This window comes from Telmatherina bonti, assembly GCF_933228915.1.
Source record: "Telmatherina bonti genome assembly, chromosome: 7".
NCBI lineage: Eukaryota > Metazoa > Chordata > Actinopteri > Atheriniformes > Telmatherinidae > Telmatherina > Telmatherina bonti.
In genome coordinates this window covers 33,473,726-33,545,814 of record NC_136625.1, presented here as the reverse complement: position 1 = coordinate 33,545,814, position 72,089 = coordinate 33,473,726, and the positions used below count along the sequence as shown (strand labels likewise).

Genomic DNA, 72,089 nt, shown 5'->3' with positions numbered 1-72,089 from the left:
AGAAAAATGTAATATTTAATATTGTTTTGTTTGACATATCTGGCAAGTAGCTTTCCAGTCTTTTATCCCTCCTCAAAGTATTTCTGTCTGGCATGAAAAGAGAGATAATTCCACTTTTTGTCTAAAAACGTCCTGGTAAAAAGCTACACCAAACAATAGATGTAGATGTAGATGTAGATAGCATTGTACATACACATTTGCCATGTGTACACCGATTAACAGGGACATTTTATGATTATATAAGGTGAGTGAAAAATGGCAAACGTTATTTCAGACTACATCTGGAAAGCGAGTATTTACCAGATACGTCCTGCTCCATTCCTTGCAGCGGGTTGCAGAGTTGTTCTCTCTGCTTTTCAGGGTCCGATTCGAGCACATGTATATGTGCGTGTGGTGTTGACATTATTTCCAGAGTAACTACTTTACTTTGTTTACCCTTTCTGCCCGTGTTTCTACAAAGGAAACCGCTGATGTGCACACTTGGACATTTATTACATAATAAAGTCACTTTAAACTTCTAAAAGCCCAACCAAGTCATTATCTGGCCCTTTAACAAATTAAAGAAATAAAATGACTAATTTTGCATGTTCATTGTGTATTACCATGTGAAATGTTAAAATTATTGTAGTCTATTATTGTATTATTGTTGTACCCATCAGGGGGCAGAAGATAATATATTGTGTTATGCATTGTGTTTTTTTGTACCATAAGTGATGAAGCAGGTCTCAGAAATAACGCAGGATGATAGGATAGTCACCCAAATCGCTGAATTTTTTCTCCAGCATCACAAAAAGCGATGAGTCTTCTGTGTTTGGAGTGTAGACACTAGCCAGAATGATAATGTAAACTGTAATGAACTGTAACTGTGTCTACAGACACCCAACCACTGCACAGTTTCTGTGTACTGGTGAGATGGGTTTATCCAATAATACATCAATCCTGTAGGATTTGATGAATTTTAAAGTGTTATTCCTCTTAATCTTTTATTGGACATTTATCAAATCAGAAATTGGAAATAAAGAGTTCAGTATATTAGATATGGGTAAAAAGGCATCCATATTTATAAGATTTGCAGGATCCTAACTTTTATGGAACTGTAGTTATAAGAACAAATCCACAACATGTCTGCGTTAAACATTGCTGCCTTAAACTTGTCGTTTGATATGATGAAAAGCAGATTTATGACATTTTGTAAACACATTCACCAACTTTTCCTTTAATTCTACTAACAGTAAGTTGACTGTTTATATTTTAGGGATTCTTCTCTAATAAATGGGTTGTTCTGTCTTGTCCAATAGCATACTTAGTTCACAGCCAAATACCTACAAACTAAGAAGAAAAACAACAAAAACTCACTACAATTCCCTCCAACATCATGTCAACCACTAATAAGCAAATTAATTATAAGATATAAACTTAGATAGCAAAATGATGCAATCATTTTAAAAACTATCATGTTGTAAAATAACCAGATTCCTGAAATAGAAACAGGATACTCTGGATGTATTTGGGTCAGTTATATAATCTCAAATATATGTTAGTTAAGCCGCAGAAGTCACATCTCTCCCTTTCATCATCTTCTTATCTTGTCTTCCTCTACTCCCTCCTCTCTGCCCAATCTGGCTGTAAAGCAAGTTCTGCCATGCTGTTCAGGGAACACCTGCTAGCTTCTGTCCAAGTTGAAGCCGTTTTATTTTGTGCCAGTATTTGGATTTCTTTGGGCTGAAAGCCTCTTTGATCCTAAACCCTGATCCCAGATAGATAGATCAGCTCCTTGTTCTTGTCAATAAATTTACTAACTTTGAGGTTCTCGTGTTTCTTATCAGCTGCGCATTCCTGCACTGATGCGTTGCCATTCACCATCCTCCCAAACAAACTGTTTTCTCATCTGAATAGAAATGCAAGCCAATGTAACTGTTGAGCGGAAGCAGACGTTCATACATGTTGGGAGAAGGGGCGGTCATTTACTGAATATATTAAAGTGAGTGTGTCCTAAATCATGCACACACATCCACTGCTGTGATAACTGCGGTCACATTGGACACACGTAAAAAATAAAACATCTTTAGATTAATAATCTGGATGAGCGAGTAGAAATATTTGCAACAAGTTGTAAAAGGTCAAGAGCAGGGAGCAGCGATGGGTTGCTCACCTGTCTGAGGCCAAATTCTAGATTAATTATACAATATTTAACCTTCAACAAAGCAGATTTGGTTTAAAGTTCTGTCCCTTTAACATTAAAAAAAAGAACAATTGTACACTTAGCCTAAACTTGGATCCAACTGACATCAGCTGTGACCATCAGAAATAACAGAAAACTTCACATTTTATTCATGAATAAAAGTTAAGTCTTGTAATCTCATCCAATTGTAATGGTGGTATGATCAGAATAAAATAAATGACCTGGTGGAGCACACTATTGCCAAGGAGGATTACAGCAAGCCAGTTTGTTTAAAATAATTTATTTTAAAGCAAATAAAAACAGTTTAAAAAAAAAAAAAAGCCCAGTAAAATGAATAAAACTTAAAAAGTTCTGCAAAAATTAAACGGGCTAAAACCGGTTAAAAATAAAACATGAACGATGTCGACACCCAGTGACTCACTGGGAAACACGGCTGTTGGATCACCTGCCCTGCCGCTACGTGTCCCAGTGTGTCTGCAATGCCTGGTGCGTGCAGCTTCTTCCAAGCGAGGTGATCCCTTCTGCTCCATGACTCTTTCCCTTTTTTCAATACCAGCAGGTAAACTGCAGCAGGTGTGCTGATTCAATCATGGAGTCCGGTGATTGTAGCAACATGGGGGGTTAAGTCTGCATGCATAAAAGCACAGCAAATAAAAAACACACAAAATAAAAATGCAATGAAAGCAAAACCAACTTAAAACCCTTGTTTTAACACACAATAACCCGACGATATAACTAAATGACAGACTATACGAGGTTGATTTCAGTTTGGAACTCATGCAGCGGTATTCTTAGATACGTTCAGCACCATGCTGGACACAGATGACCACAGATGCTCGGTGCACATGTTTTCAGCATGCTCTTACCACCCGCCTTCTGGAAGATGATTCCTGCAACATGACACCTGGCAGGTATTCATTTCTTTATGCTATTGTTGGATCTTTTTCTTGTCAAAAGGTTATCAGTCCAGACCAGTCGGTAGTAGGGGACATGATTACCAGGCAGGTGGCGTTCCAGTGCACTACCTTAGCAAAAAACAACTTGTGAGCATCAGAAAATGTTGTGTAAAACTAAATAACCACAAACCCTTTGTAAATGTCTTCACCATGAAAACACCAACCAGTTTTGGTTATTATGATTAATAAACCAAACATATTGATGCAATTTTTCACAAAACAAACCTGCTGCAACAATGTAATTATCGATAACAACAACACGCTGCAGTTTACACTGAAAACTTAACAGACACAAAATATATATTAAAGACAACAATGGACTACACGTGGTGCCGGGCACAGCCGTCTTTAATTCTGCCACCTCTGCAGCGTGAATATACGTTTGCTACGTTTACATGGGAGTTTTAATTCCTGTTTAATTCTAAATAAAAGTTAATTCCACTTTAAAATGATGAAAAACGACCATGTAAACACTTTATTCCTGATGTAAATTTCTATTCGTAACTAAACTTAATTCTGATGTAAGCGGCTGGTTTATTCGCATTTTAATTCCGAGCTATTTAATTCCTCTGTCATGTAAACCTTTATTCTGCTTGAAGTGAAATGTGGTTGTTCTGCACATGCTCGCTACCTTGTCCTGTCCCGATGACGTGCGTTGTTTTACCTCCCGTGTTCAGTGGTCTATCTTTCTTCTCCTTCTCAGTTGCTGTAAAAAGTGAAGTAGTATGCTCATTTTGAGCTGGTACTTTAAATTTACGATAAAAATAACGGCAAAACTGGTACTTATTATGTAGTTTTTACAAGTTACGACTGAAAAGATGAGAAGCAGGGAGCCAACTTTGTTTGTTATGCTTACGTCATACGTCACGTGCTCCCTCTCACCGATCAGAACCCTTCCCAACCCGAGGAATTAAGTGAGTGTTTCATGTAAATCTTCATTTGGAATTATTATTTTCATGTAACCTCGTAGGAGAATATGTTGATTATTTAATTCTGAATGATTAATTCCAAATTGAAAGTCATGTAACCGTAGCCATTGTTACCTTCATGTCCTAAATGGTCCGGCCCCTGCATGTCTTCTGGATTTTGTGTGCTATCTTTTACTTGTTTTGTAAGATCCACCAGAATAGTTTCTATTTATGGCTGTAATGTCCCTTTCCACCACACAACCTTCAGACAATCTATTTTCTTTTAAAAATTCACCAGCAGATGATGTAAAGAGTTGCAGCTTCTTAAACTTGTTTTAAATCTCGACTGAAAATGTGGAGTGAATAAAAACCACTTAAATCTGCAACCATGAAATTAAGTAATATTTTAGCTTAATGTTTCTACTTTGATATGAATCTTTTGTTGTATTTTTTTTACAGTTATCTTTAGAGAACAAGCTAACAATCTCATTACCTCGTATGTTTTTTGTTTTTTTTTGAGACAATGCTTTAGTTCTTTTGAAAAATGATGATTAAATAAGTGTCACTCTTTATTTGATTTCAGAAAGTCAAGTAATGGGTCTTTACACAAACATTTATTCATTCATTTTCTGAACCCGCTTAATCCAAGTAAGGGTCAGTCGGAGGAGCTGGAGCCTATCCCAGCAGCCTTCTGGCGAGAGACAGGGTACACCCCGGACATGTCACCAGTCTATCGCAGGACCCTCACATGAACATGAACTCCCTAAATCCTAATTTCTTTTATAATTAAAACATAATATAAAATATAAGTAACAAGCACCTAGCTTGACACGTCTAATAAAAAAAAAACAAAGACTTGGGGATCCGATCACTCTAGGATCCCACCCACATCTACAAAGGCCACATTGCCTAGATCAGGGCAGGCCAAAGTTTATACCACAGCCGTAGGGCTGCAGTGCAGGCCCCCCGACCCCAGGCCCTCTGACTGAGGAGGCAAAGATTACAGTCCAAAGGATGAGCTTTATAAAGATAAAGAAAGATAACTCAATCATTTATTGTGTTGAAAATAAGCAGTAAGCTACATAAGCTAACATCCCAGTAAATAAACAGTAAAATCAGTAGCAGCAGTAAAAATAAAACCAGTCTAACGAGCAGCATGTCGTCACCGATGTGATATGTTGCAATAATCAGACATCAGCTATCAGTCTCCGGTTTGTCTCTCATCTGGAAATGTAGAATGAATCAGGAGTGGTCTTGATAAAATGTTCTAGTTGCAGGAATTGCTACTTTCAGCCTTTCTTAAATCAGTGTACCAATCCAGCTAGTTTCATTTCTGAAAGAGATTTCAGCCCATTGACTGGTTGACAATCAAATACTGCATTTACTGCTACAATTCAACAACTCCTGGCGCACACCAACCTTTTTTCCCCGTCCATTTCTACTTTTCCACAAGATTTTGGCCTTTTTTTATTTAGCCTAAACAAACTATCTAAGAGCCAACACTGGTAAAAGATTTAACTGAAACGTCTCATGCAGTATATAATCTCCTATATTTCCTTTATGTGGGCCACAAAAGTAGTATACAGACTACATCAGCACAAATGGACATGGCATGTAGTGAAGCTAGCTAACAGTATGCTAACACTAGTAAATGCTAACTTTAATGTCTCAATATTTTCTTTCTTTACTTACTGAGCATCCCTGAGAGCACACACAAAATCTATTAAGCTTTTCAGCCATGAAATTGTTTATCATTTATTATTATCCTGCCTGATTGGTTGTTTTAGTTCAGTTGTGCTTTTAGAGAAGCATTTTTACCGACACAGTCCAGTTCTGTCCAGTTCATTGGAAATCACTGATGACTCATTTTAGGCAAATGCTTTACGATCCACCACCGTCCAATTTATAGTAACTGTGTTTATGTAAAATATTTTTGGAAACCAAGGCATGACACTGAATCCTTTCTTTGATTCAGTCCTTCAGCCATGAGGCATCAGTGGAGAGAAAAACATAATTATAACCTCCAGCAGAACCAGGAAGGGTGGCCATGTTCCTGGCCAGCTTGAGAGTGGAGAAGACAGGACAGAGGGGTCAACAAGCACCAGAAATTGAAGTCAGAGATACGTACTGAGGAAGAAAAACAGATTAACGACAATAATGAGCCATAGGGGTGGATTATTATAATGTGATGTTTGTTGCATTTATACATCAGAATTTGTTTTCTTGCAGTAATAAAAATCCTTTATTTTTCCTGTTCTGGATCGAAGGATCAAGAATTTTGCCAGGATTCAGATCCATCTTAGATATTTTGTAAAACCTGTTGGGAACTTCTCCTGTATATTTTGGCAAAGCACCCTGACCATTTAATTTAGGGTTATTTGCATATAAATACTGAAAATTGCCCAATTTTGCAATTATCAAATTTTTTAAAAAGATTCCTGGATCTAGACAGTATCTGGATTTCTCCGAAAACTGAGTGGAATTGAAGTTAGACCCGTTCTCAGAAAAAAAGATCAGTCCAGCAGCTTTTGCATGAAGTTGTTAACAAACAAGCAAGCAAACAAACAGATAAATGCTGGCAAAAGCATAACCTTCATGGTGGAGCTAATAGGTCATTTGTCATGTGACGCTGTTGTCTGCTCTGGTTAGAAGACTAAATTATGATATCAGAAGAATTTAAAATCTGAACTCATCCTTCATCTACCAGTATTTAGCAACAACACCAATCTTTAGATCAAACTGATGAACGCTCTGTGCTTCCCTGGACAGCTTCTTTGCTTTATTGAATTCAGAAAAACATGTAAATAACTTGGAAATGTATCCAGATTAGTAAACATGTCCTTAACAGAACTTATGCAACAGTTTGTAACGTGAACCATCTGGACCCACAGAGAGATTTTAAAGACTAATACTGCAGTTCTTTCCTGAGTGTAAGGAGAAGGGCAAGTATGCTACAGGGATCACAAACTGCCCTGCAGGTTTTAGATGTTAACCTGCTGCAACACTAATGATAGCATTTCTTGAGTACAGAAAGTATACATTAAAGTGGAACTATTATGTGTGTTTCAGACTAATTTATTTTTATTTCTGAACCCAGAAGGGCTGGGATTGATCGAGTTATTGTCACAAATCGCTTTATTTACTTCAGACCGACCCTCTCCGTAGGCTGTCAGATCAGCCTGCGGGCAAAACGAGTGGATTGAGACTCTTCCGCATTAAGCCCCGCCTCCCGCCACTGCACTACATTGGGAGCGCGCACCACACCTGCTTTCGTCGTCATTGTAACATCTCATAAACAGAAGGATTAGGCTCATATGAACTCAATAAAAAAAACAAAATACAATGTCAACACATAGCATACAGCCCTACATGTTGGAACCTGAATCAGAGCCTGAAAACGAAGTGGAAAACAGCAACCCACAGCAACGAATGCAGCAGGATGTCTCTCTTTGGTAAACTCACCAGCCATCGTTGGAAATAACTTTATCCCACGTTTTCCACCCGCCTGATGTATTTGTACATGCCCTTGTTAACCAGTAGAAGGTAACCAATCACCGAACCTGATCCCCCGGGACGTCACAAGGATTTCAAGTAGAAAAAACTCTAAAACGACGCGTTTTTCATCGCCATAGAAACCGAATGGAGAGAGTGCTGGAACTCAAACTCAAACATGCGTTTAGGTGATAAAAAACAGTGCCGTTCACATGTCTGATGAGGATTCAACACTGTAACACTGTAGAAAGCTCAGAAAACTCCAAATACCATCATAGCACCACTTTAATTAATTTAGACCCAGTATTTGCAGGTCCATGAGGTATTCTTTACAATCCTAAATCAGAAACAGCGGACCTCAGTTCAACCCTCTTCACAGCTCACGCTGCGTTTCATACTTTCTATGCTGATGATTCAGTTTCATTTGCCCATGAAACCTCGTAGAAAATCTCATAACACCCCACAACTTTCTGGCTAAGATCATCTTTAAATTAGGTTAGATATCTTAGAAAGTTCTCGTTTTGTCAGGGCTCAGACATCCACAATATCTTCCAAATATCCACATCATCAGCAACTGATATCATCGCGAAACTCTTTTTAAAAAACATATTCATCATTTTGCGCTGCCAGATGAAATATCTGGCATCAATTTAAATCCTCCTCATCTTTAAGGCCTCAGTCTGGCAGCAGAGTTAATCAGATCACTCTTTATTACCTTATATTCCTGTTCAGCCTCTCAGGTCTGCTGGGAAGCGCTTGATGGTTGCGCCGCGCTCACGTTTCAGAGCCTGCCAAGACCTAGAACATGAGGCCTGCAACTCTCAAGTGTTTTAAATAAAAGAGGATGACCTCTTTCTTTTGAGAATGTTTTTGTGCTTGACTTGTCAAATACACTGTTCTGGATTATATTACCTTTACAAGGGTTTTTTTTCCCCCCATATTTGCTGATTGAAATGTTTTTACCGCTTTCCATTCATGCACAGTGTAACACAGTCTATTAAAGGTTATTGTCGGAATAAAGATAAAAATCATTTACTTTTTATGTCAGTTATTGTTTTATTAAATCAACATGTTCTGTTGCATAGAGATGGATCCTGCACACACTCTCAGAAAGTAGGTTATCAGCCACATGAGGATATGAGGGGAGGGAAAAGCTCATTTAAAAATTGTTTTGATTTTCATATTTTGAGTTATATTTTCTCTTCTAATCAAAGATTCGGCACACTCATCACAGCTAAAGAAGACACACAGAATAGAAGACAATCTGGCAGATAATGTATAATTAGTCACTGGGCAGACGATTGAAATGCATCAAGATTTTACAGTTTAGAACAACTTAATCAACAGATAACTGTATAACAGTTTAGCTTAGTGTGATTAACTGCAAACTAGTGTAACGTCCTGAGAGCTGAGCTCTTTTGTAGTCCTAAACAAACCATCAACATGTCAAAACATTAAACACCCATCAGAGTCTGTAGATGAGGGCCAGACAAGTGTGCCGTCCGCAGTGGAAATGTTTTCCGACCTGTGATTTAGTTACACTTCTTTACTTTTAACACCTAAGACATGGAATTTAAATCTAAAGGATTAAAAATGAAAAGTTGCAGTGTAACTTAAAGCTCAGATCATCACTAACAGCTTGCAGGGCTGAAAGCCCTGAAAGACTTAGTTCTGTCAACTGGTAACAGTGCCTGCAACGCCGCCGTTAAAGTTGCACATCCAGCTTAGAACCTCCCATTCCACCACATCACAATGAGAATCTCCCGTTCCACCACATCATGATGAGAACCTCCCGTTCCACCACATCATGATGAGAACCTCCCGTTCCACCACATCATGATGAGAACCTCCCGTTCCACCTCATCATGATGAGAACCTCCCGTTCCACCACATCATGATGAGAACCTCCCGTTCCACCACATCATGATGAGAACCTCCCGTTCCACCTCATCATGATGAGAATCTCCCGTTCCACCTCATCCAGCTTAGAACCTCCCATTCCACCTCATCACAATGAGAATCTCCCGTTCCACCACATCATGATGAGAACCTCCCGTTCCACCACATCATGATGAGAACCTCCCGTTCCACCACATCATGATGAGAACCTCCCGTTCCACCTCATCATGATGAGAATCTCCCGTTCCACCTCATCCAGCTTAGAACCTCCCATTCCACCTCATCACAATGAGAATCTCCCGTTCCACCACATCATGATGAGAACCTCCCGTTCCACCACATCATGATGAGAACCTCCCGTTCCACCACATCATGATGAGAACCTCCCGTTCCACCTCATCATGATGAGAATCTCCCGTTCCACCACATCATGATGAGAACCTCCCGTTCCACCTCATCACATGAGAATCTCCCGTTCCACCACATCACGATGAGAATCTCCCGTTCCAGCACATCATGATGAGAATCTCCCGTTCCACCACATCTCGATGAGAATCTCCCATTCCACCACATCATGATGAGAACCTCCCGTTCCACCTCATCACATGAGAATCTCCCGTTCCACCTCATCATGATGAGAACCTCCCGTTCCACCACATCATGATGAGAACCTCCCGTTCCACCACATCATGATGAGAACCTCTCGTTCCACCACATCATGATGAGAACCTCTCGTTCCACCTCATCACATGAGAATCTCCCGTTCCACCTCATCCAGCTGAGAACCTCCCATTCCACCTCATCACAATGAGAATCTCCCGTTCCACCACATCATGATGAGAATCTCCCGTTCTACCTCATCACATGAGAATCTCCCGTTCCACCACATTGCGATGAGAACCTCCCGTTCCACCTCATCATGATGAGAACCTCCCGTTCCACCACATCCAGATGAGAATCTCCCATTCCACCACATCATGATGAGAACCTCCCGTTCCACCTCATCACATGAGAATCTCCCGTTCCACCACATCGCGATGACAACCTCCCGTTCCACCACATCATGATGAGAATCTCCCGTTCCACCTCATCATGATGAGAACCTCCCGTTCCACCACATCCAGATGAGAACCTCCCATTCCACCACATCACGATGAGAATCTCCCGTTCCACCTCATCCAGATGAGAAACTCCCGTTCCACCACATCGCGATGAGAACCTCCCGTTCCACCACATCATGATGAGAACCTCCCGTTTCACCTCATCCAGATGAGAACCTCCCGTTCCACCACATCGCAATGAGAACCTCCCGTTCCACCTCATCATGATGAGAACCTCCCGTTCCACCACATCGCAATGAGAACCTCCCGTTCCACCTCATCATGATGAGAACCTCCCGTTTCACCTCATCCAGATGAGAACCTCCCGTTCCACCACATCGCAATGAGAACCTCCCGTTCCACCTCATCATGATGAGAACCTCCCGTTCCACCTCTGGTGACTGTGGAGGCCGTTGGAGGACAGTGAACTCATCGTCATGGTGGAGATGATGTGAGCTTTGTGACATGGTGCATCATCCTGCTGGAAGTTTCCATCAGAAGATGCTACACTGTGTTCATGAAGGGATGGACATGGTCAGCAGCAGGACTCAGGTAGGCTGTGGAGGTTAAACCAGGTCATGTTGGTACTAAGGGGACCAAAGTGGGACCAGAAAATCTCCCCTACACTATTACACCATCACCAGGCAGGATGGCTCCATGTTTTCTTCATGTTTCCACCAAGTTCTGTAGATTGAGTTTCTGCATTGTGATTGACTGAGTAGATATTTGTATACCTAATAAATCTTTATGTCTAAAATTGATTTAGATAAGCAAGCAGTATGAGACCATGCAAGATAATGAACAATCAATTATTTAATCAAATACAGTTTATTTGATGTTCATTCACAAATATTTAGTTTAGGTTTGCTGTTCAAAGAGGAATAGTCTTTTTATTACCGCTGCGGGGTAAAAGGCTGTGAAGAAAACATTAAAACAACAACCAGTGCAACAATTACACAGCAACAGCAGTGAATATAAAAAAAGATGACGATAAAGAAAAACATCCAGTAGAGCAACTTGTTCAGCAGAGCAGCGGGGACAAAGGTGTACTTATATCTGTTAGTCCTGCATTTTGGCTGGATGTACCCGCATCCTGACAGAAGCAGCAGGAGCTCATCAGCCCAGGTGGAGGGTGACGCGGATCTAAACATGCCTTGCCCAGGACTGACAAGTCATCCAGGCTAATCCCTGCTAGTTTCCTGTAGGGTTACAATCCCCTTCTGTTCTGAGAGAGAGGGAGCCGAACCAACAACTAAAAGTTAAAAGAGACTCAAAACAAAAGTAAAACATTTCCATGAAAGTACTGTCATATTAAAACTATGAAGCTTCCGGTAAACAAAACGAGAACTGATGATCTATCTGTCTGTCTGTCTGTCTGTCTGTCTGTCCGTCCGTCCGTCCGTCCGTCCGTCCATCCTCTGGGGTGCCTTCACAAGCGGCTCAGTAATCCAACCTCTCCAGTGTGGTTTGAAAGGCATGTTGTTCTTTTCTGGCAGATGCTTGTGTTTAATATGGTTACAATGCCAACTGCAAAGCCCAGCAGCTGGTTTCACTCAGATGTGTGTGTGTGTGTAATGTTATACCAATCTAACTTACTCTGATGCAAGCTGAGCAGTTTTTCACAAAAGGAAAGTTTCTCTCTTTTTCAGGCATGTGTATTGAGCCATCTCTGCCCCAGGCTGAAGCAGCGTCTCTGATCTAAGGGCTGGATGTGCACATGTTCTGGTCCATAATTATTAGTCCGAACACAAATGCTGCAGATTAGGCTGAAAAAACACTCTGCACAAGCAACAACGAGCCAAAATATTTTTCTATGCTTACATAATATTTCACTCGGCCAGAGCTTTGCGAATGTCACCGTTGCACCCAGAGCAAGGAGGGGGGTAGAGTGGGGAGACCTGCATGGATCCCCATTATCACTACACCAATTTGAAGTCTATTTTAAAGAAGCATTTTAATTAGCCGTCACGTGGCTGCACATTTCCAGAAGTTTTAAGTAATAATGTTGTACAAGTATGTTGGCAGGGTGATAAGATCCGAGTTGGCGATGGTCGAGTAGAGGAAGGGGGGGGGGGGGGGGGGGGGGGGATCATCATATGACATTATGACCATGATACAAATGTGCCCACATTCAACTCTCAGGTCTACTATAGGGTAACAAAAAGTCTAATTTAATGATTTTAAAAAGTAAATTGTAGGTCTGAATCCTTGGAAAAAAAATACTGTGGGATTGAGACGAGTTTCAGTGCAGAGTAGCATCGATTCAGACCAAGTGTGTTTCTGTTCAACGTTTATTAAGACAACACTTTAATAAATATAAACACACACGCACAAGAGTCATTCTGCTAACCGGATGTGAGCTCCGTCTGCGTCACCTGTAAGATGAAAAATAGCGCCTTTTCTCTTTCAGCATTTTCTGGCTTTATACTCGACAGTCATATCCGTTACAGCTTCATCACTAAGCCATCCGTCCAAAACAAATCCTTGTCTTCGTCTCGTCTTATTGAGGTGTTTGTGTAAAAGTCGGCGGGAAAAGCTTGAAAGGCTTCAGATTTCCATGAGAGCAGAGACCATCCAAGTCCACGAGGAAAGAGAGTGATTCACAATTTCACAGCAGTTTTGCAGGAACAGGAAGCAACTCCATCTTCTCTGTGCTCTCAGCGCTGCAGCTGTCTCCTCCTCCTCCGTCTCCTCTTCCTCGCTGTCTGCCAGTGACAATTATAAGTGAGTGTGGGGCTTGAAACGCAACGGGAATCCAATGGAAACGGATGCAGCAAAATCCCAGACAGTTTTCTATTTCCAGGTGGACGCATTCTGTAGCTTTTAAAAAGAGAACATGTCTGGGTAAAGGAGCATGTTCGGTCAACATACCTGATGTTAGCATAAAGCTACCTAACAATGCTAATCCAGTTACACACTAGTACTAGATTAGTTTAGACATAATGTGGGGAAACCATGTAATTTGTAGTTTTCAGTTTGTGTATTTACTTCACATCAGCTCAGTTAAACAAGATTTGCCACAAAGACTGCCTCAGTAATCATGTCAGCGTTGGCTAAAGGCATATTCACAGTGCTGCTGTTTGGTCCACTTTAAACGACTGCTCTCCACTTCCTTATAATACAATTCATTTGCTGTAGTGACTGAGCGAACCAACGAAGCGGACGCTGGTCTGCTTGAAAGGCTGGGTTATTGGTTGACTGGCAAGCAAACTGATATATGCTAACTGCAATAAAGCATTAAGAAGAAGAAAGAAGTGAGCGAGTAACAGGAGATCTATTAAAATGTGGACCTGACCCGCATGTTAATCCATTAACGTAAACCTAAATACACCCCCGTCCTCCATACTCGAACTGCATTACTTTTCTTCATTCACAGATTCTTTTATTTAATGTGATTAATGTTTTGTTTTTGTCATTGTTTTTATTTACAATAGAAAAACAAGGAAAGGCAACAACATTGCAAGAGGGTTTATTTTTATGCAGAACTTGTTTTTAGCATTTTGTTTTACTTGCATAATATTGCATTGAGCCAGTAGACCCCCAGCAGCCTACTGTCTGTTAGTGTCAGAGTGTGAGTTTAGGAGTTTCAAACCAAAGTAGTGAGATAACGCTGCCAAAAATCACATGATCGCACCCTTGCAGCGGTGTGGACGAAACACTGAAAACGTGAAGTTGAGTTGGAGGTTTGAAAATCTAAAGCAGTGTCACAGCCAGAACTCACGTACAAAATGATGTTTGCAGAAGATTTTGACATTTAAAAACTCAAGTTTTAAAGTTTCAAAAGTTTTAAGAGTTTCCTCCGCAGGGTGGCCGGGCTCTCCCTTAGAGATAGGGTGAGGAGCTCGGTCATCCGGGAGGGGCTCAGAGTAGAGCCGCTGCTCCTCCGCATCAAGAGGAACCAGTTGTGGTGGCTCGGGCATCTGGTCAGGATGCCTCCTGGACCTCCCTGGTGAGGTATTCCAGGCACGTCCCTCTGGGAGGAGACCTCGGGGAAGACCCAGGACACGCTGGAGGGATTATATCTCTTGGCTGGCCTGGAAATGCCTCGGGATCCTCCCGCAGAGTTGGCAAATGTGGCTGGGGAGAGGGAAGTCTGGGCTTCCCTGCTTAGGCTGCTGGCCCCACAACCCGACCCTGGATAAGTGGCTGAGAATGGATGGAGGGATGGATGGATGGATGGATGGAAGTTTTAAGGTGTCAAAAGTTGTCTTTTTTACAAACTAATGTGGTGGGACAACAATGCCATGTCTGAAACTGTGAAAAGGTTGACTTGAAAACATCATGGCTGCAACAAGGAGTTTGAATCTGAGGCTGAAACTCTGGAATAAACAGGGTGCACATATGAAAAATAAAAATTCAAGTACAAAGTTATGCTTGCAGAAATTCAAACTTTTCTATCAGAATTTCAATTTACTTTTCCAGATTTTAAAACAACGATAGAATTCTAACCCCACAGATAAGTGAAACACTCAAACCCACAAAAAAAAGAAAGAAAATAAAATCCTGCATTAATATCCACCGGCATCCATACCCGTAATTTTTCTGTGATATTGTCCAGGCGGTTTGGTCCGCTTGAGTTAAGTGCAGTTTGAACACAAACCGAACCAAAGAAAGGTATGAAATTTTTTAGAAATCCCCGCCTGAGGCTGCGAGTTGATGTTAAAGCTACGGCATGAAATTGAGGAGAAACATATCCTATAGCCATTCTGATTTTTATACAAGAAAGTACAGGAATGAAGAGAAAAGGAGCAAGACATGCTGGTCATAGTGGTCAGACACAAGGATCCAGTTCACCACCTCCAGATGGTAAACTGGGACCGATAGCCCTAAAATCACATCAAGCTCCACATGCGCCCCAAAACAGGCAACTTACTTCTCTGTGGAGCTTTCTGAACTTGTTACACATATCTCCACTGCTGATCCAGTGGTGTAAATTTGTTCTCACGTCTCTCTAATGTAAGCACAGTTTTAACAGCAGTGTGTGTGTGTGTGAGAGTGTGTGCTCGCTCCACCACTGCTTCCTGTTGCGTTTAAGGGCCATGAGTTTGCTGCTTAGTAAAGCATGTCGAACGGTGAGGCCTCTGTGTGGAAGCAGGCCAGCAGTAGCACACCAGCTATGCAAGAGAGACGGAGGATTTACAGTCGACCTGTATCACAAATCTCTCTGTTTGCGATTCCTATATTCTTCCACTACCATTGTTTCCCCAGTGGGACAGTATTTCAATAACTTTCTCCATAACACAAAGCCCTCTGCACTCTGCTGATGTGATTTATAATACGCTCAGGGTTAGAGGCAGGTTTTCAGAGTTAGTTTGCAAAACTTTCTGATATTTAAAACAAATAACTAAGTGTCAGTTTGGCAAAACTCTGAGAATGAAGTGAATTTAATTATTTTTTTCATTAAAACTCAGTCATGTGGGGTCTATAGAAACCCAGTAAAGAATTGTTCCAGCAATAAGTTTGCACATAATCAACCTCATGACCTTCTGTTTCTTGCAGAATTCCCACATCCTCACACATTCCAAATGTATGGCAGTGTGACAACAAATTCCCATATCGTCACTCTTATATGGATTTGTGTCAAGTGTGTTGTCGCTAAACTGGTGTGTCTTTACACACACATGATGATACATTTAAAGTCAAATGACACGACCAGTTAAATTTTCCAGGGTTTCATTAGAACGGATCGGCGCAGCAGTGTGTCGGGATTTGTTCCTGGCCTTAGCAAAGCAACGCTTTGTCAGCGTCAGAGCTGTCAGAGCTGCTGCATTTCCAGATGTCAGTTTATTTTCACCTAACCCCAAACAGCTGCAGCTCCCAGGTCGGGGCTTCCTTTGCAATTTGAGGAATGTTTTTGCAAGGAAATGCTTTAGAAAATCTTCTAAATATGTAATAAATATGATTTAAGAGTCCAGTATCATCGTGGTGTATCTATTATAAACTGCAGCGAGAAGAAATTCATCTGTCTGAGAAAAAAACAGTCAAAAACTTGATAAGTTTTCTCCGGACGGAGTTCTTTCAGATAAATACTGGATGAAGTTTGAAGAAGAATTGCCTTAAATGAAGACATCATGCCGCCTTTTTAACACCTCCAGAGTGTGTTTTCATGCAGATAACACGCTGGATTTAACAAACAAGTTTATGCATTGATCTACAGTCTGTTAGGTTTTAAACTAATAAAATAAACAAAACATTTATTTTTTTTCTTATGTGTCACACAGAAAGCCTATAAGCAAGTTTACCAATCTGTTGCCTATGGTACACATTCAGCCTTCTCCTACATCAGCCACCATGTCCGTGTGGGGCCCATCAGGGTTACATTTGGGTTATGTGGGTGCTGATTGGGCTTGAACTGGGCAAACTTTGCAGGTTCCATGTGGTTTAAGTTACATTGGCGCCAGATATGAATCCCATGTGGGCTGGCTGGGATGTAGGTGGGCTAGGTGGGCATGGGCATAAATGGGGCAAATTTAAACAGACCATGTGGGCTGGCTAAATGAGCCTTAAGTTGGACCCCTGCTGAAACTCAGTCAGATCCAACTCAAAACCCAGGTGGGCATGGTGAGACCACCACAGACTGAACTAAACTGCAGACAGACCCACACAGACCCTCATCTGGAGGACAAATTTAATCCTTACAGGCCCCACATGGACAAGCTGGCTGTGATTTTGCTGCACAACAATATCAATGTTAAATTTTTTTAGCATAAGTTTTTCTCAAAACACTCAAGCTAAGATTCCATCCATCCATCCATCCAGTCAGCCATCCATCCAGCCATCCAGCCATCCAGTCAGTCATCCATCCACCCATCCATCCATTCATCCATCCACCCATCCATCCATTCATCCATCCATCCAGCCAGCCAGCTAGCCAGCTATTCAATCCGTCCGTCCGTCCGTCCATCCATCCATCCATCCATCCATCCACACATCCAGCCAGCCAGCTAGCCAGCTATTCAATCCATCCATCCATCCAGCCAGCCAGCCAGCCAGCCATCCATCAATCCAGCCACCCAGCCAGCCAGCCAGCCAGCCAGCCATCCATCCATCCATCCATCCATCAATCCAGCCACCCAGCCATCCATCCATCAATCCAGCCAGCCAGCCAGCCAGCCAGCCAGCCATCCATCCATCAATCCAGCCAGCCAACCAGCCAGCCAGCCATCCATCCACACATCCAGCCAGCCAGCTAGCCAGCTATTCAATCCATCCATCCATCCAGCCAGCCAGCCAGCCAGCCAGCCACCCAGCCAGCCAGCCAGCCAGCCAGCCAGCCAGCCAGCCATCCATCCATCCATCAATCCAGCCAGCCAGCCAGCCAGCCAGCCATCCATCCATCAATCCAGCCAGCCAGCCAGCCAGCCAGCCAGCCATCCATCCATCAATCCAGCCAACCAGCCAGCCAGCCAGCCAGCCAGCCATCCATCCATCAATCCAGCCAGCCAGCCAGCCAGCCAGCCAGCCATCCATCCATCAATCCAGCCAGCCAGCCAGCCATCCATCCATCAATCCAGCCAGCCAGCCAGCCAGCCAGCCATCCATCAATCCAGCCAGCCAGCCAGCCACCCAGCCAGCCAGCCAGCCAGCCAGCCAGCCATCCATCCATCAATCCAGCCAGCCAGCCACCCAGCCAGCCAGCCAGCCAGCCATCCATCCATCAATCCAGCCAGCCAGCCAGCCAGCCAGCCAGCCATCCATCAATCCAGCCAGCCAGCCACCCAGCCAGCCAGCCAGCTATTCAATCCATCCATCCATCCATCCATCCATCCATCCAGCCAGCCAGCTATTCAATCCATCCATCCAGCCATCCATCCATCCAACCAGCCAGCCAGCCAGCCAGCCATCCATCCTCCTGCAACCCTGGACAGAATGAAATGGATTAGAAAAAACAGATGGATGACTTTCACACGCCACTTCTGTGTGCGGTTATTTTTGTCTTCACTTGGACAAACAGGACATGTTGCAGGACAAGAATCCTTGCATGACAACTTCGTGAACTCCTGTAAAGCTGCGTTTTTGTCGGACGTGTAACCACGGAATATGCAGCTCTGGATTTTTAAGTTATGATTTCTTTTTAGCTCTTTACTGTCTTGTCTTTGACAGGCTGCACCCCTTCCAGTGACAGCTTTAAAAGTGTAAAATATCAGAAAAGGTACAAAAAGGTAAATACAAGATCATTATTATTTATTTTCATTAAATTAATCAGATGTTATTATTCATGGAAAAAAGATGAACTTAAACCTTTATGTATTTCTGTTCTCACTTCTTATACCTTCATATTTTCATATTAAAGTTGAATACAGTTTATCTTCCGTCTCAGTCCTACCGTTCTGAAAGTATCAGTTTTTTTAAGCCTAAAAGCCTGAGAGAGAAAATAAGGAACAAAACTGACTTTAAACATAAAAATAATAATAAAATTGAAACCATTATTGCAGATAAATCTGTAAAATTACCCTAACTTTTCAAACACATTCATTCATTTTCTGGTTCACTTGGTCCAGTTCAGGGTTGCAGGGAAGCGGGAGTCCATCCTGCAGTTAGCAGAGGAGAGGAGGGTACACCCTGGACAGGTTGAGGATTTAGAGGATGGTTGATATATTTTACAAACCCTTGTTCACCAATTTATGTTGTGACTCAAGAAGCTTGATAACCAATGCAACAGAGCAGCTTTAAGATGTGGTAGAATGGGAGATTCTCACCGTGATGAGGTGGAACGGGAGATTCTCATCATGATGTGGTGGAACAGGAGATTTTCATGGTGATGTGGTGGAACGGGAGATTCTCATGGTGATGTGGTGGAACGGGAGATTCTCATCGCGATGAGGTGGAACGGGAGATTCTCATGGCGATGTGGTGGAACGGGAGATTCTCATGGTGATGTGGTGGAACGGGGGATTCTCATCGCGATGAGGTGGAACGGGAGATTCTCATCACGATGAGGTGGAACGGGAGATTCTCATGGTGATGTGGTGGAACGGGAGATTCTCATCGTGATGAGGTGGAACGGGAGATTCTCATGGTGATGTGGTGGAACGGGAGATTCTCATCGCGATGAGGTGGAACGGGAGATTCTCATCGCGATGAGGTGGAATGGGAGATTCTCATGGTGATGTGGTGGAACGGGACATTCTCATCGCGATGAGGTGGAACGGGAGATTCTCATGGTGATGTTGTGGAACGGGAGATTCTCATCGTGATGAGGTGGAACGGGAGATTCTCATGGTGATGTGGTGGAACGGGAGATTCTCATCGTGATGAGGTGGAACGGGAAATTCTCATGGTGATGTGGTGGAACGGGAGATTCTCATCGCGATGAGGTGGAACGGGAGATTCTCATGGTGATGTTGTGGAACGGGAGATTCTCATCGCGATGAGGTGGAATGGGAGATTCTCATGGTGATGTGGTGGAACGGGAGATTCTCATGGTGATGTGGTGGAACGGGAGATTCTCATCATGATGAGGTGGAACGGGAGATTCTCATGGTGATGAGGTGGAACGGGAGATTCTCATCATGATGAGGTGGAACGGGAGATTCTCATGGTGATGTGGTGGAAAGGGAGATTCTCATGGTGATGAGGTGGAACGGGAGATTCTCATCTGGATGTGGTGGAACGGGAGATTCTCATGGTGATGTGGTGGAACGGGAGATTCTCATTGTGATGAGGTGGAACGGGAGATTCTCATCGTGATGAGGTGGAACGGGAGATTCTCATTGTGATGAGGTGGAACAGCAGATTCTCATCGTGATGTGGTGGAACGGGAGATTCTCATCGCGATGAGGTGGAATGGGAGATTCTCATCATGATGAGGTGGAATGGGAGATTCTCATCGCGATGAGGTGGAACGGGAGATTCTCATGGCGATGAGGTGGAACGGGAGATTCTCATGGCGATGATGTGGAATAGGAGATTCTCATCGTGAGGAGGTGGAACAAGAGATTCTCATGGCGATGAGGTGGAATGGGAGATTCTCATGGTGATGTGGTGGAACGGAAGATTCTTATCATGATGAGGTGGAACGGGAGATTCTCATGGTGATGTGGTGGAACGGGAGATTCTCATTGCGATGAGGTGGAACGGGAGATTCTCATCGCGATGAGGTGGAACGGGAGATTCTCATGGTGATGTGGTGGAACGGGAGATTCTCATCATGATGAGGTGGAACGGGAGATTCTCATCGTGAGGAGGTGGAACGGGAGATTCTCATGGCGATGAGGTGGAACGGGAGATTATCATGGCGATGAGGTGGAACGGGAGATTCTCATGGTGATGAGGTGGAACGGGAGATTATCATGGCGATGAGGTGGAACGGGAGATTCTCATGGTGATGAGGTGGAACGGGAGATTCTGATCATGATGTAGTGGAACGGGAGATTCTCATCATGATGAGGTGGAACAGGAGATTCTCATCATGATGAGGTGGAACGGGAGATTCTCATGGTGATGTGGTGGAACGGAAGATTCTTATCATGATGAGGTGGAATGGGAGATTCTCATGGTGATGTGGTGGAACGGGAGATTCTCATCGCGATGAGGTGGAACGGGAGATTCTCATGGTGATGTGGTGGAACGGGAGATTCTCATCATGATGAGGTGGAATAGAAGATTCTCATCGCGATGAGGTGGAACGGGAGATTCTTATCATGATGAGGTGGAACGGGAGATTCTCATGGCGATGATGTGGAATGGGAGATTCTCATGGTGATGTGGTGGAACGGGAGATTCTCATCGCGATGAGGTGGAACGGGAGATTCTCATGGTGATGTGGTGGAACGGGAGATTCTCATCGCGATGAGGTGGAACGGGAGATTCTCATGGTGATGTTGTGGAACGGGAGATTCTCATCATGATGAGGTGGAACGGGAGATTCTCATGGTGATGAGGTGGAACGGGATATTCTCATCTGGATGTGGTGGAACGGGAGATTCTCATGGTGATGAGGTGGAACGGGAGATTCTCATCTGGATGTGGTGGAACGGGAGATTCTCATGGTGATGTGGTGGAACGGGAGATTCTCATCACGATGAGGTGGAACGGGAGATTCTCATCTGGATGTGGTGGAACGGGAGATTCTCATCGTGATGAGGTGGAACGGGGGATTCTCATGGTGATGTGGTGGAACGGGAGATTCTCATCGTGATGAGGTGGAACGGGAGATTCTCATGGTGATGTGGTGGAACGGGAGATTCTCATGGTGATGTGGTGGAACGGGAGATTCTCATCGTGATGAGGTGGAACGGGAGATTCTCATGGTGATGTGGTGGAACGGGAGATTCTCATCGCGATGAGGTGGAACGGGAGATTCTCATGGTGATGTTGTGGAACGGGAGATTCTCATCGCGATGAGGTGGAATGGGAGATTCTCATGGTGATGTGGTGGAACGGGAGATTCTCATGGTGATGTGGTGGAACGGGAGATTCTCATCATGATGAGGTGGAACGGGAGATTCTCATGGTGATGAGGTGGAACGGGAGATTCTCATCATGATGAGGTGGAACGGGAGATTCTCATGGTGATGTGGTGGAACGGGAGATTCTCATCTGGATGTGGTGGAACGGGAGATTCTCATGGTGATGTGGTGGAACGGGAGATTCTCATTGTGATGAGGTGGAACGGGAGATTCTCATCGTGATGAGGTGGAATGGGAGATTCTCATTGTGATGAGGTGGAACAGCAGATTCTCATCGTGATGTGGTGGAACGGGAGATTCTCATCGCGATGAGGTGGAATGGGAGATTCTCATCATGATGAGGTGGAATGGGAGATTCTCATCGCGATGAGGTGGAACGGGAGATTTTCATGGCGATGAGGTGGAACGGGAGATTCTCATGGCGATGATGTGGAATAGGAGATTCTCATCGTGAGGAGGTGGAACAAGAGATTCTCATGGCGATGAGGTGGAATGGGAGATTCTCATGGTGATGTGGTGGAACGGAAGATTCTTATCATAATGAGGTGGAACGGGAGATTCTCGTGGTGATGTGGTGGAACGGGAGATTCTCATCGCGATGAGGTGGAACGGGAGATTCTCATCGCGATGAGGTGGAACGGGAGATTATCATGGTGATGTGGTGGAACGGGAGATTCTCATCATGATGAGGTGGAACGGGAGATTCTCATCGTGAGGAGGTGGAACAGGAGATTCTCATCGTGATGTGGTGGAACGGGAGATTCTCATCGCGATGAGGTGGAATGGGAGATTCTCATCATGATGAGGTGGAATGGGAGATTCTCATCGCGATGAGGTGGAACGGGAGATTCTCATGGCGATGAGGTGGAACGGGAGATTCTCATGGCGATGATGTGGAATAGGAGATTCTCATCGTGAGGAGGTGGAACAAGAGATTCTCATGGCGATGAGGTGGAATGGGAGATTCTCATGGTGATGTGGTGGAACGGAAGATTCTTATCATGATGAGGTGGAACGGGAGATTCTCGTGGTGATGTGGTGGAACGGGAGATTCTCATCGCGATGAGGTGGAACGGGAGATTCTCATCGCGATGAGGTGGAACGGGAGATTCTCATCGCGATGAGGTGGAACGGGAGATTCTCATCGTGAGGAGGTGGAACAGGAGATTCTCATCGCGATGAGGTGGAACGGGAGATTCTCATCGTGAGGAGGTGGAACAGGAGATTCTCATCGTGATGAGGTGGAACGGGAGATTCTCATGGTGATGTGGTGGAACGGGAGATTCTCATCGCGATGAGGTGGAACGGGAGATTCTCATGGTGATGTTGTGGAACGGTAGATTCTCATCGCGATGAGGTGGAATGGGAGATTCTCATGGTGATGTGGTGGAACGGGAGATTCTCATGGTGATGAGGTGGAACGGGAGATTCTCATCATGGTGAGGTGGAACGGGAGATTCTCATGGTGATGAGGTGGAACGGGAGATTCTCATCATGATGAGGTGGAACGGGAGATTCTCATGGTGATGTTGTGGAACGGGAGATTCTCATCGCGATGAGGTGGAATGGGAGATTCTCATGGTGATGTGGTGGAACGGGAGATTCTCATGGTGATGTGGTGGAACGGGAGATTCTCATCATGATGAGGTGGAACGGGAGATTCTCATGGTGATGAGGTGGAACGGGAGATTCTCATCATGATGAGGTGGAACGGGAGATTTTCATGGTGATGTGGTGGAAAGGGAGATTCTCATGGTGATGAGGTGGAACAGGAGATTCTCATCGTGATGAGGTGGAACGGGAGATTCTCATTGTGATGAGGTGGAAGGGCAGATTCTCATCGTGATGTGGTGGAACGGGAGATTCTCATCGTGATGAGGTGGAATGGGAGATTCTCATCATGATGAGGTGGAATGGGAGATTCTCATCGCGATGAGGTGGAACGGGAGATTCTCATGGCGATGAGGTGGAACGGGAGATTCTCATGGCGATGATGTGGAATAGGAGATTCTCATCGTGAGGAGGTGGAACAAGAGATTCTCATGGCGATGAGGTGGAATGGGAGATTCTCATGGTGATGTGGTGGAACGGAAGATTCTTATCATGATGAGGTGGAACGGGAGATTCTCATGGTGATGTGGTGGAACGGGAGATTCTCATCGCGATGAGGTGGAACGGGAGATTCTCATCGCGATGAGGTGGAACGGGAGATTCTCATCGTGAGGAGGTGGAACGGGAGATTCTCATGGCGATGAGGTGGAACGGGAGATTCTCATGGTGATGTGGTGGAACGGGAGATTCTCATCATGAAGGGGTGGAACGGGAGATTCTCATCGTGAGGAGGTGGAACAGGAGATTCTCATGGCGATGAGGTGGAACGGGAGATTATCATGGCGATGAGGTGGAACGGGAGATTCTCATGGTGATGAGGTGGAACGGGAGATTATCATGGCGATGAGGTGGAACGGGAGATTCTCATGGTGATGAGGTGGAACGGGAGATTCTGATCATGATGTAGTGGAACGGGAGATTCTCATCATGATGAGGTGGAACAGGAGATTCTCATCATGATGAGGTGGAACGGGAGATTCTCATGGTGATGTGGTGGAACGGAAGATTCTTATCATGATGAGGTGGAACGGGAGATTCTCATGGTGATGTGGTGGAACGGGAGATTCTCATCGCGATGAGGTGGAACGGGAGATTCTCATGGTGATGTGGTGGAACGGGAGATTCTCATCATGATGAGGTGGAATAGAAGATTCTCATCGCGATGAAGTGGAACGGGAGATTCTTATCATGATGAGGTGGAACGGGAGATTCTCATGGCGATGATGTGGAATGGGAGATTCTCATGGTGATGTGGTGGAACGGGAGATTCTCATCGCGATGAGGTGGAACGGGAGATTCTCATGGTGATGTGGTGGAACGGGATATTCTCATCATGATGAGGTGGAATGGAAGATTCTCATCGCGATGAGGTGGAATGGGAGATTCTCATCGCGATGAGGTGGAACGGGAGATTCTCATGGTGATGTGGTGGAACGGGAGATTCTCATCATGATGAGGTGGAATAGAAGATTCTCATCGCGATGAAGTGGAACGGGAGATTCTTATCATGATGAGGTGGAACGGGAGATTCTCATGGCGATGATGTGGAATGGGAGATTCTCATGGTGATGTGGTGGAACGGGAGATTCTCATCGCGATGAGGTGGAACGGGAGATTCTCATGGTGATGTGGTGGAACGGGATATTCTCATCATGATGAGGTGGAATGGAAGATTCTCATCGCGATGAGGTGGAATGGGAGATTCTCATGGCGATGAGGTGGAACGGGAGATTATCATTGTGAGGAGGTGGAACAGGAGATTCTCATTGCGATGAGGTAGAACGGGAGATTATCATGGCGATGAGGTGGAACGGGAGATTCTCATGGTGATAAGGTGGAACGGGAGATTCTCATCACGATGAGGTGGAACGGGAGATTCTCATGGCGATGATGTGGAATGGGAGATTCTCATGGTGATGTGGTGGAACGGGAGATTCTCATCGCGATGAGGTGGAACGGGAGATTCTCATGGCGATGAGGTGGAACGGGAGATTCTCATGGTGATGTGGTGGAACGGGAGATTTTCATCGCGATGAGGTGGAACGGGAGATTCTCATGGTCATGTTGTGGAACGGGACATTCTCATCATGATGAGGTGGAATGGGAGATTTTCATGGTGATGTGGTAGAACGGGAGATTCTCATGGTGATGAGGTGGAATGGGAGATTCTCATGGTGATGTGGTGGAACGGGAGATTCTCATCTGGATGTGGTGGAACGGGAGATTCTCATGGTGATGTGGTGGAATGGGAGATTCTCATCGCGATGAGGTGGAATGGGAGATTCTCATGGTGATAAGGTGGAACGGGAGATTCTCATCATGATTAGGTGGAACGGGAGATTCTCATGGTGATGAGGTGGAATGGGAGATTCTCATGGTGATGTGGTGGAACGGGAGATTTTCATCGCGATGAGGTGGAACAGGAGATTCTCATGGTGATGTTGTGGAACGGGACATTCTCATCATGATGAGGTGGAATGGGAGATTTTCATGGTGATGTGGTGGAACGGGAGATTCTCATGGTGATGAGGTGGAATGGGAGATTCTCATGGTGATGTGGTGGAACGGGAGATTCTCATCTGGATGTGGTGGAACGGGAGATTCTCATGGTGATGTGGTGGAATGGGAGATTCTCATCGTGATGAGGTGGAATGGGAGATTCTCATGGTGATGAGGTGGAACGGGAGATTCTCATCATGATTAGGTGGAACGGGAGATTCTCATGGTGATGAGGTGGAACGGGAGATTCTCATCTGGATGTGGTGGAACGGGAGATTCTCATCATGATGAGGTGGAACGGGAGATTCTCATCATGATGTGGTGGAACGGGAGATTCTCATCATGATGAGGTGGAACCGGAGATTCTCATCGTGATGAGGTGGAAGGGGAGATTCTCATTGTGAAGAGGTGGAACGGGAGATTCTCATCATGATGAGGTGGAAGGGGAGATTCTCATCATGATGAGGTGGAAGGGGAGATTCTCATTGTGAAGAGGTGGAACGGGAGATTCTCATTATGATGAGGTGGAACAGCAGATTCTCATCTGGATGTTGTGGAACGGGAGATTCTCATCGTGATGAGGTGGAACGGGAGGTTCTCATCATGATGAGGTGGAACGGGAGATTCTCATCTTGATGAGGTGGAACGGGAGATTCTCATTGTGAAGAGGTGGAATGGGAGATTCTCATCGCGATGAGGTGGAAGGGGAGATTCTCATCATGATGAGGTGGAAGGGGAGATTCTCATTGTGAAGAGGTGGAACGGGAGATTCTCATTATGATGAGGTGGAACGGGAGATTCTCATCGTGATGAGGTGGAACGGGAGGTTCTCATCATGATGAGGTGGAACGGGAGATTCTCATCGCGATGAGGTGGAACGGGAGATTCTCATGTTGATGAGGTGGAACGGGAGATTCTCATGGCGATGAGGTGGAACGGGAGATTCTCATGTTGATGAGGTGGAACGGGAGATTCTCATGTTGATGAGGTGGAACGGGAGATTCTCATGGCGATGAGGTGGAATGGGAGATTCTCATCGTGATGAGGTGGAACGGGAGATTCTCATCGTGATGAGGTGGAACGGGAGGTTCTCATCATGATGAGGTGGAATGGGAGATTCTCATGGTGATGTAAAGCAACTGTGCTTCATGTCAACATGGAGCAAAATCTCAGGAATATTTCTATCACCTTGTTAAATCTAAGACACCCGGTTCACACCAGTTCTGGAGGGAAATGGAGGCACAATGTGGAACTGATTCAGTATTTTATGAAAAAAATGTGTCTGAATGAACAAAAATACAACTTCACTTCATTCATCTGGAACATTACGGTCCAGCAGTAGTTTATGAGTTAGTATTACAGTGTAATGGAGACTGCTGCACAGTGTTGAGGTGGCTCACAGTGTTCCCGCACAGCAAGATTTCTTCTGGTTCAGGTCCCAGCGGGGACCATGCACATATTCATATTCCCCCTTACGTGTGTGTGTGCATGCACGGTCATTTGTGTCTGTGATGGACTGATGGCCTGAAGCTCCTGCAGTCTAAGCGCTCACCAACCCTTAACTGGAAAATGTGAAGAATTAAAGGCACTGACTTCTAAAAGAAACTGTATTCTATATACCAGGCTTTAAAAAAAATCCCACAGGATCAGATGTATGCAGGATCATTCTTACCGGATTTACCTGCCACTCATCTTTTCTCAGAGGCTGTCAAACAGGCAAGAAGAACGGTTCAGAGGGCTGAATGAACATCAGCCTTATATAAGCTTCACTGTAGGCTAAAAACACTTGGTTTTGTTTAACGCAGCAGTCTAGATTCTTCTGTTAACCATTTAATACTCCGTCCTACTCTGGAAGAAATGATTGTGTTCCTCACTCTCACACACACTCACACACACTACTGTGTTAACTGTGGTCGCGTTAGAGAGTTATGAAGAATAAAAGACTATACATGAATAATCTGGATCAGCTGTGGAGATATTTGCAGTAAGTTCAGAAATAGGTAGGTTGGTTGTTTTGAGGAGCAGTAGGTGGAGCTCAGTGGGGGATCAGTTCTGGTTTACTGTTTGGTGGTGGGAGATCCTTGTGTCTGATCACAACAACTAGCCAGGGTAGCTTAGCATTGAGAGCTGGTTGGGCGGCTCATACTCCTTTTTTCCTCATTCATAAATCTTCTTATGCTAAATCAGACTGACTACAGGTTATATTTCTCCCTATTTTCATGTTGTTGCTGCAAACCTTAATTCCAGTGAAGTTGGGACATTGTGTAATGCTTAAACAAAAACAGAATACAAGGACTTGCAAATTCTATTAAACATTTATTAAATTGAATGTTCTACAGAGATGCAATTGTTTTTCTTTTCTTTTTTTTTTTTCTTTTTTGCAAATCTTTACTCATTTTGAATTTGATACCTGCAGCATTTTGCCCAAAACAAAAACTGAGACAAGGGCAACAAAAGACTGGGAAAGTTAAGGAATGCTTAAAAAACAATTTTTCTACAGGTGAAAAGGTTTATTGGAAATATGTGGGTGTCATAATTGGGTATAAAAGGAGCATCCCTGAAAGGCTCAGTCATTCACAAGCAAGGGTGGGGCAAGGTTCGCCGCTTCATAAACAACTGCATTGGCAAATATTCCAAACGTTTAAGAATATTTTTTGATGTAGAATTGCAAGAAATTTATGGATTTCATCATGTAGTCCATAATAACGTCAAACGATTTTGAGAATCTGGAGAAATATAAGTTGCTTGGCTGAACACAAACATCAAATGCCTGTGACCTTTGACCCCTCAGACAGCATCACATTAGAAACTAATGCGATGGCGAAGCTCTCGATTTACCAGTCGATCTGCGTTCCTACCCTCACCTGTGGTCATGAGCTGTGGGTCGTGACCGAAAGAACGAGATCTCGTATACAGGCGGCTGAAATAAGTTTCCTCTGCAGGGTGGCCGGGCTCTCCCTCAGAGATAGGGTGAGGAGCTCGGTCATCCGGGAGGGGCTCAGAGTAGAGACGCTGCTCCTTCGCATCGAGAGGAACCAGTTGAGGTGGCTCAGGCATCTGGTCAGGATGCCTCCTGGACGCCTCCCTGGTGAGGTGTTCCAGGCACGTCCCTCTGGGAGGAGACCCCGGGGAAGACCCAGGACACGCTGGAGGGATTATATCTCCCAGCAGGCCTGGGAACGCCTCGGGATCCCCCCTGCAGAGTTGGCAAATGTGGCTGGGGAGAGGGAAGTCTGGGCTTCCCTGCTTAGACCCAACGCGGCTGAAGATGAAGAAGATGAAGGATGAGTTAGAAAAAAATTCACTTTCCCCACAGTTGTTATGAAGGTAAACCTGACCTATTGACCAAAAATGGATTTTTGAACCAGGCTGTAAACATGTTTATTTCTGCTGTAAACATGTTTATTTCTGCTGTGAAGTTGGTCTTTTTAACATGGGAGTCTTTGGGGATTGCGGAGGGAACTGCAGTTTTAAGCACTTTCACATAGGCTTCACCTTTAAGCGCCAGAGGTTGCTGCTTGGGCAAACACAAGCATTTTAGACATGAAACAAAATGTACATAAAAGCCAAATAGTTACACCACAATATCTAGTGTATTGCTACTGGTACCAATGACTGAAAGATGTTAGAAATGTAGTTTTGGTGTATCATTACCACTTTTCACAATGTTGCGGTGGGGAATGGGGCCCCTAGAACATACAGGGCCCAGGAACTTGTGCGCTTTTAATCCAGCCCAGCTCGTAGTACCCCGGGGTTATGGAATAGAGTGGATTGGATCATGTAGCTCTAGCTTAGTCAGCGCTAAGTAATGTGAAAACTGAGGTACTCTTTGACCATCGTTGTGGGTCATTTTTAGCTCCAATAGGAACACTTAGATTAACTGAGATTATGTTGTCCACATTTCATTAATTGAAAAGTAATTATGACATGATTTCTCCACATTTTAAAACTAATGTAGTGCTAGCATATAACTAGATTAGCATTGCTACATAAAGTTGTGTTCATATTTATTTATACCTTTTCATTAAAGGAAAAAAAACAGCTGCCTGTAAAATAAGCTGAAATTGACTAAAGTAATAATAAATAAAAAATTTATAAAAATCATAACATTATTTTCTAATCCTGGTTCAATAGATTTTTTTTTTTTTAAAAAAAGCAAACAAATAAGATAATTTATTACATATTCCATCATTCATAAACTAATATATAGATGAACAATCCTTTAATGTTTCCGCTCCAGTCAGGTGTTTTCTGTTCTTCTCAGTCAGACTTCTGCACCTGTTGACAGGTATTTTGTCCCACTGTTCAACAGAAAAGTGCTCTAATTTGTCCAGGACCAATTTGTTTGTTTGTTTGTTTTTCTTTCTTCAACTCAATTAAATAAAAAAAACAGTGTGTTATTTTACTAAATTATATTTTTGCAAATTTTTAATTATTGTTCCTTTTTTAAAGGTGGAGTGTGTAAGATTTTCAATATTTAAAAAAAAAAAAAAAAAAAAACTACAATCATAATTAGATATTTTTTTTTAAAACATGTAGGTTCCAGTCTGTCCATATTTGATGTGTTATTAAATTACAAGTATAATTAATGACAAAGACCCCTCTTAAATGTTTGCCTGCCAATAAAAAAAAAAAGTGCTTTTTGTCATTTGTCATTAATTAAACTTGTAATTTAATAACAGACTGAAACCTACATGTTCAAAAAACTTTCTAATTATGTTTGTAGTTATTTTATTAGTTTTTGTTTTTTTTTTTTATATTGAAAATCTTACATACTCCACCTTTAAGTCGCCAGTTATTTGAGTGATTGTTGTAAATTCAGCTTTTTATTTAATGAAACGGGATGAATATTATTTTAAGGAGTTTAATAATGACGAAACAACCTTAAAATGAACTTTAAACTAGTGTAGTGGTACTGGTGATCTATGCAGGTCTGGTCCACCTTTACCTTCTCCTCTTCCATAAACTTGAAAGGAATTCACTGCAGACCTCTTCACAATAGACATCTTCATATTTTAAAGTAAGGAAAAAAACATGGATTTCAATAATAACTCAGCTTAATTCAAACGAGGACATCTCATGATCATTTGGGACATCTTGAATGTCAACCACAAAAGCCTTTTCAGAAAGATAATCAAATGTTTTTACTCTCCCATGAGCCCATTCTCTGCATCTGAGTTTATGACCTACTTCATTTTAGAGCCTTCTTTCTGACAACCTTCCAGCCTTTGAAAATGCCCATTGAATTAACACACACACACACACACACACACACACACACACACACACACACACACACACACACACACACAGTAACTTAAAAGGACAAAACAAAAAACAAGCTTATAAGGCTGGTGATGCAAACTACAGGTTACCATAGCAACAGCAGTGCCCCTTAAGCTCCATTGATGAAACAGACCTACCTAAAAACCTAACTTGTGTGTAAGTACATGTGTATGCAGTATGTATGTGTATAAACGTGTATGCATTGATCTCTTTGTCTTGTTTTCTCTGTTTTCTTTTCTGTTCTCTTTCTGTCTCTCTTCTGTCCTCTCCGGTCAGAAACTCTGGAATACGAACAATTTTCCAAAACAAATAGAAAAAATAAATAAGAATCCAGAAATATGAGGGGATCATTATATCTATAAAAGCTCCACTTGGCTAAATAAATTTGCTCAGCAGAACACAGCATCCAGAACATTAGTCTGCTTGCTCAAATCCTGGACAAGACAATTAAAATAAATAAATAAATAAATATCTTGTGTTCTTCCACTATAACTTCTGGTTATAGTGAAAAAAAGTGAAAAAAAAAGTAGGTTAACTGTTTCTGTGGGGTTAAAAGCTGCAAAGATGTTCCCAGCACTGACTGGTGCAAACTCACACATACTGGGAGAAATTAAGATAGAGGATATATAAATAGGTTTGTTAATAACATGATGTAACGTCTGGAGAATGAATGTCCTCTGATAAACGCACATAATGTTCATTAATTGTCTGATAGGTGAATTATTTCCTGTCAGAAGCAGGAGTAACAAAAACAAGAAGTTTAACAGGAACCAGTAACCTCCTTTATTTTCCCTCTGGTGAAAAGGTGAGAGGAGCAGCCCACGCGGTGGGCGGGTCGTGGGTCCGCCTCGGGTTGCACGGGGACCCCAAAACCAACAAACCCACGCCTGTCTTTTTCAATTTAGTCATTTCCTGCCTTTGGCTCGGACGAAGACCAGCTCCAAAGCATCACCTCCTGCCGCGTCTCGAGCGCAGTCACGTGGGGCGGGGGTGGGGGCTGTACGTTTCCTCTTTGGTCGTCCGTCGCCCACCCTGCGCTGTCTTCAGTGGGAGCTGCGCCTCGTCACGCCACGCCACGCAGCAGAGTGTTAAAGTCAGGATTCAGCCGACAAGTAGGACATGTTTGTTCTTCATGCTGCACGTGACGCTCCGGGTTCCCTTCATGACCGCGAGGCTGATTTTTAATTATCATCAACAGGTTTCATCTTCATCATGAGGAAGATCAGCGGCACACACTTGTTGTGTTTGTTGCTCCTCAGCTTCCAGCTGTGCTGGGCAGAGGACACGCGCAAAGAGGACACGCGCAAAGACGACACGCGCAGAGAAGACAGGAAGACCCACAATGTCACACGTAAGGATGTTTTTATTCCCCCTTCTTCTTGGCCTATTTGTCAAGGATGTTTGTTTATTTATTCTGTGCTGAAGGTGAAATTATTTAAAAAAATAAATAAAATAAATAAATAAAAATCTGTAGCAATGAAATTAAAAATCTCATATTATTATTATTATTATGTTTTTTCCCAGTTAATATGAATAAAAGTTTTTTAATTCAAGGAAGAAAACTGGAAAATGGATCTAAATTCTGATTTTATTTGCTCTTTATTTGTTTGTCACATTTCAGTTCATCATATTAACATTATAATGACCCTCCAGGAGATTACGACATATAGGTTTCCTCGCCTGACTAATAAATGAATGTAACTGTCAGTTTTTTTCTGGTCTAAAAGTGAACAATTTGATCCTACATTAGTAAGCAGCTTGTTTTTGTATTAAATGTTGTCATGTTTCATAACTACGTCACAAATAACTCTCCTCAGATAAAACAGCAGCGTGCATGTTTGCTCCAAACATCCACATCTCTATTAAAAGAGGCCCTGTTAGTTATATCATACTGTTCGAGGGCAGTTACGGGTTCATCTGGGCAAATAAATTAGTTTTCAGACAGACGTCGAACACCTAGATGTCTCTGGAGATTATATAACATATATAACACAGCCCAGTTTTACATTTAAATCTTTAGCCGAAAATATTTTAATCTCAGAAACGGTAACATACAGTTTAAAAACACAGGAGGACTCTGAAGGGCTGACAAAAGAAGACACAACACATAAATTCAGGATTTTATACCCTCTTTCTTGTCTGTTTAGAAGCATGAATGCAGAAGATGGAAAAATTTCCAAAGCTGAAATCCAGTGGAAAGAAGCTTTTATCTAAATGATTATGCAATGCTGAGGTTTCTAGAAAATCGTGTAATTTTACAAAGATGATCATGAACTAGGGTTAACTTTGAATTATTGAGGATCTTTTTTTATCATGTACAGTTTCCTAGATATGAAGGAAAACAGACAACACATGTAAACATTGTAAAAAGTTCACATCTACAGTAAAACACTCACAGAAATCTACTTTACATGTTTCAATACGAGGAAAATATATTGTGTTTATGGGCATTTATTTAGTTATTCATTTATTTATTTATACATTCATGTATTTATTTAATTGATTTAAAAAAAACAAGTTTTTTATTTATTTGTGTTTTTTTTTAATAACCGTCCCACAGTTTAATCCTTAAAACACCAAAAGCCATTTATTGCTGTTTTTTGTCTGCCTGACCTCTCTGTCTATTAATGCAAGTATAACCTCAACCCTTTCATGCACAGTCCAGTAATGAGGCAATAATAAGATGTGAAATGACGCCACATGGATGTAAAAAAATAGTTATATGAATATAAAAACAAAAGAAAAAGCAAAACGGAAACTAAATGTCATAAAATTGAATTTAAAAAAGACACAGATGAACAATGCAGAAGCTTTTTGATTTTTAAATATGTTTCTCTAAGGCCTTGGCCATAAGGAGAAAAACATCCCAACATGTCAACATAAACACAAACAAAACTATTTACGTTTTTATATTTTTTTCCCATTTGTTCTTTCCCTCACGTCTTCAGTCACTTGTGCCACTTAAACAGTTTCTGTCTGAACTGTTTGAGCGGCACAAAAAAAGACAGAGGACTACATCTCACAGCTCACACTTCCAGGGGGTGGACTGTCGGTCCTGCCTGTTTTTTTTAATTACTTTTTATTTCACTTTTTTACTTTGTTTTCGATACTGGAAGATAACTATTTCACATCTTGTTGATCTTTGGCTGCTTGGATTGGTTGTCACCAAGCGGCACCTCTGGGGGTTAAAAGGGAAACCTATATATGTGGAAGTACATAAAATTGCAGTTTCCCCCTTATCCACTAGGGGCTGCAAAACAGAGCAAATCTCCAAAGACTCCCATGTTAAAAAGACCAACTTCACTGCAGAAATAAACATGTTTACAGCCTTGATCAAAAATCTATTTTAGGTTTAAGAGGTCAGGTTTACCTTCATGACAACTGTTTTTTTTCTAACTCGCCCGTTTAAAAGTAATTTAATCTCGAAATTCGTCATATTTAGGGGTGTGTCCTTTTGATTGACAGGTACCCGATCTCCCGCTTCAAGTCAGAAGAACGTAGAACAACCGCGGTTTTTAGTTGGTTAACAACGTGACTTAGCTTTAGCCCACTTACCTCCGTTAGCTGGTTACCTCCTGTTAGCTCCAGATTAGCTCGGTTAGCTTTTAGCTACAGAAAGCTCAGAGTTCGCTCGATGTCAATCATCCACCATGATGCTCACAGCCCCCCTCTCAGCTCCACCTCTTTGCCCATATTTGTATTTTCCGAACAAGACAGCACGCTTGCCCCTGCCGAGATGGCGATGAGAGGAACCACCCACCGAGCTTCAATTCAGCTCTTCAGAAACCTACGGGTGACGTCATGGAGGCTACGTCCATCTTTTTATATACAATCTATGGTTGTCACCGTCAAAAAAACAAAAAAGAAGAAATATGAGCATCTTTTTGGTTGAGAAACCAACAGGAATTCATCACTGTTTACATCAAGTTTCAATATGGAGATCTGCTAACATAATTTACATGTTTTTAATCACAAAATGTATTAAATCATGAATGTATCATGGTGGAATTCACGTACAAAGTTACCAGGAAAAAATGCCACTCTTAACAGCTGGATTGAAAATGTTCTCGAAAGGTTAGAATTGTCCCTAGCTCATCATATAACAAGTGTGCTTGTGATAGCAGTTTTCTGTTAGGCTTTGTTGTGTGGTATTTCGCAAAGTGTTAACACTGTTGCATTAGATCGCCCGAGTACCAGCGGAGTGGTGAGAGTTAACCTACTGTGGATTGATTTTTATTCAAACTTTTGACCAAGGCTTCTGGGAACAATGTAAGTTGAAACACATTTTTAGTGACAGAATTATTAGCAGTCACGGCATCAATGGGTCTAGAAAACTGAAGAAACAGGGATACAGATCAGGAGAAAGTGTAGCAGTTGCCACTGAAAACTTCTTTTGTTTGGGAAAAAAAATTGTCTAGATTTTGAGGAAATGAGTGTAGCTACATCACAATTAAAGTGGTTATCTAATAAAAAAACAAAACAAAACATATTTTTTTCTTACGGAGTAAAAGTTCTTACTCATAGTAAATATGGATTACAAGTACATATGTTTTATTAAATAAATGTTTTATTTTCTTTAGGCACATGTGACTCATATACAACCACACTTTGTGTATTTTAGTAACACAGAACTATGTTTTCGTTTTATCAAATTATTAACAAATTGTCATCAAGTTTTCTACCAAACATTTTCGCCACAGCATTCATTGTAATTTAGCTGAATGTCAGTACAGTAAAGGCTATGCTGCTGCCATAAATTTGCTAGGTACGTCTTTTTACGATGCAACTAATGTGTATTTTGTGGCACGTTACTGCCCTCTACAGGACTGGAGGAGGTTTTTGCAAACAAATCGCTTGTGGGAAGTTAAATATTTTTCTAGAGCTGTCAAACAATCAAACATTTCTATTTAAAATTATCGCTGTGGGTTTATCATGTTTAGAAAAATTACACTAAGCTAACTTAGCTAGATGTTAAACTTAAATTTGTAGCCTTAACAGAAGTGTTTAGATAGAGGTGCTTCAGAGAAACAAAAGCAACGTTCTGGTCTGTCTGTAGATGAGTGTTTTTAATGAGTTTTCCAGCTTTGTTGTTTTTTGTTTTTTTTTTTGCATTCTCAGACTTCCATCGGAAGGGCTGATATGGTTTTCAGATTCCAGTAAAAATCAGTCACGTTATAGATGCAAAAACTTCTCTGTGGTTGTGATGATTTGGTGCATCAGTGTCACCAACTGGTGAGAAGTTTAGACCAGAATGTCAGATAATTCAGTAAACCACTGTGACTAAGCAGTCCAAAATCAGCTTTTCTTGCTGAAAAGATGGAATATTCAGATTTTTTATACATAATTTTGACAGCCCTAGTTTTTCCAGGTTTTTTTTTTTATGAATACAAATACATTGTATGAAATTTACCCAATGCTGGTATTGATATCTGTATTGGTATCTATTTTGGCATTGTTATTGGTATCTATATTGGTTTTGGTATTGGTACTAGTTAGGACTGGGCGATATATCGAATATACTCGAGATATCGTGGCTAGTCCCCTGTGCAATATAGAAAATGCCTATATTCGTCATATTCGAGTATCCTGTTGTCACGCAGTTGTTTTTAGCTGTGGGCGGGGTTTTCTCCCTCCTCCTCGACTCTGCACCGCTTTGCACAGACAGTTAAAGCAAGCACACCTCGTTACGTACATAACGTGAGCTACGTGCAGCGTCATGAGAGGCAGCGTGTAGCCACTGTTGCCCACTTGGCGACTTTCTCGCTAAATCTGGCGACTTTTTTTGTGAAAAGCGACTAGCGACAAATCTAGCGACTTTTACTGGAGTTATTGGAGACTTTCCTGGTGTTTTGGCGACTGACTTTAAAGCGCATATTGTAAAGTTATTGTTACGAACGAGAGTCTCTCCCCGTCCTAAAGCACTCAATCGCTCCGGCTGCAGCTGCAGCCAGTCAGAGGAGCAGAGAGGACACCTGCACGACTCCACCTACAGTCACAATGAACAGCCAAATCCGCCACTGATCCCGCTCTGGATTACAGAGTGGGACGTAAATTGCTAAGTTTTTCACGTCACGCAAAAATAATTAATTATATTTGATTACATTCACAGCCTCTGTCACTTACTCACCTCATCCACTGTGTGTGACACAAGCATATTTATCTAGCTCGTCATGTCTCTAGAAAGTACAGAAAGGAGTGGGAATCAAACCCTGAATTAAAAACTGGCTGAAGCCGTTTATTGGAGACGATACGAAGACATTCTGCCTGTATTATAAGACTGATTTCTATGCTAAACTCTGCGATTAAAAAAAATATACGACAACTCAAAAACGTATCCATAAAGCAAAGCCTTATAATAGTTCATCATTTGAAAAGTCCCCCCTAGAGCACCTATTTTCATACGTTGCATTTATTACATCATGCAAAGGCACTTTATTTTGTTTTAAAATTACATTTTTCTGCCACTGCTTTAACTGTTCAATAAATACGGTTTTGATCAGTTTGCTTTGTTACAATTTCATCCTTTTGGCATGAATGTTTAAAATCAGCATATCTTAATGCAGTATGAACAATTATGTTTTAATGGAGACACAAAATCATCTTACTGATTTTAATTCAAGGCTAAGGTAAATATCGAGATATATATCGTATATCGTGACATGCCATAATAAATATCGGGATATTACTAAAAGGTCATATCGCCCAGCCCTAGTACTAGTATCTGTACTGGTATCTAAGTTGGTATCTATATCCGTATTTGTATTGGTATCTATACTGATCTTGTTATCTGTATTGGTATCTATATTGGTATTGGTACTGGTATTTGTATTGGTATTTTTTTTATCTGCATTAGTATTTGTATTGGTGTTTTATTGATATCCATATTGGTGTCTGTATTCATATCTATATTGTTATCGGTATTAGTATCTATATTGGTATTTGTATCAATCCCTAAAAGAAGTTTAAGAACATTTGTAAAAATAAACCACCAAAGAGATGTTTTTCATCAACAGCTGTTTTATCCTAGCAAGAAAGACTTGCTTCAAACTAAAACTTTATTGTCAATGTTTCTTCAGCTTCGTTGACCTTTGTTAGAGACAACCTTCAGTTGTCTCATCTGGTGGTTTTATAACTTTACGTCCGTGTCATAAGCTGTAAACTGTTTGCACAGATGAAAAGCATCACCCACATGGACAACTGGTGGGTTGATGCTGTATAAATGTGATTCCCAGAGATGGGGTCTCAACCCACAACTGGGTTGCAGGAGATTTAAAGAGGGTCACCAATTTTTTCTTTTAGTCCACTGAACTGATTTGGAGGAAGCTTATTGCTTGTTCGTCACACTTCCAGTTTTCTGTTACAAACTGGTGAACTGGAACTGGAACTGGTGTTAAAAAGATTTCCAAGGGAAAAGTTTTAACCCCAAAAACAACCTTTAGAATTTATGGGGCAGAGCTTACAATTCTGATTGGTGAAGAAGTCTGAATATTGTCTCCAATATTATACCTGACCCAAGTGAAACTTGGGTCAGGTATAATATCTACCATAACTCATAAAACTGATTCCTCTCTGGTAGTACCACAGGAACAGCTTATGTATCCTGCTCTTCATCAAACAGGGCACCACCATGTCTGCTACAGAAAGCCGAGCCAGCCGTGGGTTTGATAAGCAGGACCTGATGGTACTTTGATCTACATCAATAAATAATAAAAACATCAATCAGACATCAACACACTAATATACAATTGTTAAATTACAAGCGATATGCAAGGCAGCAAAGTTTTGAGGTAAAATATTCTGCATAAATCTCTCTGGGCACCTGAGGTATAAATGTGGCGTATCAATATGTGATATTATTTCATTGATCACTGACTCCTGAACAGATTTGAATGAAAACTTTCTTACTAAACCCCTATTGTGGAAGAATTCGTAACATCAGCAAACATCAGTCTTCAGTCAACATGTCAACATTTAGGATTTGGATCCCAAATTAGAAAGATCTGATTGATCATCTGATTAAGGACATATTTTGAGTCAATAAAGCTTGGGCAGGTTTCCATGGCGAGACATCAGCTGGGATGGAGTGACACGCCTCAACAGGCCTAAACGCCCAGTGTCAGCGTCACCGCTGTATGCTTCACGTAGGTCTGTGGAGGCTTGGCGCGCACCTCTTCCAGACCTGACGTAAACTACCAGTCAAAAGTTTGGACACACTTTCATTAGATTCAATGGAAAAGCGTGTCCAAACTTTTGACTGGTGCTGTAGACCTGTACTTGCTTATGCGGAAGTACTCCCTTATGATTGGTTGGTTTGTAATTAAGTGTTTCCTGACTTCAGTGCAGTAATAACAATAGAGAAAGACAATGCTGTGAGCATACGCTCAAGTGTGAAAGCTTCACCATACACACACCCCAGTATAAATCCACCTACCTGGCTTGTTATGCTCTATTTTAACTGTAGCTGCGTTTCCATTACTTTTTTGCAAAACAAAAGCAATATTTTTAAGTTTCGACTCTGGGGGTTTGCAGGTGTTTCCATTAAAGAGTGTTTAGCGCATATGCTTTAGTTCTTGCAAAATCTCGTGAGTTGGACGAGATTTTACTAGAATTGCAGCCTAGGCAAGGTAGCCACGTAGCATTATTTGGGGATTTTTTTATTAGCTGCAAGGAATTTGCTGCGGTTTTTTTGAAGATTTTCTCCCTCATTTTCTTTTCTAAAACTCAGAAATTTGCTGTTGTTTGTTCCACACCGCACCATCTCTACTGAAAATGATCAGGTCATGACCCCCTACGTCACGTCCAGGAACACGTAAATGCGAAAAAAAGTGTTTCCATTGCACTTTTACGATATATTTTCTATCAAAATGTCTGAAAAACCACCTCATGTGAGCGTAATTTTTTTTTTTAGCAATATTGAGGTTTTTTTTTTTTTAATGTAGATTCTTCCATTCACGTTTTTTTATTGCAATATTTAGTTTTACCGCTATTCTAGATGTAATGCAAACGCACCTTATGTTAACCATGCTTCTCTCCGTTTTCTGTGTCCGTGACGTGTGTATTTTTGTTTTGTTTCCTGCGATCTGGTGGATACACACTCAGATATAGCAAACAGAGCTGTCTTGCAGGAAACAGTGGGTGCAGTGTGGTTCAGTAAAGCTCACATGCAACCGGTGAAAGGAACAAAGAAGAATATTTATTGGCCACGCAGACCAAGCCCGCAAACTCCGCTGCCTGTTTTTATTTCTCTTTCTGATAATAAATATTATCATGATCTCCATCACCCTCACTATGTTGGCTATTGTCTTAACTCTACACTGCCCTCTAGTGGATATACTCCATAACAAGAATACCAACATAAAGCACAGGTGAAGACACAGATTAATCTATTTGCATATGCCTAATTTCCCATACAGCAGACCTGAATGCAAAAAGAGCCAGAGGTCAAATAATCTTCAAACTCCTGGCAAAAAAGCATTTTTTTAGTGTTTCAACACACAGGGAGTATCTGCATGTTGCCACTTAAAACTGCCTTTTGCAGTTTTAAGTGACACATCTGCTGTGTGATGATAAATAACTAAAGGAAAACTACTAACTTATCAGCATTTTACACAAATCACAGATCTATATGACATCTTCTGCTGTGCTCTCTAACAGCTGCTTCATTACCAGCACAGGAAAGCCGTTTTACACCATTATCAAAAGCTGTTCCACAGTTTGAGGAGCTCTAACAGCTTTCTTTACTTAGGGAGAAATGTATGAGCCCTTTGTGCAGGCTGAAGCTTGTAACATCCATTAAGGGTGCCTGGATGTACCGTTCATACATAAAATATGTTGTTTATGTTACTGCAGAATGTTAACAACAGCCAAGAGCAGTAATTTGTCCAGAAGGAGGAATAAGACTGCAGCATGTTAGCGCCAGTTAAAATGTGAGAAAAGTGTTCTGTACAAGATGAAACTGAAGAATTAGTCTTAGCTACGCCTTCTTCGGGTTTGCCTTTACACTGCGATACCATAAACCGTGTTTACAGCTGCCTCAGTCCGTCCATTACTGAATTTGTTTATGTCACGGCTGAAATTCTTGTCTAAATCTGCAGGGTTTTCCCCATGCAGCGCTAACGCTCGGGCAGGGTGCCTGGACGCATTTGGCAACCCACTCATATATTCATTATTATTACTTTCAAAAACAGTGAAGTGTACTGCTGTATAGTTGCATATGATGTCTTACTTCAGCATATCCTCCTTAATACAGACAAAGATCAACCATGATTGTAATGTTCACCGTGTCCCGATCCATCCATCGTTCTCCATAGAACTTATCAGTTCCATGTCTGTATGGATTTTAATCATGTTGGCTATCTCAATCCACCACTTCCTTTCTTGTCGTAAGGATCAACGGTACATAGGCTGGTTGATAGATTGGGTTGATATATTTGCGTTTTTTACTGACGCTGATACCCAGGTTCGTTCGCTAATATACTTTTCTGGAACCCTGCCAAATCAGCTTCGAAACAACGGTAAGCTTTAAACTTTCAAAATATCTTTCAACTGTTTGGCTTCGCTGTAATTTTGCCAAAAACTTGAATAGCAACTTCCTCGTCTACAGAACTGCTTGCTGTTGTATTTGGAGAGCTGCGACCTAACTATGGGCTATGTCGGCAAAGCTAACGTCTAAGCCAACGTTGTCAGTCCTTTGCCATAGTGCTTGTTGGAGTTTCATCAGTGCCCACCAGGCTGAGGTTTTGCAGCGTGTTTATCCATCCATCCATCTTCTACCGCTTATCCGGGTCGGGTCACAGGGGCAGCAGCCTAAGCAGAGAAGCCCAGTCTTCCCTCTCCCCAGCCACATTTGCCAACTCTGCGGGGGGATCCCAAGGCATTCCCAGGCCAGCCAAGAGATATAATCCCTCCAGCGTGTCCTGGGTCTTCCCCGGGGTTTCCTCCCAGAGGAACGTGCGCGGAACACCTCACCAGGGAGGTCCAGGAGGCATCCTGACCAGATGCCCGAGCCACCTCAACTGGCTCCTCCTGATGCAGAGGAACTGTGGTGTTTATCTTTGTTAATAGTGTAAATTGTGACAACAGCATTATTTTCTTGCAATCTCTCTACGTGCATGTGCCGCTTTGCACAGGATGGCGGTGTGCATATGATTGATGCGACATCGGTGGGAGAGAAGGTAATAATGTTTCCCTTCAGGAACTCAGCTGGATGTTCCTCTGCAGAAACCACTTTGAGCTGGTTTGGTTTCAGAGCACTTCTTGAAGTGGAAATTTATTCCTACAAGGTCCAGTATGATGGAAAATAAAGCATGGATCCATCTCTGCAGACCACCCTTCGCAGAACACTTCCACATCATCTCAGCCACAATGACTGGAGTTTAGAAAAAAAAGCCCAAAATAAAAATGAGCTCTTGTGGTGGAAATTAGTAGAAACAGACATATTTTCTTCTGTTCTTTAGATACTAAATATTAGATCTAGTTTTAATGCAAATGAATTAAGTTTTAGGAATAGTTGGGGAACAATAACCCTTCATGTTTTTACTAGACAAAGTTGTTCAATATGCAAATTTTAAAATGGTCAAAATGACATCTTTGCATTTGCGTTAAATCATCTTTTAACAAAATAAAGATTTAATGCAAGGATATATTCGTCAATACAGATCTATGAGGTGCAAAGTCGATCGGTTTGGTTGAGTTTCTAATAAGAAAAGCTATAAATCATTTAGTGAGGTGATAAAATGTGGGGACGGGCTCCAGGAGAGACTGAACATCCTGGTGATTCCAGCGAACCATATGCACCCCACCCAGATGATGCACTCAGAATTGAGGATTTGAGATGAAGATTGACACTGATTGATGCTGATCTGTGTTTATTCTTTTTTAAAGAAACGTCTAAACAGATATCAGATCCAGCCCACTGCAGGAAAGACTTCTTCTATCTCACCTTTCTTCCACCTTCCTTCCTCTTTTTACTATTTGTTTAATTTTGTTTTAAATTCAGTGAAAGTTTTTTTTCTTTTTTAAAGACTTGTAACATTTGTTGTGATTGTGTAATTTTTATGGTGCAAATTGCAGGATCAAAAGCAGTATGGGCACTAAATATCGGCTGCAGAAGATTGGCAGCCAATATTGGCCATCTGCTAAAGTAGATGAAATTTTTTTTTTTTATCTGCATTGGCTCTACAAGATCCATATCATTTGGTCCCTAGTAGGGATGGACGAAATGATGATATATATCCTTTGGACGATAGAAAATGTTTATCGTTTCATATAAGAAGAAGAAGTAGAGGAATAAAACCACAAAGTTTTTATTTTCTGTTTTCCTTAACATCTTCCGCTGGTGCTTCTTATTTGGTGGTTTGTGCATCGTCTTCTCCCTCTTTTTCTTCTCTGGTTGGTTCCTTTTACTGGTTGTGTGTCAGCTCTACAACTCAACACTGCCCCCGCAATTTCTGATTGTATCGCTCCATTTTCTGTTAAGTTACAAATAGCTAAGCCTGTTAGAAACGAACCAAATTACCTGCACAACCAATGCAGGGAATGGTTGAAACCGTTGTCCGTCTGTGCGTCCATCTTCTGCATCTCTCAAAAATGGGTCTTAATAGCTTATTTATCCTCCACACTAAATTACACACCAACACAAACTGCTCTGTACATTTTATGTGTCCTTTATGTCATCCGTTTGGCCCGTTTTCAGAGACTGTGCTGATGCGGAGTCTGACAGAAAACAGAGCAATACCACTGGAAAAAGAAAGGGCAGTGTTATGCAGAATAGCTCATCTGCATCCTGTGAAAGGAACAAGGAAGAGCCCATAATAAATTAAATCACCTTCATGGTTGCCATGTTTGGCATTTTGTCAAAACCTGTCAAAACTTGGATGATAATACCAAAATCTGCACTTTCATCTGCTGGACATCTTTTCCGGCAGGTGATGGTGGACACAGCGGAAGTGAAGGAAAGTGAGACATTCGCTGGGTCATGCCTGATAGCCGATTGTTGGCTCGGCAAATACTGATTCTTACACCCTTATAACAGTTTTGATGCTCCTTCATGGTGCCCCTTTTGCCTTCAAACACAAAGAGAGAAGAAGTCAAATTGGTGCATCGCTGTATTTACGATAAATATGACTGCTAGCTGTTCAGTTAGCAACAGAAATAATAAGGAGAAGCACCACAGCGGACAGGGACAAAATTCACACCTGCAGCCAATTCTGCCTGGCAATTTCATAAAAGAAAATAACGCTGGGGTACAAAAGGGCAGGTCTAAATATGACAGAGGGCCTCAAGATTAGCAGGAGGAAAACTTTGACATGGTCCCAAGCTGCATGAAGGTATTTTTACGATATTGTCTCAGCATCTGGTGACTAGTGTGTAGCAGGATTGGAAAGAAAGCTGCAGAAGCTGTCAGTCATGAGGCAGAAGGAGAGAAGTGTTTGATTTGTTGTCTTTATCCATGCGCTGCCTTGTGAAACGTTTCAGACTGTTTGGTCTGACATTGATGGAAGACACTCTTAATTATGATCAAATGACTGCAATTATTTCGATTTCTGTTGGAAAAGCACACAATTTTAATATGTCAGGATAGAAAAATAACATTTCACCATCGTGTCTCGGATACTGGTCCAGCTCCAAGTGTTCAGCACTCAGAACGCCTGCGTCCACAGTAAAGTTTCACCATGTTGAAAACTCATTTATCAATCAAATCAAATCAAACCATCAGACAGTCATAACTTACCTAAGGATTGTGTTACGGCCCATGGCCAGTCATCTAGCTCATCATTCCAACCATCATCACCTGGGGCCATCTTCCTGGAGCTGCCCTCAGGCTGATGTGTGCTGGATGCTGATTGGTCACCACGCGCCCACCTACTCTTGATTGGCCGGACCTTCTACTGAGCACCTAAATAAAGACTGTCACCGACCTTCATTCCAGGCAACTGTGTTTTGAGCCTTGGTGCCACAGCTTGCCACTCTTTCCTGTGAACGAGATTGACTGTTTGGTGTTTTATTTGACGCTTTTGTGATTACCGCTGGGTTGGTGCCAGCTTTGGTTTATACTTTTGTTGTTGGGTTTGTTTGTTTGTTGAGTTCTCATCTGATGCTTTTAAGGCCTAGTGGGTCCAAAATAAAGCCTTCCTTTGCGCATTTTCCTGGTTTTCTTTTGTTAATGTTGCCACCCCTTTGTACCCCTGGACAAACTCTATTGAGGGATGTAACAATGGACACACCAAAACATCTGCAAACATTTTCCCATGAAACACACACGGCCCAGTTGTTCTTATGCAGAAGAGGCTGGAGAAAGGTCAACCCGCCTGACGACAGTGATTGTTCTCTCAGAAGGCCCCTGCTTGGAAGGATGCCCAACTCCTCAAGTCGGTGAAGCTGTGTTTTGTTGGCTTACAGAGAGCATCCAGCGTAGTTGTGAACAAGTCAGTGTGCCAGATTCTCAGCTTACACCCGCTAATTATCTGACAATGCCTCACCGCCCTGCTTGTTGGTCATGAGCCCATGTTGTTCTGACTCTTAATACATTTCAGTCTGGTCTTTTGGGTGCTGGGCGGATGCTTGCTGCTTAGTTTCTGTACTTCATGCGAGAGAGTCACCTTTACCCCAATAAGATGCTAAATCACTAAGGAGGAGTAAAAGTAGAACCATTCCAGGTTGAACATAACCCGTCGAAGCGGTACTGACATCTGATCATGGTGCCTCTCGGCCACCTACCTGTGGAGGCATTTGGAGGCATATCCGACTAGGAGACCCCGGGGCAAGTCCACAAGAGCTGCCTCACCGTATAAAACTTATTCATTTGCCATGTGCGCTAAATTTAATAAGGCATGATAAGATGATCGAAACAGTTTCTCATTGAGTTCATCAACTGTTAAGTTTTTTGTTTTTATTCTTAGTGTGGAGCCAGACAAAGGCCAGACGACTGTTTGCAAGGCAAAAGATTGCTCCCCTGCAGCAAAGTCACATCCTTGTAAGTCTTTGTTTTCAGCTTTTCAGCGTGAAGTCACTGCATGTTCAGTTAGTTGTATTCCACAACAGTCACTGCATGAAATGAAGCATCTTCTAAAAGACATGTGGGTGTCTTGCAGTTTTAACTTGTAATTTGTTAATTTGTATGTTTTTATTGAAGAGTTTTGACTGCAAAATGCACAAAAATGTGTTCAGACAGAGGCTTCTTCAGGCCTGCTGTAAGATTCCCTCAAACCACAAGCAGAAACAAGTTGCTTTCTTGCTACTGGTTTATTTATAGACTTTACCACAAAATTTACTGTGAAAACTGAACAAAAATGTTAAAGATAAAAAACTGGCGACATACAACCAACCTTCACAGCTAGTAAATGATGTTTTGCTAAAGTAAAATATAAGCAGATAAACCAATATCTCATTGGCTGCATGCTCCTTGCTAGGGAACGTTTCAGTCGTCTGAAAATATCACAATCTAAATCTTCCACCCTGCAGCTGCTTGCTCATTGCTTATTGTCAAGCTCTTACGAGAGCAGGAAATAACTTGGAATGTATCAAAATAAAAGCACAAATACTTTACCCTTCTTCAACTATGTGATAAATGAAACTTAAAATTCTTACTCATTACAAAACAAATACACAATATTGGTAATAAATCAAGTATTCTAAACATGATTATAAACAGGAGGTGGTCATTCCTGCTTGCAGCCTTTGCCCACCAGAACAAGACTCTGACTTTGATGAGATTGTCGTAATTGGCTTAAAAGATTAAAAAAAAGTTTTTCTAAACCTTTTAATTTTTTTTTTATCCTTATTTAAAAAAACAGTTCAGCTTTCAGAGTTTAATAAACAATTTACTCCATTTCCAGCCTCCATTTTAGTCAGCTGATTTATAAAAATGACTGTTATGACTACTTATAAATGCAAGTTTCTCTGTAAATGAAATAAAAATGGCCAGCCTTATGAAAGGCCCTTTACCTGAATATAGTCCTTTTAGCCTCTGATGGCACGGCACTGAAACGACCTGACAAGGAGATAAACATGATGAACTCAACTGGGGTGTCCAAAGTCGGTCCTCGAGGGCCAAAGTCCTGCAGGTTTTCGATGTATCCCTTTTCCGATACACCTGGCTCACTTAAACAGATCCAACAGTCAACAAAGTTTTACACAGTGACTGATTCATTTGAGTCAAGTGTGTTGGAGCATGGATACATGGAAAACCTGCAGGATTGTGGCCCTCGAGGACTGGAGCTGGACACCCTGCAATAACATTACGTAGTTAGTTCCAAAAAATGGTCATAATTAGGGCTGAAAAACATTGTTTTTATCCTACCATCTTACTAGAAGACTACAGCCGGATCCAAACTGATCAAATGTGTTGATCCATTAAAGATCTGTAGTCCCAGAACTTTTCATTTAAATTAAGACAATATGGACATGACGTTAGAAAATTATCCAAGAAGGAAACCGCAAAAGAAAAAAAGAAACTCAGTCATGTTAAAAATCCAGAACCACGTCAGAAATCTGGGCTCAGACCTGAATTTTCAGCATTAAATGCCTGTTTTTACAACAGATACTCAGATGGAGGGACAGTTTTTATATCTGGTGCCAGTTTCTTTTCCCACTAACATGCTGACGTCAAGCCGATGTCCTGAGGTCAAACTCAGTATGAACTTTGTCCAAAACTGAAACACAACCAAATATTTTAATATATGAAGTGTGTTTATGATTTTATTTATGATCGATTTGGTTCAGTTAAACAAACTCTTTTCCTTTTTTTCTGTCACGCTCTTTAAGCCTTTAACTTTCACACTAACAAGGGTTTCTGCGTGTTTTTCCGTTTGTTTTGGACAAGAATAATGAGAATAAATGATAAATAAGTTAATAACAATGTGACAACAGGGAAACAACAGTGTTGTAATAAACACTTACTTTGGCTTTTACATACCCAAACCAGTTGGTAGAGATGCTCATACTGGTTTATTTCCACAATCTTTTAAAGAAACTCACTGGAAATTTACCTCTACCAAACGGTAGAAAAGGACCTGAAAGGGTTAAATGAAGTTTATTTCTACCAGTTTGGTAGAAACTGAGCTGGAGGCCTTGAGGCAGCTTTTCCCAAAATTTGGGGTCTCAAGATCATTTCAGGGGGCCTTAAGATCATTGTAAAGATTAAAAAAAACAACAAAAAACAACAAGACAAAAGTACATTTATCACATAAATTCAGGATTTTTAATAGAGGTGTAGAAAACTTCTTGTTTAGCCGTAACCCAAATCAACCAAAAAACCATTCATCTTACTTATTCATGACATTTCTGATGTTTTTAAAGCCTCACAGTTTTTCATTTTTATTATCGTGTGTCCATAAACAAAGCCGTTATTGGTGCTATCTGGTGCTAAATCTTTTATTTTGGCCATCTAGGTTCCTTGTCACAGCGGTGAACAGAGTTCTCCAGGAAATAACTTTATTTATGACGACTCTGACAGTTTTAAAGGCTTTTATTTAGAGGATGGCCGCAGGATGACCCATTTGATAAATCAAACAATTAACCCATCAGTGCTCAGGAACACACACACACCTACATATATTATCTTCAGGGTCGTAGGTGAGAAGATTTTAAGAACCACAAAATTTGATGGGGCGGATTTTTTTTCCGACATATTTTCCCTGGACTTCAGAGGTGGACCCCTTGTGGTCTTTACAGCCTGTAAGGATTCAAGAAATATTTCAGGTTCTCTTTCTCAGTCACTGTTGATTAATGAAATCTTTACTGGTGCCATTTCAGAAGCACAAATCAAACATTATGACCCCCGCACGGCGCTGTGGCCGCCTGATGGAGAGCTGCTCCTCACATGTGCAGTGCTGCGACCCCTGCGCCTCCTGCCGCTGTCGGCTCTTCAACACCATCTGCCACTGCTGGAGGATGAACCCTCTGTGCTTGAAGAGGACCTAGACCAACACATGTACAACACACCTGATCTACAAACACAAACATTTCACACCAAGTTCACCTACAACAAAGCTTGGAGGAGTTTCGTCATTCCTGCTTAACGAACGTGCAATCATCGCCAACTTTCAAATGCACCTTTAAACAAGACAAAAGTGTCTTTTTTTTTTAAAAATGAAAGAAAATAGGAAACTAAATTGACCCATTTTAAGATATTTGTGGCTAACAAAGTATTTGAACCATGAGGTTCAGGTGTTTTCAATCAAAACGATGAAAGTCAGATGAGTGAGGGACTTGTTTTAAAACTTAAAGGCTGAACTTTAGTCTATCGTGGCACAAAGAAGGACATTTCTGCAGACGTCAGAGAAAGTGTCGCTGAGTCAGGCTGGAAAAGGCAGGAAAATCCAATCAGTCCAAGCAGAATCCAAGCAGTTATCCGTCAAAGAGGAAAACAAGTGTTTTCGGGGAGACCTGACCTGAACCGAACGGCTCCTCAGCTGAAACCGTTCTGTGTTCTGCAGATGAAATTCCTCCAAGTTGATCTGCAGGACTGAACAGAAACGTTTAGCTGCAGGGTCATATCAGACACTGAAAGCTTAGGTTCACACACACTCACCGCTCAGATACAGACACCCCCCCCCACCCCCCCACCCACCCTTTCTGAGATGAAGGGAATTGTCTCAGTGTTTCAGTGTAAGCTAAATGCAGTAACTTTATTTTTAACTAATTTAATGTGCATGGAAAGTGTTTAAACTCTCCCTTCTTATTCTCACAGTCCAGTCTGGAAGGCTCTCATCCAGCTGAAGTGGGATTTGAGAGACAACTGAGGGACATCATGGTATTTTTTCTAGATAAAATGGGAAAGTAAGATGGCTGCTCCACTTTGACGTTTTTGCTTTGCTATTAACAATAAAAGCTTGTTTGCCTGTAACCTTTACATGGCACGAAAATGAAAGAAATGAGTGTTATTCCTGTCATTGGTAATAAATCTGAGACTGTTGGAAAGCCTGCTAACTTCTCTTTTGATTAGAGACATTTTTGTGAGGAAAACAGGTGATCAGCAGAGGGGAGTGTATGAGTTGCACCCCTAAAAATCTTGTCAAATCTTCTGTCTGCCAGACAGTTGGTTCTGCTACTGGCTCTTGTTTTGAGCTTCTGGTACGCCGGGGGCTGACAGTCTGATGGCTGCTTGTTGCTCCTTTAGCAGCACCTGGAATTATGGACGTTTTCTCCAGAAGTCTGTTGGATGATAAGCTCCTTTTCCAGCGAGGGGTTTATGAAGCCGATAGGATGGTTTGAGGCTGTTTGCTTTGGTAAAACCCAATCTATGTGGCATTTCTACAGTCATACCCTTACCAGGTAGATGCGGTATCGGCCGGATAGCGATTGATTGCCGTTAGTTTAATGCAATACCTGCTATGAATTCTAAAAATGAAGAACACAATAGAATCAAAGGAGCCAAAAATCTACCGTGACATGGAAACATGGGGATGATTAATACAGGAAGGGATGATTCTTTTGACTAATCAGTGGATTGACTGATTGACAGTGTCAAGCTCCACTCTTTTGACCCAGTATGAAGCTACCAGACCCCTCAGGTCATCTGGATCCAGTCTTTCTTCAGTTCCGAGAATCAGAACCAGACATCGAGAAACTGCATCAGCTTCTATGCTCCACATGTCTGGAACAAGCACCCAAAAAGCCTCAAATCAGCTGAAACATCCAGGTTAGAGACCCTCCTGGTCTCAGCTAGTAGTCTGCATGCAATCCAAATCTGCACGTGTCTTTTAGGCTGGAATTGATCAAAATTTTAATAGTTTTCTTTTCTTTTTCCATTTTATGTTTTAATTTAATAAATTATACTTATTTTGTTATGTTTTAAAGTTTTCGAAGCACTTTGAATCACCCTGTTGTTGAGTGTTGCCATAGAAATAAACTTGCCTCGCATTGATGGTGGGATTGGTGAGACTGGGACCCCAACAGAAATGTCCCAAAGAAGTGACTTTTCCATTTTTTTTTTGAAAACCCAAAAAATGTGCGCAGATGCGTCATGTTCCGAGCCAGACCTCCTGCTGGTGAGTGGGCTGCTGAGTCAAAGAGTGGTGAAGACGTGGAAAACGCTTTGTTGATTGCTGAACCAATAGGGCTTTTGGTGGAGGCAGTATGATGGTGTGAGGCAGCATCTACCTCACTGGAAAACAAGACTTGTCTTTACCTGAGTGTAGATGGAGACGAGACTCTGCAACCAGCAGTACTCCCATATCCCCTCAGTCTGGGACTGAACTGTACCCTCCCAGATGGCAACGCTGGCCTTCACAGAGCAGGTTTAGCAGAAACTACCTCCAGAAATTGGGAACGGGGAGGTTGAAACAGCCTGCAGTCCTCACTTTATCCTCATTGAAGATGTTTTGGATCAACTTGGCGTGCTGGAGGTTTTATGGCACATCATCCCTTGGCAACATGTGACCAAGCAACCAGCATGAGGTGGAGGTACCAGGCTGTTTTGTTCTGCCACATGATAAGACCCTGTTAGTTCGTCAGGACCTGGTTAAGTTGTTTATTGACACTTCAGTCGTCCATTTCAATAAATAACACCAAAGAAGAGTCAACAACAACAAAGTGTTTTGTCAGAAAACATGTGGCAGTTTTTAATGGGCATGACTCACAACTCACATCTGCAGCTCATCCCACAATGCATTGTCCTTACAAATGTGGCTCCATTTAAAAGGGAAATAAACAGTTTTCCAATAAGATTAACTACTAAGAAGAATTGTTACAATAATCCATCAAACACAAGTTTACCGACTTTTTGAGCTGAATTTATTTAACAGAAGGAAAAAATGGACTAAAGTGTCTTTATTTTAATCGTCTGAAACAAAGCTGGAGCTCTCATCAGCCATCAGAGGGACCTGAGCAAATCCTTTTCCAAGATTAATGTACAACAAAGAATGTGTCAGTTTATTTATATCAGACCAAAATACTGACAATACATGTTTTTAGATGACTGTTATTGAATCTCAGTCGCCAACAAGCGCTGATCAAATCATTTCCCAGGCAGCAGAGGTGCAGCTGAGTGAACATTGGAGGTCAGTGTGGTTTCCAGAGCAGATGCAAAAGACAGACGCAGAAAATGCTCAAACCCAGTTTATGTCTGTTTCAAACTAGGTCAAATGGCACAGCCCACATTCTGCCCGTGTGAGCTTTATGTTAGGACGCTTTTACATCCTCAATCTGGGTCCCTGGCTGCCAAGGGGGTCGCCCAAAGAGCACAGAAAGCCCCAGAGGCTTTGACTGTTCAGAGCCAGAGTGATTTAAAGAAAGGCTATGTCAACACACAGGTGAGTGGAGGTGTATTTACCTCAAAGGTTTTTATCATATGCGTGTTTTAGTCACATGACAGCAGTGTGTTAGGAGCCAGTTTGCATCATGTTATTAATAATACATATCTGAATAATACCACAGTGCAGATGATTCGTCCTTATTTTTTTTTTAAAAAAAGGAAGGATAAATGATGGTAATTCCCTTAACTTTGGTCTGATCAGAGGAAAGGAGTCACCGAGCTTAAAGGTAAACTCTGAACTGTGCAACGCCCTCTAGTGGCAGTGTTACGTGACAACGACGCCAATGTGAAGAGAGCTTGTGTGGAGGTGGGCAGTGACAACACTCTTATGTAGAGGGAGCATTGATGAGTTGTAATAAAAGTTTCCGTTCTTTTCCTGTATGTGAAGGTATTCATGTTAAATCTTTTAACCTGCTGCTTTTACATTTTCTGCTCTTTTGCTATATAACTACTGTGTGAAGTCGAATAACTCGTATGTACTTTTTCTTTTTGAGTTACTGCAGACTAAATGTGTAAAAATGACATGTTTGTACTTCATCATTCATTCTTGTTTTTATGAGCTGAAATTATCTTATATTTTTGCTATTGAATAAAAATGTTGTAATCCCAAAATAGAATTGTGTTTATTTCGAGTGAAAATATCCTAAACTTGCTTTGAAATTGTATTGTGACAATAGGGGTTGGGAAAATCAAATCGAAAAACCAAATATCAGTATTTTTTGCTTCACAATTTTAAAATCTTTTTTTTATTTTTTTTATTTTTTTTTTTAAACAAAAAATTATTTTTCTCTTCAAATAAATAAAAATAATCAATTCATGTCATGTTGATTGTTTTTATTGATATTTTTACTTGTCTTCTTGGGCTTGATATCAGCTGAATGATGGTCTGGCTACTGTGATGTTTTTTCCTAATTTGAATCAAGAAAGATTACGAGCAAAAAAAGTTTTTTACATTTTTCTTTTTGTTTACTTTTAATCTGCAAAAATCAGCATTATCGAAGGATTGTGAGAATTGCAATTTAATCGAATTAGCACCCTAAAAAAAATCGGAATTGAATCGAACTGGGACAAAAGCACATCATCACAGCCCTACATTACAATGTACAGTTTTTTTTCTTTTAGTAATAAAAAGGGTGTTTTTAATTCGTGTTTTGGGAATTTCGCTTCCCTGGTTTGAATAATAAGCAAAGAAAGAATATATTTAGGAAATTCTCCCTGATAGAAACCAAGTAGCAAGAGGAAAAAAGGCGATACCTTGAGGGAGAAACTAAGTAAATGCAACTTTTCAGGGGTCATGTGCTTCTGAGAGACATGCATAGACATAATGTAAGTCTGTGTGAGTCCTGAAAGAAAGCAGGTTCCCATTAACTTCATCCAGGGAATGTTCACTGCTCTGTCTGCTTATATGTGCTTCTCAGCACATATAGGCACATCTAATGTCATGTAACAGCACCTGCTGGCTTTCCCATTATGCAAAGAAAATCACGTCTTCTATAGCTGTGAACGTGCAGGGATCTCCAGACGGATCGGGAAAGCAGTCCAGTCCTGGATGCATGAGGTTGTAATCTATACAGTGAACACATGTTCTGTGTCTTGTTATGTAAGGCGAATCGCTGATGGAGAAACAGAAGGATAAGAAAAGAGTTTGGCATGAAGGGAGGAGCAGAAGAGAAGGAGTTGGTGATTATATGTGACTTAAATCTGTCTGCAGGGAATGTGAGAAATAGCAAACATATTGTCTGCTTCCTCCATAAATCACCTGATTTTCTGCTGCTGTCTGATTCACCCACATGCACGCAAAAATAAAAAGACGTGCACGCCGAGAACGGACTTCAGGAACTCTGCAAGATGTTTTCATCCAAACAGTTTAGTATAAAGCATAAAATGCAAATAAATAACCTGAATTTGCTTGAAACAGGAAGTAAGCTGTGGAATGTCTGAGTGTGAAAAGAGGAAAGCAAAATAACTGCATGGATGTTAGTCAGCAGGGGAATAAAGCAGAAGCAAAAATAAAGTTTAATAATCCCAACCAGATAAGTCATTTGGCATCATGGCTGTGTGTCAGGAGCTCAGTTTTAACGTGGATCACGGCTACCTGGAGGGTCTGGTTCGTGGAATGAAGGCTGGCATCCTGACTCAGGCCGACTATCACAACCTGGCCCAATGTGACACCCTTGAGGGTAAGAATTGAGCTTTATTTGCTTTTTCTGAGCCTCGCCAGCGGATTACACGCAGCTTTAGCATGCTTTTTGAAGTTCCTAAGCACAAGTGTGTGTGACGGTTTTAGAAGTAGCTGCGGTGGAGTGCTGACAGGAATCACTTTATTTATCCAGTTTCTTCACCTGGAACTCATTTATCAAGGAGATTGGTGGAGTTTTCTTTCCCAGAATTTCTTCCTGTGTTTGAGAAATTGAGTTCAGCTCAGTGAAGACGAAGTCAAAGTTTCTGCGTTGAGATCAGTTCATCAACAGCCTTGTTTCGTTGTTTGTAATTGAACCTTTTCTTTTTTCTGCCTCCTTCCTGCAATGACAAACCTAAAAGTCAAAGAAGTTTGTCTCAAAAACTGCAGGGGTATGTGTAGTATCAGTCTCTACAGAAAGCTGAGGCATGTAAGATTACTACTTAAGTGTCAGAACCAAGATATGTGTTACTGTGTCAGAATAAATTCGCCTGAAAACTCGAGTCAGCATGTCCATATGGGGCCCATAAGAGGTAAATTGGGATTACAGAAAAGCGGTAACCTCCGGCGGTTAAAAGTAAAGCCCATGCCGAGGTGCATAAAACTGCAGTTCCCCCTTCATCCACTAGGGGCTGCAAAACAGAGCGAATCCCCATAGACTCCCATGTTAAAAAGGCCAACTTCACAGCAGAAATGTTTACAGCCTGGTTCAAAAATCTGTTTTCGGTTTAATAGGTCAGGTTTACCTTCATGACAACTGTTGGGGGTTTTTTCTAACTCGCCCGTTTAAAAGTAATTCAATCTCGAAGTTCGGCATATTTAGGGGTGTATCATTTTGATTGACAGGTACCCGATCTCCCGCTTCAAGTCAGAAGAACGTAGAACAACCGCGGTTTTTAGCCGGTTAACAACGTGACTTAGCTTTAGCCCGCTTACCTCCGTTAGCTGGTTAGCTGCTGTTATCTCCAGGTTAGCTTGGTTAGCTTTTAGCTACAGAAGGCTTGGAGTTCGCTCGATGTCAATCATCCACCATGACGCTCACAGCCCCCCTCTCAGCTCCACCTCTTTGCCCATATATGTATTTTACGGGCAAGACGACACACATGCCCCTGCCAAGATGGCGATGGTAGGAACCGCCCACCGAGCTTCAATTCAGCTCTTCAGAAACCTACAGGTGACGTCACGGAGGCTCCGCCCATCTTTTTATATACAGTCTATGACTGCAGATAAGGGTCCTACGTTGGTTTGTCCACAGTGGCCTCGCCTGTGTTTGACCATATCAATTCTGAGTTGTTTCTAATTGGATTTTCATCTGGGACCCTTATCTGCAGCCCAGTTTAAGCCCTTATGGGCACCACATGGACAAGCTGGTGAGTTCAGCAGAAAACGGTTGTCCTCTTTTACTGGTAGTGGAAACCAGAGGACAGCATCCCAGTTCATCTAGGAATGATTAAAGTCATGTCTGATGAGGAGCTGTGCAAACGTAGAAGCTAAACAAGTGTAGCTGAGCAGTTTTCTAGGTGTTGAACAGAGGTTTTACACAGCTAAACATCTCAGGAAGCCAACAGCTGATGTTGATGATGGACACCTCAGAAGAATCCAGAGATAGATCCCACATTTATCTTAGAAACACCATGAGATCCAGAAAGAAGTAAACCTCTTTCATCTCCATGGCAACTAGCAGGACCTTCATGGGTGACAAAGCCTTAGGAGACACATTAGCAGAGGTTTTGTTTCTGAGGTTGACTGAAATTGTGTGCTCTGAAATGGTGAAAGTAAGACTTTGATTTATGATTATTTGATTTCTTTCTCTTTTTTCTCTTTTCTTTGGCTTCTTTTACGAGTCTCTGCTTTCATATGACAACCCTCTAATGTGGTGAAATTAGCAGAAGCTCCAGTGATTTTCTTACATTCCTATATAATTACTTGGGCTTTGAATTGTGTTTGGTTTGGATGCCAATGCTTAGCAGAGTCTTTTGAGTCTCGCCCATGCAGGATTGCAGCCTCCTGGTTTGTACAAATATCTTCTGTACTGCACGTACCTCATGCTGCCTGAACAAGGGGCTCAAGCCAAGAAGAGGTTAAATCATCCTGACAACAGCAACCTGTTTCCTTTCACCCTGTCAGACTTGAAGCTGCACTTTCAGAGCACAGACTACGGCAAACTGCTGACCTCACCTGAAGATGGGCTGACGGTGTCTCTGGTGGACAGCAAGCTGAGGGAGAATCTGGTTGCTGAATTCAGCTGCCTGCGCTCCAACGCCCTGCCACCGCTCTCCACTTTCCTCGATTACATAACGTATGCTACAACCCTCGATATGCTTTATTAGAGGCATCAGACGATGAACAGATGTTCACGTAAAGAAAACAGCTCTTTATCAACTCAATGTCTTCTCTGCATCACTCATAAGGAACAAGTTTAGTTCAAGATCTTAGCAAAGACCAGAGATTTTTTCTGAAGTATAGTATATATATAATTGAAGGCAGATAACTAAAAAAAGAAACTTTACTAGCATTGACATTTATTTTGTCCTTTGTTACCATAGTTACGGCTACATGATCGACAATGTGGTGATGCTGATCAGCGGTGCCCAGAAACGTAGAGATGTGGCAGAGCTGCTCCCACGGTGTCACCCACTGGGTGCTTTTGACCAAATGGCAGCGGTGGGCATCGCTCGAACTTCGACTGAACTCTACACAGCCATCCTGGCGGACACACCACTCGGTGATCACCTCATGATACTCATATGTGACTCATTCTGTTAATGCAGTTTCTGTGAAAGCGTCATGAGAGTGTCGGCTTTCACCTGCCCACAGTAAACAGATTGATTGAAAGAAACCCATGGGACTGAATTAAACTGAAGATTCAGTATGACCTGTTGTTGTTTTTAGAGGCTGCTCTTTATCGCTATATAATCTATGGCTACAGCTGCAGCCCAAATTCCCTCAAAAAGGTGGGACACTATTTAAAAGACAAATAAAGGCAGTATACTCTGATTTCTACATGTCATCAACCCATATTTTATTCTCAATACAGCAAAGAAAATATCAGATGATGAAACTGAGACATTTTTTCTTTTCATGGAAAACATGAACTTTGAATTTGCTGGCAGCAACACACCAGACCTCTGAGTGATGTCTCACAGTGTAGAACTGTGACTTTTCATGCCTTTGTTTTTGTGTTGCAGCTCAGTTTTTTCAGGACGCCGTATCTGAATCCAACCTGGATGAGATGGAAGCTGAGATCCTGAGGAACAAACTGTATAAGGTGATGATTCATTATCAGAGACAGGAAAATGTCCGTGTGCGCTGTGTTCCACAGCTAGCTGAGTGTGTATATATAAGATTCTACTTAGACATAATTTTAATATATATGTATATTCCCAAGTGAAAATAATATTAAAGTGATATACAGTATTAAACTGTTTAATGTATTTAACAATAAGGAGGAAAACCTGACCAAAAATAGCTTCCATAGAAATCAAGAAGAACTATAACAGCTGATCAAAGGTAATTGATCGTCATCAGTGTGAGCTTCTCTATGGAAGCAGGCATTTTGTCTGTGTTAGCATGATGCTATGAGAAGAAACATCAACAATGACCATAGAGAAGCAACTGTTTTGGTCTATGACAGCTTATTATCTTCCTAAAAAATGACATCCCAGCAAGTTCAATCCCAGTTCAGACTGTATAATGCTCAGAGAAACTGAAAAGCCAAGTTCTACATCTCTACAGGCCTCAGCATGCTAATATATCAGTCTAACACACAGGTGTCAAACTCCAGTCCTCGAGGGCCAATATTCTGCAGGTTTTTGTTGTCTCCATGCTCCAACACACCTGACTGACATTCATAAATAGGTTGAGAAGAACCTGCTGGATCCATTTGATTTGAATCAGCTGTGAGAGGGAAACAACAAAACTTACCTGGCCATCCAGGACTAGAGTTTGACACCCCTGGTCTAACACGACATTTAGGAAGCGTTCAGAAGGTTACTTCCAGCTGTTTGCAGTTCATCATCCCACAGTAAGGAATGTGATTATAAAAAGTTAGCTCTCCGGTACGGCTGATGCCAGAACTTGTTCCGCATCACCAGCAGAAAGTCCGACTTGTTCCTGATGAAAGCTGGACTCCTCCAAAGCTGCCAGTTGTCACCATTCTGTCCCATTTGTCACCATTCTGTTCCAAACTTTAAAGTGGAACTATTTTGTGCATTTCAGGCTAATTTATTTTTATTTCTGAGCCCAGAAGGGCTGGGATTGATTGAGTTATTGTCACAAATGGCTTTATTTACTTCAGACCGACCCTCTCCGTAGGCTGTCAGATCAGCCTGTGGGCAAAACGAGTGGATTGAGACTCTTCCGCATTAAGCCCCGCCTCCCGCCACCACACTACATCGGAACTGCTTTCGCCGTCATTGTAACATCTCATAAACAGAAGGATTAGGCTAATATGAACTCAATAAAAAAAAACAAAATACAATGTCAACACATAGCATATAGCCCTACATGTTGGAACCTGAATCAGAGCCTGGAAACGAAGTGGAAAACAGCAACCCACAGCAACGAATGCAGCAGGATGTCTCTCTTTGGTAAACTCACCAGCCATCGTTGGAAATAACTTTATCCCACGTTTTCCACCCGCCTGATGTATTTGTACATGCCCTTGTTAACCAGTAGAAGGTAACCAATCACCGAACCTTATCCCCCGGGACGTCACAAGGATTTCCAAGTAGAAAAAACTCTCTATAACGACGCGTTTTTCATCGCCATGGAAACCGAACGGAGAGAGTGCTGGAACTCAAACTCAAACTCAAACATGCGTTTAGGTGATAAAAAACAGTGCCGTTCACATGTCTGATGAGGATCCAACACTGTAACACTGTAGAAAGCTCAGAAAACTTAAAATACCATCATAGCACCCCTTTAATGAGTAGAATTTCTTGTTATATCTGAGGTGTTGAGAAAGTTCAGTTTGGTTGAATCAGGATTGGGTCTCTGCTTTTTGCGGTTCCGTTCGCTTCATCAGGCCGTGATACCCAACTCTTACTGGAGCGATTTGTAGTCGACTGACAAATGGTTGGGATAATTATCGGGTTCAGGAATGAGGTCCTGACCCAAGTAGAGGATTTCAAGTATGTTGGGATTTTGTTCACAATAAAGGGAAGAACAGGGCAGGATATTGACAAATGATCCATCAGCAGGGATGAGGACTCTGCGTTGAGGCAGAGCCAAAAGCCAAAGCTCTCAATTTACATATCCTCACATCTGGGAGGAGCTCAGAGTAGAGCTGCTGCTCCTCCACATGGACAAGAGCCAGATGAGGTGGCTCGGGCATTTAGTTAAGATGCCTCCCAGGTGAGGGATTCTTTAAGCCCATGGGGACATGCATATTAGGTCTGTTTTTACTTTTACACAACTGTAGAAGTAGAAAGATAACCCAAAGATGGAAGGGGTTGCAGGAAAAAGACTGTTCTCTCTAAAATTAATGTGTCAGCATAGTTACAAGAAGAGGCATGTCCTTTGGATAGACCTGACCAAAGTAGTGAAGCCTATGCAGAAGTGATAAATATTGCAGTTCCTCCTTCATCCACTAGGAGCTCCAAAAAGGAGCAAATCCCCATAGACTCCCATGTTAAAAAGAAGCAGCAGAAATAAACATGTTTACAGCCTGGTACAAAACAGATTTTAGGTTTAATAGGTCAGGATTACCTTCATGACTACTGTGGGGACTGAATATTTTTTAACTCCTCCATTTAGAAGTAATTTAATCTTAAAAAAAATTGTCATATTTTGGGGTCTTTTGATTGACAGGTATCTGATATTCCGCTGCAAGAAGACAGAGTGTAACACAACAGCAAATTTTAGTCAGTTAACAGCAAGAATTATGGCCCTTTTTCATTAGTCTTGTCTCAACTTAACTCGCTTCTTCTCGGTTTGTAGGGTTTTCCACTAGGCTTTTGTACCCGTGTACCTCAGCCCAGGTTCTAAGCGAGCTGAGTCAGGTTGTGTGTGACGTAGCCAGACTGCAACAAAGCGGACAGAAAATGAATAAATTACTTTTTAATTTGTATTTATTCAACTTTAAAGCCTAGAAAGGACCTGATTTTTTTTTTTTTATGTCTTGATGCGTACAACTTAGAATTGAAAGAGCCTGTCCTTGTTGTTTCCATCATCTTTAGTCTTTACACGAACCCTTTCAGCACCTGCTTTTATTGCAAGTGGCCCACAATCTGTCTCATATGATTCTGTCTTCATGTTTTTCTTTTTCTCAAAGGCATATTTAGAGTCCTTTCACTCTTTTTGCAAGAATCTGGGTGGCGCTACGAAGGATACGATGTGTCCCATCCTGGAGGTACTCTGGCAATTTCCTCATGTTGCACTTGGTGCAGTTTTTACATGTAGCAGCAGATTTTAGCCTGAAATCCTTTGTATATGCGTTCTGCAGTTTGAGGCGGACAGGCGGGCCTTCATCATCACAGTAAACTCCTTTGGGACTGATCTCAGCAGTGCAGAGAGGAGCGTCTTGTATCCATCATGTGGGAAGCTGTTCCCTGAAGGTCTGCAACTCCTGACCAAGGCAGAGGACCATGAACAGGTCAAAGCCGTGGCCGACAGTTACCCGGTGAGTCTGAGCTAATCTCTGAGTACACGAATGAGTGCTGCTGCTGTGTTGTTATTGCACATCATGTCCTTGTAACTTGTGTTTGACTTTTACCTGAACCTCCCTGCAGGACTATAAATTAATATTTGATGACCCAGAGCCAGGATCAGAATTTAAGACTCTTGAAGACAGATTTCTTGAACAAGAGGTCAGATTTCTATCTTTGATTTCTATCCATAACACTGGTTTGTCTTATAAATAATCTCCAGCTAACTTTTTTTGATTAAAAAAAAAAAAAAAACACATTAAAGTTTGAGCAAGACTTATTCAAACATGTGAGCAGTCATCAAAAGTTAGCTGTAGCTGGATTATTTATGTTTTGGATGTATCTAACACAGACATGAGTTTAGGTAAAACTGCTGAAGTATTTTATGGTTTGGATGTTTCGTCCACATAAAACCAGCCTTTTCTGAGTTTGAAAATGCTGATTTTCTTAAACTGGGTGCCAAAATGGATAAATCTGAAATGCCACTGCTTCATTCCCATGTTCATATAGAATATGTACATTGTGGAACCTTCCCTTAGTCACTGGCCCACTTTACATGCACAATTTAGTCTGTTTCCAGAGAGCTTACGGATGCGTGTCCACATGGAGCAATTGGAGCAGGACCACCGGAAACTCAGGGAGCAGAATTGTGATGTACAGATGAACTGAAACCAGCAAAAGGAAAAAAGAAGTAGAAGCTGTGCTGTGTTTAAAGTAGCAACTTTAAAACCATAAAACTCTTGGTTTGAATTAGAGGACACAGTGATATTATGTACATTCCTGGGATTGCCCTGCATCATCTTGAGGCTGAAAAAAAAAACACATTTTAAACCACATGTTACAGTTGACCATGTATATATTATCACTGTTATTTCCATCACCATCACATTTGCTGTTGTCTGCAGACCTTGCGAAGAGCTACAACGGACGATTACAGTGTTATAATGTATTTGTGCTGCAGAAGATCTCCCTCATTGTCAGTCCACACAAATGTCTGAACTCCACTCAACCATTTTCCATTTTTTGTTTGTTCACACCGCCCACATTTATGTTCATACAGCGTAACGTGACTACTTACAGGCCTGACATATGCTAATGCATTTTCCTTGGTTTTGTGTGGATGACCACATTTCTTTAAATGTTTTTTTTGTTTGTTTGTTTGCAGAAAACTTTAAAAGCTGATTATGTCTCAGTGTGGATGAAGCCTTAGCTTTCAGTTTTCTTGTTTTTCAAGGTGAAGCTGAACCTGCTCACCTTCCTGCAGCAGTTCAACTTCGGAGTATTTTACTCGTACTTCAAGCTGAAGGAGCAGGAGGGCCGCAACATCGTCTGGATAGCCGAGTGTGTCACTCAGAGGCAGAAGTCCAAGATACACAACTACATTCCCATCTTGCAGGGAACACATTAACCAAGCAATAAACAGAAGCACACAGATTTAAGATACACAGATTACATGAGTGTTTTATTTAATAAACTGTACAAAAATATTTGTTGATCTCTTTATAAACCCAGTATGGTAACTGTAGCTTATGAGAATTCACTGTTTGCACCACAAACAGGAAATACAAAAAGCATGCCTTGTAAATAAACTACTGTCTGTAGTGTCTGTGTTAAAAATGTCTTTGCTGTTCCAATTAAAAGGGAAAACCAAACCAGTTAGTTTCTGCTTGATTGCATATATTTTGGTGTCTTGAGTAGCTTAAAAAACAGCACATCACAACCTTGGTATTAGGACTCCCCGGGTTTTAAATTATGTTATTCAGTTCAGTTCATAGCCGAAGCTCACTCACTACCTTATCCAGCTTCCTAATCCTAACCTCCATCCTGGTCTGCTGTATTTTTCCAGCAAGGGTACAGCTAAAACTATGGAGCAAGCTTTGTGTGCGAACTGATATGGAGTCACCTGCCGTCGTCAAACAAATCACAACCTTGAGGACACAAGTCTCCAATTGGAAGAATTTTTGAGGTTCATGTTCCAGCAGCGGCTAGCAAGAATCAGTTACTGTACATCTCACATTTACCATCAGAGTGTTTCTCCAACCTGAGCAGCTCAAAGCATGACTTGTGTTGTGATTATTATTGAAAGGTGAATCACTATCAGCAAAGATCTAATGAAGTAAACATGAGAGTATTTGACAGATAACATGCTAACCAAGTTAGTATGTTTGTTAGCATGCTAGTTAAGAAATATAGATATAAGTCTGTAGAGTGTGGGACTATTTTAAGGTTTTTAATCAAGAACATAATTCATTAATCATGTCCTTCAAGGACGAAAAGGAAGAACTTTTGAGGTTCATGTTCCAGCAGCGGCTAGCAAGAACCAGTTACTTTAGATCCCACATTTACCATCAGACTGTTTTTCCAACCTGAGCAGCTCAAAGCATGACCTGTGTTGTGATTATTATTGAAAGATAAATCACTACCAGCAAAGATCTAATGAAGTAAACACGAGAGTATTTGAGAGATAACATGCTAACGAAGTTAGTATGCTAGTTAGCATGCTAGTTAAGAAATATAGATAAGTCTGTACAGTGTAGGACTATTTTAAGGTTTTTAATCAAGAACATAATTCATAAACCACAACCTTCGAGGACACAAGACTCCAGTTGGAAGAACATTTGAGGTTAATGTTCCAGCAGCGGCTAGCAAGAACCAGTTACTGTACATCCCACATTTACCATCAGACTGTTTTTCCAACCTCAGCAGCTCATAGCATGGCCTGTGATGTGATTATTATTGAAAGATGAATCACTAACAGCAAAGATCTAAAGAGGTAAACACAAGAGTATTTGAGAGAGAACATGCTAACCAAGTTTGTATGCTAGTTAGCATGCTAGTTAAGAAATATAGATATAAGTCTGTACAACATGAAACTATATTAAGGTTTTTAATCAAGAACTGGTTTATTTCGTTTCATATTGTACTACCCTGACTTCTACAACCCTGCACTCAAAAAGGTCCTTTTCTCCTGCAAATATAATGCTTCAAGTCAAAACTTTGCTGATTTATTGTTGATTTAATACTGATTTTAATTTCTTCATGTGCTTATGCTCTTGGACTTTTTAAAACTTTTTTTAGGCATGCTTTTAGGTTGCTGTGAGAAGATTCTGTTTAAAGCCAGAGATGTGACTGACCAAACAAATCATCCATGTGTCTTATGGGTTCATGCATTTTACTTGTGTGCACTCCAGAAAAAAGCTAATTAACTGGTTTATGTTGCTTAAAAAACTATTTGTTATCATGCATTAAATACTATTCCTCTTTATTTTTTAAGGGTTTGTTCACTATGACCCTGCCCTAAGTAATACTATTAAGCAGCCAGCGGGAAATTAAGCCCCCTCCCGCTGCGTACTTTTGGCAGAAGGTCATATCCAACCTGAAGCTAGCTACTGATCAGTTTAATAAGGACTGGGATATACTTGCTGTGTACACGTCAATGTTTCACTACACCTGCATGTATACCTGCTGCAAACAACAGACGCATGACATGGCTAAAACTATCAATACTGAAGGTCACCACTAGGAGCAATACACAGCACTTGGACTCTGAGCGTCACATGGGTTTTCTAAGACATTGATAAACAACAGTTTATCAGTCTATCGCAAACTGTTTATGGCTATTTGTCAGTGTCCAACAGGGATGAAAAATCAAAAAGATGTTGCTATTTCAGAACAAGAGGCGCTCTTCGAAACATTCAAAAGCAAAACGTGCTTGCCAGGGGTGTAAAAAAATATTTATTTACTGAAATATCACAATATTTTGTTTTATAGTATCAACATTCAAAAGCACCGCATTGATTTTTTTTAAAATGACAGATCTTTACTGAAAAACCTGATTTTAGTGAAATGTAGATCCTCTGTTCTTATTCAGCAAATTGACGTTGAGCATGTAACGGTTGTGTGAACTTACTATATCGCGACAGTTTTCTTACCATTAAAGTAAAGAGCAATCATAATATGTCTTTTTGCTTATAGTATTGCAGTATATCATACGATTGCCCCGTACAGTGACACATATTATCACCAGATTCTTGTGTTTATCTCTGATCATGTGTTCATGCTGTTGTCTTTCTGATGTTTCAGTTATACACATGACCTTTAATCTCACGCGGCAAACGAATGCTAGGAATGCGTGGCCGCCATGATACATACATGGATGCATTACTAACAGCAAGTACATCCAATCCCAGCTCTAAGACTGCGCTGCTAACTAAGCGAACATATCTGGCTTTGTAAGAAAATCCACAAAAAATAGCCAAAGTTTTATTTTCATCTGCAACTATAAATCCACCTTTTAGCAGAATTTTTCAATTGAAGCACAACATACGTGCACGCAACTAGGGACTTTTTCTAGATGTAAGCAGAATTTGAAGGAAAACTACAGTCCTAATTAAAGACACTAATACACGAATGTGCGAGTAGTGTATTTATTATTACCTCAAAGTCAATCTCATCAATGCATTTGGTGAGCTGAAGTATAGACTTAGTTGCGGTGTGTGCTAGTCTGAGCTCTTGGACCAGGAACTGGATCTTCCCTTGTATGGTGTTTTCACACGTAAACATCAGATTTTCTTTAAGGAGAATTTACAGTTTGGTTTTTTCTCCTAGTAGCTGATGGTTCACATTGGGGAGCTTTCTGCTGGAGGTGAATGTCATGGTTGGAGGAGGTGCAGGGGGAATGTCTGTCAAAGGCAAACAGGAGCGCATGCAGATTGTTGCTGTAAAAACTCACTTATCTTTGCGACACAATAAGGATAACAGATGAGGCTCCTTGACTCTCAAACATGTTCTAAGGATTAGCTGCTCCATTCACACAACGTCCCACCCGGTGACCAGCTGGGATTTCTACTTGCTGACTGAAAGAAGTTATCCTGCTGCTGACATTTGTTTTTACATATTCCACTGCTCCAAACATCCCCATTACATTTCAAGACTCCAGTGTATGTATGAAAACAAATCTACAGTGCAGGATAGCATTTAGGATGATATTTATGTCCAAAAATCACATTTTCATGGTAGCTTTGAGTGCCGTTAGAAGAAGAGCACCGCACAGGGCAGTAAAACTGGCTGTGGAAATTTCATCAACGTGGAAGGATACTTAAAAAGAAGGCATAAAATGTTGTTTTCTATCTCCACTGCAGGATATAAATAATGCAGCAGAGTCAGTGGTACTCAAGTGTAGATTTAGCCATTTTAGCAGCTAACTGAGCTCATAAATTGCTCATCATGACTTTTATTTGGCTCGTTCCTTCATCAAACTTTCTCTGGAAGAAGAGAAAAAGAAAAAGAAAATCAGTTTTTAGTATTTAAGTTTGATGGAGTGACAGCACAGAGGCATGGTGTGAGAATAAAACACCTCTTGTTCTGGTCTAACTTACTGCACTGGACCGGGACCTCTACTGGTATGTAGTTCTGCTGGCAGAGATGAACAAAAGCAGATGCTAATCTGCAGGGGGCTCTGGAAGAGCTCAGCTCACACACTGACAAGAACTGACCAGGATCCACCTAGACACACACACACACACACACACACACACACACACACACACACACACGCACACACATCCAGCATTTTACTCTCAACCAAACTCAATAACATTTTCATAAACTTTAAGATATTTTTACATTTGATTTTCTTTAATTTGGAATAGTTTATTTATTTTTTTGTCCTGTATGAATGCAAAGTAATAAGCACGGACCCCCCCACTCCCCTTCCCCTATGAGAGCTTTTCTCATCGTAGATTTCTAAGAGGTCAAGGCTGCATGATGTGTGCTATGCCAGAAATGTGTTTTCATAATGTCTCCCGATTCCTCAGCAGATTTCATTCAACCAAAGGTCTCTCCGCGGAGTGATGACAGTCATAAATGCTCAGTGTCCGTCAGTCTAAAAGCTGCCAATGCATGCCAGCTATGTTGGTGGTTTTATACTCACCACCCTGAAACAGGAACTTAGGGGCGAATCGGGGGAGGAGAACAGGGAGTTGCAGCTCACTGGGCTCGCGGATGCTTTGGAAATGTCCTTTTCTCTCTCTGAAGGTGAACTACACTTTGATCTCAGCTAAAGACACAAACAAAACGAAGCAGGTTAAAACTGGATGTCCGTCTGATCAACACACACATTTGTGGATCTTCTCCCACCTGCCAGCTGCTGAAAAAATCCTCCAGTGTTTCAGCTTGAGATCCATCATGCAAAGGAAAATCATTGCCTGCATCATTGTCGTTGGTGCCCAGCAGACCGGTGGACACACCTGTGAAGATAAAATCATGCTCATGTTTCAGTTTATGTTTTGTGACTTAAAAAGCGTTCTTGGCACAGTCAGGATGCATTCACACCACACATTGCTGCCAGTCTCAGTTCGATGGGGCAGGAAAAAATCTCAAACCTCTTGTAGATTTGGTTTGATATTCTTTAAAAAAGTCCACCGACCAAGAAGAAAAAAGACAAAGAAAATGCAGCTCATTGATTGGCCAGTTTACACTGCATGTAAACAATGTGGCAACAATACATTTATGTAGTTTTGGTGTTTCTGTTTTTATTTTGTTGTTCAAACCTGACACAGTTTTCACCAGAATATGTCGAGTACAAGCAGCAGGAGAGGCAGAGGGATATCTGAAAAGTTGATCATGCAAATGGTAACCTCCAGCGGTGAATAGTTAAATGCCAAAAATTACAGGTCAAAAACAGAGCAAATCCCCATAGACTCCCATGTTAAAAAGGCCAACTTCACGGCAGAAATAAACATGTTTACAGCAGGAATAAACATGTTTACACCCTGGTACAAAAATCCATTTTAGGTTTAATAGGTCAGGTTTACCTTCATGACAACTGTGGGGGGAGTGATTTTTTTTCTAAATCACCCATGTAAAAGTAATTTAATCTCAAAATTTGGCATATTTAGGGGCGTGTCCTTTTGATTGACAAGAAACAATCTCCTGCTTCAAGTCAGAAGAACGCAGAACAACTGTGGTTATTAAAGTAACCAATAAATCTAACATCATGTTACTCATACACACAGAGAACATGCAAACGCACCCTCCCCAACCGAGGCTTAAGCCAGCCACCTTCTTGCTGCTTGCATGCTAACCACTATGCCACCATGCAGCCTAATATACAACAAAAAAAAGTTAATAATTTTGCAGCTGAAAAGAATAAACTTGATCTGGGAATCATATTAATGCAGAGTTCTCTCCATAACTTCAAAAAGGCTTCAGTAAAGCCCACCTGACGTTGATAAAAACCTAGTGAAACTTACAGGAAGCGAACAAGAATGCACAATATATACAACGCAAGGCGTTGTAGGTAAACACAACCAGACCGTAAAAAGCACATAAATGTCAGACGTGGAAGAAAGCAATAAAGCTTCAGATAGAAATGTGATTGACACAGACCTGCCAGGATTTGATGCAGGTGAGTTTTGCTTTTATGTGGTGGAAAGATAAAATATTTATGCATTAAACAAAAGAAGTTTGAGTTTCCTAGTTTTTTTTTTTTTTTTTTAATTGCTTTGGTCATTTTTCATGCAGCTCCTCTTCTGGAGAGGAAGGGTATAGATTATAAAGCTCTGGTTAATTTAGGTTTAGTATGAAAGCAAACTCACACTGGATGAGTGTTGCAACTCCTCATCCAGCCAGTCTAGCAGACAACAAGGTGTGAACGCATCCTTAGTTTTCACAGGTTCACTCCTACCGTGTAAAAATCCATCCAAAGTGAAGCTGCAAACCTCAAGGGACAAGTCACATGACACGGAGCCTCCATCCTGATTGGACACCTCTACAACGTTTGGTCCTCTCTTCACAGTCAGTCCGGTATGACTGTGAAATGTGTGTGTGACAGCGTTGTTGCATTCTGACATCACCTGTGGGACAGAACACATCTTCATTATCATCTTCATTGTGTATTTACAAACTGGTGCTGCAGTGGAAGCTGTGAAACTCCCACAGTCACACGTACCTGTCCACTGTGCTGAATGTGGATGCTACTGTTGCTCATGTGGATCAGGAGGAGGCTCTGCGGGTTCGCCCTGAGCAGCAGCATGAAGGAGGCGTTGCTGCTCGCATCCTGAGCGAGGAGCATTGGACAGGACCCTGGCAGCTCGTATAGATGGCCATCAAATGTCACCACAAACTGGTCTGCCACCAACAGAGCTTGGTCTTTTCCACGGACATAAAGGAAACAAAACACAAGCAGAAAAACTGATAAAACAGAAGGTATTTGCCAATTTAACTGATTTAAATGTCTACAACTTCCAAATGCAACCATGATTCTTTAAAAACTGGTATTAAAATGTAAATAAACACAGAACGCCAAGATTTACTTCCAATAGAACATAAACAACATGTTGTATGTTTAGACATTTTTACCAGTTCATGGAGATATGAACTCTTTTTTTAATCAAAACATCTGTAAAAAGTTAGAACAGCTGTAGCAAAATGGCAGAAAAGAAATCAAACTATCTGAGGAGCATTTAACAAGTAATGGCAGCAGGTCAGTGATTTGCCTGAGTGTAGATTGAACATTTCAGAGTCTCTCAGCTGTAAAAATGTGCATAAGTTCACCAATCTGAGACAAACTGTATATAAAAAATGTGGAATAATTTTATAAGAAATTGTTTTGCAACATAAAATTGTGAAGACTTTGAAGATCCCACAGTCAACCAGAGTATAATATCATCAGAGGTCTCAGAGAATCAGGAGGAATCTCTGTGCGAATGGGACAAGGCTGAAAATCAAACTAGATGCTGGTGATCATGGGGTCCTCATGCAGCACTGCATTAAAACCAGTCATGATTCTCTACTGGAAACCAGTACATGGACTCAGGAAGATTCCAGAAACCAGGCTGAAATCCAGACATGCAGGTTAAAGCTCCATCATATGTGAAGAGGATCCAGAAACACGCCGTCTCCTCTGGACCAAAGCTCATTTAAAACGTTCTGAGTGGAAACCTGGATGAAGATGTGGAATAGTTTGTGGACAGCATGGACGGCGTGTCCTGCAGACTAAAGAGGAGAGGGAGCATCCAGCTTGTTATCAGCCTGCATCTCTGATGGGATGGGGTTGCATTAGTGCCGATGGCGTGGGCAGCTTCCACATCTGGGAAGCTCCATCAATGCTGAAAAGCTGTCATGGTATGCTTCACCTTGTGTTCTAGGTTCCGGTTTCATTTTCTAGCGTTGTGTCTTTTGCTTTGCTGTTCATTAGTTCACCTTGGTTCATTTAGTTCACTCACTTCACCTGTGTCTCGTTTTGTTCCTGTGTATTTACACCCCTTGGTTTCTGTTTCCTATTGCTGGTTCATTGGGTTAGAATCAGGTGTCTTTTGTCACGCCTTTTCTCACCCTCAGTTTTTTTTTTTTGTTTGTTTGTTTTTTTTTTTAAAATAATCATCCAGACTTTGCATCTGGCTCCCATCTCGCTTTTGGGTCCTCACCTCCACCTCCCATTCATGACAAAAAGTAACATCTGCTCCCATCCAGACAACGTCTCTTTCAGGGAAGACCTTGCAGGTTTCACCATGCTGGACCACATCCTGAGGGTGGAACAGAAGAACTGGTCTGCTGCAGTCCACACCTTCCACCAGTACAAAACATCTGGAGCATCATGGAAGCAGAAATCCAGTATGCAGGTCTCCTGGCTTCCCAGATGTTTACATACTGTTGTCTAAAGAGGAGGAGATGCTACACATCGCTGAACTTCACCGTGGAAACAAGTTTTACTGCCATCCAATTCAAAACTAGCTCATGTTTCCCATAATAAAACGTCTCAGTTTCAACATCTGACATGTTTATGTTCAACTGGGAACAAAAATTTGAGTTGATGACATTTACAAATCACTTCATTCGGTTTTTACAGCGTCCCGCCTGTTTGTGGCTGAGGTTGTAATTTCTTTTACGAAGCTTGATTGCTCCAACTCGGCAGCCAAGATCATTTTCATTTTCCCACTGATGACGACGAGCCTTCCAGAGCCGGAGGACATCTTGTCCCTTCCGCTGCTTCACCTCATCGCTACGATGACTTTCTTGTTGGCATCTCTGCTGTGTGCTCAGCCCAAACAAATCCAACCGTTCAACATTTTGCCTGAGTGGAAGTGGGCAGTGTCACACTACGTCTTGGCTAACTTTGGGAGGATGAATAACTCAATTCTTTTAAATGACTTTGTAATAGTTTCCAGCTTCTTGAAACAGTATCATTTTCTCAGAAATCTGCTGGGTTTTTTTTTAAAAGATGTAATGGTTCATGTCAGCGAAGGCTTTTTGTGGAGGAGCGAAAATGTTTTTATAAATCAGAGTCAAAGCCACACTGTTGATGTTTTCTCTCCGATTCCAGTTGTTTTGATTAGATTTTTACTGTTTCCAACCAACTCTGGACAAGACAAAGGTTTGGATACACTTTATTCTATTAACAAAAACAGATTTTATTTCATCTTTGATTAAAATTTAACCATGTTTTCATTGCAAATGTGACATTTTCCTGTCTTTGTATTTGGAGAATAATCTATAAAGTGAATGAAAGGAAATCCCTCCAAGCAAACAGAACTGAGATCACTGAGATTACATCTGAATATGAATTAATTTTCCATTTGGCTCCACATCAGTTGCAACCAGCAGCTGCTGCTATCAATACATTTTGGAAGAGGCTGCAAAGCTACTTCTGGGATTCTGGGCT

At 41.6% G+C, this 72,089-nt stretch overlaps 2 protein-coding genes across 2 annotated transcripts; both read left to right on the top strand.

Moving 5' to 3' along the window:
* Positions 1–32,328: 32,328 nt before the first annotated feature.
* asip2b (agouti signaling protein, nonagouti homolog (mouse) 2b) lies at positions 32,329–53,202 on the top strand. Its single transcript, XM_079243558.1, has 4 exons — positions 32,329–32,456; positions 32,543–32,695; positions 46,245–46,318; positions 49,099–53,202. Exons 2-4 carry the CDS (start codon positions 32,557–32,559, stop codon positions 49,264–49,266), a joined length of 381 nt encoding a protein of 126 aa, XP_079099684.1. The 5' UTR covers positions 32,329–32,456; positions 32,543–32,556; the 3' UTR covers positions 49,267–53,202.
* A 1,448-nt stretch (positions 53,203–54,650) lies between these two features.
* On the top strand, positions 54,651–62,834 carry LOC306758551 (V-type proton ATPase subunit d 1-like; the record flags this gene model as incomplete). Its single annotated transcript, XM_079243878.1, has 8 exons — positions 54,651–54,780; positions 56,907–57,078; positions 57,326–57,504; positions 57,968–58,047; positions 61,054–61,131; positions 61,225–61,401; positions 61,511–61,588; positions 62,661–62,834. The coding sequence occupies 8 exons, from the start codon at positions 54,651–54,653 to the stop codon at positions 62,832–62,834; spliced, it is 1,068 nt and encodes a 355-aa protein (XP_079100004.1).
* Between the last annotated feature and the right edge of the window lie 9,255 nt (positions 62,835–72,089).

Coding starts and splice junctions, on each gene's coding strand:
- asip2b (XM_079243558.1), top strand. CDS start 32,557: ATGAGGAAGATCAGCGGCACACACTTGTTGTGTTTGTTGCTCCTCAGC. Junction 32,696..46,244: donor GAAGACCCACAATGTCACAC/GTAAGGATGTTT, acceptor TTTTATTCTTAG/TGTGGAGCCAGACAAAGGCC. Junction 46,319..49,098: donor TGCAGCAAAGTCACATCCTT/GTAAGTCTTTGT, acceptor GTGCCATTTCAG/AAGCACAAATCAAACATTAT.